At 36.7% G+C, this 57098-nt stretch overlaps 6 protein-coding genes and 1 pseudogene across 15 annotated transcripts; 5 read left to right on the top strand and 2 right to left on the bottom strand.

Annotated features, from left to right (window-relative positions):
• The first annotated feature begins 1198 nt into the window (after positions 1–1198).
• LOC130733455 (protein MAIN-LIKE 1-like) lies at positions 1199–15388 on the top strand. Of its 8 annotated transcripts, XM_057585628.1 has the most exons (18): positions 1199–1327; positions 1426–1543; positions 1766–1953; positions 2060–2167; positions 2851–2915; positions 3501–3606; positions 3947–4030; positions 4744–4890; positions 4968–5096; positions 5595–5662; positions 5783–5816; positions 5911–5995; positions 6400–6467; positions 6561–6674; positions 6755–6790; positions 6947–7033; positions 14779–14870; positions 14999–15388. In XM_057585628.1, exons 1-18 carry the CDS (start codon positions 1199–1201, stop codon positions 15093–15095), a joined length of 1755 nt encoding a protein of 584 aa, XP_057441611.1. In that variant the 3' UTR covers positions 15096–15388. The 8 variants fall into 8 exon arrangements, 6 of the variants coding, with proteins under 6 accessions (XP_057441611.1, XP_057441614.1, XP_057441613.1 ...); XM_057585631.1 differs by lacking the exons at positions 14779–14870; positions 14999–15388 and adding an exon at positions 8203–8337; XM_057585630.1 differs by lacking the exons at positions 14779–14870; positions 14999–15388 and adding an exon at positions 7352–7759.
• A 3990-nt stretch (positions 15389–19378) lies between these two features.
• On the top strand, positions 19379–21890 carry LOC130733454 (uncharacterized). The gene is made up of 4 exons (XM_057585625.1): positions 19379–19538; positions 20599–20700; positions 20859–21025; positions 21661–21890. The coding sequence occupies exons 1-4, from the start codon at positions 19409–19411 to the stop codon at positions 21772–21774; spliced, it is 513 nt and encodes a 170-aa protein (XP_057441608.1). The 5' UTR covers positions 19379–19408; the 3' UTR covers positions 21775–21890.
• A 1179-nt stretch (positions 21891–23069) lies between these two features.
• On the top strand, positions 23070–27410 carry LOC130733445 (receptor-like protein EIX2). The gene is made up of 2 exons (XM_057585618.1): positions 23070–26476; positions 27100–27410. The coding sequence occupies exons 1-2, from the start codon at positions 23153–23155 to the stop codon at positions 27109–27111; spliced, it is 3336 nt and encodes a 1111-aa protein (XP_057441601.1). The 5' UTR covers positions 23070–23152; the 3' UTR covers positions 27112–27410.
• Positions 27411–28523: 1113 nt separating this feature from the next.
• On the top strand, positions 28524–31562 carry LOC130733448 (serine/threonine protein phosphatase 2A 59 kDa regulatory subunit B' gamma isoform-like; annotated as a pseudogene).
• A 178-nt stretch (positions 31563–31740) lies between these two features.
• LOC130733450 (uncharacterized) lies at positions 31741–37735 on the bottom strand. Its single transcript, XM_057585622.1, has 2 exons — positions 37559–37735; positions 31741–32430 (listed from the first exon to the last, which is right to left on the bottom strand). The coding sequence occupies exon 2, from the start codon at positions 32377–32379 to the stop codon at positions 31945–31947; it is 435 nt and encodes a 144-aa protein (XP_057441605.1). The 5' UTR covers positions 32380–32430; positions 37559–37735; the 3' UTR covers positions 31741–31944.
• Positions 37736–39306: 1571 nt separating this feature from the next.
• Positions 39307–47320, top strand: LOC130733447 (uncharacterized). 3 transcript variants are annotated; one of them, XR_009017471.1, is made up of 21 exons: positions 39311–39556; positions 39650–39767; positions 39995–40182; positions 40292–40399; positions 41084–41148; positions 41734–41839; positions 42180–42263; positions 42781–42927; positions 43005–43133; positions 43585–43652; positions 43773–43806; positions 43901–43985; positions 44417–44484; positions 44578–44691; positions 44772–44807; positions 44964–45050; positions 45477–45568; positions 45697–45878; positions 46032–46166; positions 46709–46800; positions 46929–47320. XR_009017471.1 is itself a non-coding variant. In XM_057585619.1 (18 exons), the coding sequence occupies exons 1-18, from the start codon at positions 39428–39430 to the stop codon at positions 45791–45793; spliced, it is 1755 nt and encodes a 584-aa protein (XP_057441602.1). In that variant the 5' UTR covers positions 39312–39427; the 3' UTR covers positions 45794–46045. The 3 variants fall into 3 exon arrangements, 1 of the variants encoding a protein (XP_057441602.1); XM_057585619.1 differs by lacking the exons at positions 46709–46800; positions 46929–47320 and having other exon boundaries at positions 39312–39556; positions 45697–46045; XR_009017472.1 differs by lacking the exons at positions 43901–43985; positions 44964–45050; positions 45477–45568; ... (2 more) ...; positions 46709–46800; positions 46929–47320 and having other exon boundaries at positions 39307–39556; positions 44772–44798.
• A 1737-nt stretch (positions 47321–49057) lies between these two features.
• On the bottom strand, positions 49058–52009 carry LOC130733449 (uncharacterized). Its single transcript, XM_057585621.1, has 5 exons — positions 51588–52009; positions 51365–51489; positions 49837–49928; positions 49434–49520; positions 49058–49356 (listed from the first exon to the last, which is right to left on the bottom strand). Exons 1-5 carry the CDS (start codon positions 51947–51949, stop codon positions 49252–49254), a joined length of 771 nt encoding a protein of 256 aa, XP_057441604.1. The 5' UTR covers positions 51950–52009; the 3' UTR covers positions 49058–49251.
• Positions 52010–57098: the final 5089 nt, after the last annotated feature.

Genomic DNA, 57098 nt, shown 5'->3' with positions numbered 1-57098 from the left:
TTACAGGTGAGAGTTGCTCTACCATTTTTAGACACTTATTTAGCTATATCTCTAGTCAATGCGAGTCTTCTCAACAATCATTCTGAGACTTCTCAACAATCATTGGAAGGTATGACATGAATAAAGAAAGGGTTCATTCAAGGAAAGGGTGAGTCTAACATAGTGCCTACCTACCACTTTTGCAACCCTAAAACAATGAAAAGGACCATAAAAAAATAGGAAGTAAACATAAAAATCACCAATCTTCCACCTGCAGTTGTTCCAAATACTAATCATTGTCATCCATATCCACCCAAAAAAGGAAGTATATAATACAGTAAGAAAATCTTCAGAACCCAAGGCACCCCAAATCAATTTACAAGATAACACTACTCATCTAATTAGGGTTTGTTCACAAAGACCCAATTGGTGAATGCTTGATAACAGATAAGTGATTGATTCTCATATTTAACATGATAAGCTCCGATTTTCTGACTTGACATGAACACCCACCAAGACTTTAGGAAAAACAAGGAAACAAATGATTAAAGTTTGAAACTTTACCTGTTCAAAACAAATGCAGAAGTGAAGATTTGAAGAAGCAGTGAGGGTTTAGCTTCGTTCCTACAGCTAAACGATAAACCCTCTCTGGGTAGTGAAGTTTATCCCAAAAAGTTGAAACCTTTATATATATCTGTGTCTTTCACTGTTTTACTTTTACTCTCCTTTCTTACCGCATCCCCACTTTACCCTGAACTCTCTCTCTCTCTCTCTTGAGTGTTCTTTTTTTTACATAGCTATTTACCGTCGACAGTCGTAACTTATCAATTTGCCACGGGTAACTCGTATAAAACTAGTTAGTTTAACAAACCATAAAATACCAAATTGATAAGTTACACCTTAATACGAGTACCCGTGAGAAAACAAAGGGGCAACATTTGCCTTCTCTCACACATCTCTCTGATTTTCTTGCATTTTCTCTCACTTGAGTGGGATCTTCTTCTCCACCTTACTCTCACTGTAAGTGCTCTCCACTTCTTCATGCTGTCACTCTGATGTTCACTCAGATTTTTTTTTTGTTCTGATTAAGGTTTCTGGGCATGCTTAAACCTTAACTTCTCAAATGTTTCACTCTTTGATTTCGATAATGTTATTAGTCAAAGGTTGAAACCCCAGTTTTAGTGGTTAAACTTTAATCATTTGTTGAGTTTCTTTTATTATGTTATTGCTTCAGCTTCAACCCTTCAATGGAGTATCTCATCTCACTGTGGGGACTCCATTCCCACAGAAGAAATGCAGCAGGAGAACCCTCCTTTTGAGACCACAAGCTGTTCCCTCAAGAACCCAGGTACCAATTCTTCAATTGCTGATATATGTGATGCCACTTTCTTTGTAAGAATGAAGTCCAGATAAAGATTTATTTTTGTTTTGTTTTTTTGTTTCTAGAGGATAATGGAGAGTGTTTCAGTGAGTGGAGAAGTTGGTGGTGCTGGTGGAGCATACTCATATGAAGCTTTGAAAAGACTAGACCAGTTATGGTCAAGCTTGTGCTCAGCTCAAGAAGGTTCATGTCATTCAATTTCAATGATTCTTACAGTGTGTTTGGTTTTGCGGTGAGAAGTCTATAATCACTTCCGAGAAGAAGTTACAAAGTATAGCTTCTGGAGTTACCATGCTTTGGATTGTGCGCCACCACTGTGAATCCAAACACAATATTAAACTCATTCGGAAATGAGACATGATAACCTTTACTTGTTTTTTTTTTAATCTTTTATATATATTGCAGTTGTGCAAGAACCTCAGCAAGTTGTCTCTTCCATACCAAGCTTGTTTCGCTCATCCGATCTTGCTAACAAAGCAGAAGGATCATATGATGTGGTAGTGTGTGGTGGCACTCTGGGAATCTTCATTGCCACAGCATTGTGTGCCAGAGGACTCAAAGTTGCCATTGTGGAAAGGAATGTATTAAAAGGGGTAATTTTAGCTGCACTATAAGACAACAATCCTAGGTAGATAATAGCCAACAAATTGATTGAAAGGATCAAATTGAGTTTCAAGTTTTTGTTGTTCTGATGATTAGAGAGAGCAAGATTGGAATATATCAAGAAAGGAGCTTTTGGAACTGGTAGAAGTTGGAGTCCTGGAAGAAGATGACATTGAAAGAGCCACATCAATAAATTTCAATCCTGTAATTCCTGAACTTCTTCAGTTTTGTTGCCAATCTCTATGTAGCAAGAATCATCTCAATTAGGTATCACTCCCTCACTATTATCTTGAAGCCACATTGGATATACATAACATACCCAAAGGCACTAAGAGATTGATAATAAGGAGGAATTGTTTGTTACAAATGACAGAATTCAAAGACCACAGCATATTGGTCCATTGGAGATCACATTATCTGAATAGTAAGACTTATTATCAAAAGTACCAGAAATTTTAACATTTAACACACGTTTACTTAGCAGAAAAATACCTATGAACATACTTTTTTTAAACACACATTTTGAAGTTTGAAATCCCACTTTGACTTAACGGGAAAATTTACAAATAGAATGACACAAATTATGATACATGTTAACCTACTTATTTTTAACTGATACGGAAAAAAGTCCCTAAACAAACGGGTTCTAAATTTAGTATTTCAAAGTAATTTCCAAACCCTTCTGGAATCTTTTTTGTTCCACAAAGAGCATTTAGTCCCCAACAGTTTCTCCTTTGAGCATAAAGCTATGTTACGAATGTGCTTTGACTTATATATTGCCTTCATGCCAAGTCTTCTTTTGTAACCTCTTCAGGATTTATACTACTTACTCCTCTTTTATTCTTCTTTCAACTAACTTGATCTAGGTGATTTAATGAACCATGCAGAATAGATGTGGATTCGAAAGCAAAGGGGATATCTGGGTCAACAATATTCTTCATCTTGGTGTTTCGTCAGTCTTCTTCCCATAAACTAGTTCTATATACCAGTAATTATTATCTTCTATACAGTTATGAGTGAATAATTTATGTATGTTCTTATTTGGTTGATAATTTTCTTTGTATTCTGTCTTCCTTGGAACTGAACAGTTTGCAGTTCTAGTTGCTTTAGACTTTAGAGTATGTTTGGATTATTTAATCTTTGGAGAAAAGTCACTTGTATTTCTTCAAAAGCTCTAAGTAATATTTCGACTATAAGCAATTTTATAAAGATAATAAGCTAATCCAAACACATATTTAGTAGGTTATTTAGCAGACTGGATTTATAATTAGTATGAAATGTGCTAGAAGATGCGGAAAAAAAAAGATTGAAAATTTTCTACAAATGCTTCCTTGAGTTCATTACTATTGAAGTTGAAATCCTTATATGGCTAGTTTTACTAGTGTTGCACAAAAACAATTTTGAATTGCTATCAGGGCTTAGCTATCAGAAACGTGCATTTTCTTTTTAATATATGCTTGCAGTTCACAATAAAGTAATTTGAGTTTAAAATCCTGTATTCTGTTAAAGATCATAGTAAATTTTTTCCCTATTGCAGACCTGTAAAGATCATAGAGATTGTAAAGGAACGATTTATTTCTCTTGGCGGAGTCATTTTTGAGGGTTGCAGCGTCTCGTGCATTAATATATATGAGGATGCTGCTGTGAGTTTACTTAACTGATAGAACTAGTTATCCAGTGAAATCTTTAGGGTTATTTTGTAAAATCATCTCATTGGTGAATTATCATAATTGGACATAGTTATAGGCTATGCAGCCTATGCAGATGTTTTATGTATTGTATTTCTCTATATATGTTCAAATTTATAAATATCGCCTAACTGAGGACTCAATGATGAAGCAGCATGGAAACAAGGAATATATGCACTTAGCATTTAAATGAAAATCTTGAATCACAATTTGATTTTTGGGACAGGAGAATGATAATGTTTATTTTATTTGGTGTTAAAGAAACATGAACACATGTATTATTTTATTTTTTCAGGTTCTGAAACTTTCTGGCGACAAAATCTTGTCGTCTCGTCTTATAATTGATGCAATGGGGAACTTCTCCCCTATTGTAAAACAGGTCAGGAAAATATTTTTACTCATTGTTGCATCCAAACAGATTGTTTGATTTTCATCATGTTTTCACAAGGGTGTTTTTACATGTTTCATGAAATATAGGCACACGTTTCCATTTGCATGCGCTCCTTCGTTTATCTTTGTGAGGGTGTTCACATTGCACATGAATTGTCGTTGAGTGAAAATCGGGCAAATTTTCTGTTGTATGCAGGACACATTCACTTGCGTATGTAGGTTTACCTTATACCATCATTTTACATGCATGCAAGTGATGCAGCATTTGTTTAATAAGGAGTAATGATATATACACACCTCATTTTTTAAACACTCCATTTCCACGTCTTTTTATTTCTATCTCTCTCATCTTATCATCTATCACATCTCATATTTTCTCTCTCTTACTTTTTCTTTTCTTCCTATCTCTCTCACCATTCCACCTCTCCACCTCAAAAGAGAGGTGTGTATTAAACATTACTCGTTTAATAAGTAGCCAACTAAGTTCCTAAATGATTACAAGGCTGAGATGATAGGCCAATAATGATCCCTTTCATTCAGTGTTGTTGATCGAATCAACACTAACTAGAATGAGATTGACAACTCTCTTGAAGAAAAAAGGATTCATTAGAGCATGTATGCTAATTTGATACATAAGACTAGTGAATATTAAAACCTTTTTTCTGAAGCATCGTTCCAGTGTCATGTTCAATGAATTTGCAGATAAGGCGTGGGAGGAAGCCTGATGGTGTTTGCCTTGTTGTTGGAACCTGTGCACGTGGTTTTGAAAGTAATTCCACTAGTGATGTCATATTCAGCAGCTCATCAGTAAAGAAAGTCGGAGATTCACAGGCACAATATTTTTGGGAGGTAAGTTTTTACTATATCAATTGAATTATCATATCTCCATGTTTCATTTCTAAGAACTTTCACTGAAATATTCACAGGCATTTCCAGCAGCCTCGGGTCCCTTGGATCGTACTACTTATATGTTCACTTATGTAGAAGCTCAGCCAGGATCCCCAAAGTTGGAAGAATTATTGGAGGCATACTGGGATCTAATGCCAGAATATCAGGTTAGTTTTCTTTTCTCCATTATGTTCTCTGATGTCTCTTGAACTTTTCCATTTTGGAGGACATCTTATCCTCCTCTTGTTTGGACTTCTCTGCTTTTCTCATTAAAGAATCTTCTTTTTCTATGAAAAGATAACTACAAGATGAGGTATTTTTTTCTCTTCCAATCTGTTTTTAACAAGCAAACTAGAAGCTTGACAATGTCTTTCTGTGTATCAATTATCGTTTATCCTTAAGCTACCTCACTGATACATTCAGTTATGTATTGTGTGTTATCCTTGCCTTTTATCTCTTGTAAGGAGTACTTGAGAAATCAGTTTCTTAGTGATTATGCTTAACCATAAAGTTAGTACTTTACATTCTTCAACTGTTCTTTTTTCTAGTTTATAGCGACATAGGCTACCTAACATAGACTTGATATGATGCTTCCCTCTATTCTCCTGTGTTCAGCTCTGTTGCTCCCTACTTGGTGATGTCAATTTGCAATTTTTATGTGATAGGGTGTTTCTCTTGACAATTTAGAGATACTGAGAGTTATCTATGGCATCTTTCCGACATATCGTGAGAGGTACTAATATGTATCATATGATATACCTACCAATTTTATTTCATATTTTCTTAATTAGCTTATTATCATTTCTTTTACTGTGACACCATAAAATGTTTGATGATATGGAGCATTTAACAGCCCTCTGCCAGCTGCTTTTTGTAGAGTATTACAGGTAACTTCTGCTTTACACTTCAAAAGCCTCAACTAAATTTAAGTCATCTATGATCCTTATAGTAATATTAAAGCAATGAAGCTTTATTATGTAGTTTGGTGATGCTAGTGGCATACAATCACCTGTTTCATTTGGTGGTTTTGGGAGTTTGACCAGACATCTTGGGAGAATATCAGCTGGTATTTCAAACTTTCTATGAAGGAATCTTTTGCATTGTTGTTGGACAGGTTAAACTATTTATCTTTTACTTACTTTTTGTGGAACTCCCAACTATGGTTTTTCTTTACCTTTTCTTCTGTCTTTAGCAACATTAAAAATTTAGAACAACTTAATTCAACAAATAAAACCAAAATGATTTTGGAAGCTATTATAAGAAGAACTAATAAGAAACTCATAAACGGCAGATAACAACAACAGAAGTTTTATCTCACGTAGTGAGGTCAGCAATACGGTCAGTACTACGTTGGCTGCCAGACTAAAACAAACTTCCTCCTTTACCCGAGCTTAGGACCGGCTATAATATTGAGATAACAGAGCAACAACATTGCGATAATCTAATCCCTTCCACTTTGCTATGATGAAGGCATATATGAAGCAATCAATGGTGATTATCTTGACTCATACAACTTGTCTCTGCTGAACCCATACATGGTACTTTTCTTGTTTTCTAAAAGGTTTAAATTAGTATATTTAAGAAACTGCACATGAACTTGAGTACCCTGACCTTAATTTTGTATAATGCAGCCCAACCTGAGTGCTTCATGGTTGTTCCAAAGAGCAATGTCTGCAAAGAAACAGTCCAATGTTCCTCCAGATTTCATCAATGAGCTTCTTTTTGCCAATTTTAGCTGTATGCAGGTAGATTATCTCTCTCACAACTCAGATTAGTTTTATCTTCTTTCAAATGATTGCTTCTATGCTATCTTTCACTCTTGCAGAGGCTAGGGGATCCAGTGCTTAGACCATTTCTACAGGTGATTTCATAGATCCTGGAACCATGGATATGTTTTTTGGTTTATGAGTATGAGATGCTCTTCCCAAATGGTTCAATTATTTGAGATGAGAACCAATATTCATTTCTGACCCTGGTACAATAACTATGCTGAGCTATCTTATATTATTCATTAAAGGATGTTGTACAATTTGGGCCACTTTCCAAGACATTAGGCTTGGTTATGTTAACAAAGCCTCAAATACTCCCATCCATATTCAAACAGGTATTTCATGAGTTTATCTGTTGTTCACTTCTTGGTTCTTTTCTTCATATCATGAATGCACAATGAATCCTCAAATCAGAAGTTTTCACTTGTTTTTTCAATGCATTTGTAGTTATTTGTCAAAAATAGCATTAAGAATGAAAGAAAAGAATGAAGGCTGTTGTCTCCAAAGTTCAATCTTCAGCTGATTATTACATTTTTGTTCTGTATTATATCTCTTTTTCACTAAGACTGAGATAACTCATATATTATATAGACAAATCTCTAGTAGTAGTACCTAATTGGCAGTCAATGCAATTGAGGTAAACTTTTGAGCAGTTTTTCAGATATGATCAACATTGCAAAGCTATAATAAAATAGGCAGAGACTATTTGCGCCCCCTTTTTTGCTAAGTCCGCCATCCCCAAACACGCGAAAAGACTAAAATACCCTTCAGTAATTTAAATTTAAAAAAAAAAAAAAACTACCTTATCTCTACAAACCCTCCCCCTCTTTCAACCGTATACCATCTTCCTCTCCCACCCAATTTCAAAAGTTTCAACCCTCACAAAATCAAGTCTCTCAAACCCACAACCAAGTCAAGAAGAGGAAGAGAAAGGAGGACAACCAGTAAGAAGAAGAAGTAAGAAGAAGAAGTTGAAGTAGAAGAGGAAGAAGGAGACCAAGTCAAGAAGGAGTAACCCACAAAATACAACAACAACCCATAACCCACAAGAAGAACAACAATGTAAGTTATTTCTTACAAGTTTTCGAGGCTTAGGTTGTATTTCGTGTTAAATTTCAGTCCCTCGATTTGATTCTGCAATGGAAGGAGGTTTCGTGACTTTCCCACACTCTAAACCGCGGACAGGTTTTATGGCTACCGCATGTTTAAGTGCGGTACGCCTGTCAAATCTTTTATACCTACCGCATGTTTAAGTGCGGTACGCCTGTCAAATCTTTTATACCTACCGCAAGTTTAAGTGCGGTTAGCCTGTCAAATCTTTTATACCTACCGCAAGTTTAAGTGCGGTTAGCCTGTCAATTTTTTTTTAATTCTCTCTGAATTTTCTCTGAATGTTTATAAATTATTTTTTATGTTAGCAAACTGTTGTTTATGTTAATAAACTGTTGTTTATGTTAATAAATTGTTGTGCATGAGTATTAATTTTTGTATTTTTAATTTTCAGGCCTCCTAGGAAAACTGCCCGTGTTGTTGGTCCTTCTACTGAACCTACTGCTCCACGGGATCGTAGCTCCACTCATGCTTCTAACCGCAAACGGTCAGAAGAGGCTAATAGAGGAAGGGGTAGAGGAAGGGGTCGAGGAAGGGGTAGAGGAAGGGGTAGGAATGCTGAACAAGAGCCTGCTGTACAGGATCAGCATGATGATGAGATTATGGCTGATCAGCCGGATGATGACACTGAGGCGGAGGAGGAGACTAGTGGTGAGGAGGAGACTAGTGGTGAGGAGGAGGCTGAGGAGGATGTCGGTGCTGACCTCGAGGCGGAGTTTGATGAGGAGTCTGGTGATGAGGACGATGAGAACAGGTTGTGGTATGAGGGAGGTCCGTTTGACCTTTGCTTGTTGACTAAGTATGGCGAACATATAGCTCGTGACATATGGAGGTCATACAAGCGGCCAAATTATGAGACTAGAGGTGTGCTCAAGATCTATAATCATGGGAGGATGTGTCATCCTGTAGTCCATCATGCTCGGTACATAAGGGGTGCGGTGCATAATGCAGGTTTGCGGTGGGTGATGAAATGCACAAGCCCGAGTGTTGACCAGAGCATTATTTCTGCTTTTGTTGAGCGATGGCATCCTGAGACGTCATCTTTCCACTTACCCTGGGGGGAAATGACGATCACACTTGAAGATGTCTCAGCATTACTCCACTTGCCCGTAGAGGGTGAGTTCTTCTCCTTTGGTAACCCGACTAGGGAAGAGGCGGCTCCTGCGGTTGCTCAGTTACTTGATGTGGACATTGAGCTTGTGATGGAGGAGTTTGATGCTTGTAGGGGTCCATCTCTTCGCTTTAGCTTTCTCCAAGCTATTGTGGAGAAACACGTAGAGGCCAACAATGAAGTTCCTGCATGCCGAGCTTATATGCTGCGGTTGATTGGCATGACCCTTTTCTGTGACAAGAGCAACACATATATTGGTGCTGTGTATTTGTCTCTGTTTGAAGATGTTGAGAATGCATCAAGGTGGAATTGGGGAGCTGCCACTTTGGCTTACTTGTATGGTCAGCTCGGGGAGGCCAGTAGGAATGGTGCTAAGTCTGTTGCTGGTTATTTATCTCTTCTGCAGGTATTGTTATTTCTTTCTAATTATTGTTAAAACGTTTGTTGTTAAATAATTAGCATCATACTTTGGCATTTTCTCTTTTGCAGTCATGGGTGTTTGCCCACTTCCCCGGATCAGTGTTTGAGCGCAGGGACAACCCTGCCTACACACCAGACAGGCCTGTTGCACTAACTTGGGAGGCGCTTCGAGGGACTACTGAGGTTGCGCAGAAGAGGATGAACCTGGATACGTTTCCGGCCAGTTCTGTGATTTGGAGACCTTATGTAGAGCACTATGATCACTGGCCCTTCCCTCAGGTTGCCTTGTATAGGGGATTTATCAGGCATGCCGGGATGATATTCCCATACCTCCCAGATCGAGTCATCAGGCAGTTTGGCCGGATCCAGTATGTGCCAGATCCCCCACCATCGTCAGTTACGTGCCGGGAGTGTGATCGTCGATTTGCGCACTGGAATGATCACATTTGCCATCTGTCGGAAGAAGCTGCTTTCCCTTTTCATACCACTGGCGAATACACTCCTTGGTATATCAAGGTCTCACACCCTTACATGGTCCCAGATGAGTACAAAGGCGACCGCTTCGCATTTCTAGAGGTACTGACACTTGTTTTTGCCATGTGGCTTACATTACGATTATGTGTATGCCTATGTGTATATTGACCTTATTTATTGTCATTTCAGAACCAGTTTGCGGAGCTTGCGTTGTACTCTGGCATTGCGGTTGATCCGACGACAGATGGATCGCCCCCGCCGGGTTCACCGATGTGGGATGTGGTGCACAATATGCATACCATCATCGAGGGAGCAGTGCACGGGAGGGGAAGAAAGATTAGGGGACGGGACTTGGGAGCTGGGCCTTCAAATTCTGGGCGTTAGATTTAGGGACCTTTGTACTTTTATTTTGTTGGATAATGATGTTGTTTAATGTTGTTTAATTTCGGGTCTTTTGTTATGTGTTTTGTTGGATAAAGCATCTATGTGTGTTTGTTGGATAATATAGTGAGATACATTGGTTCTATTAATGGGGAATGGTTATATGAACCAAAATTGGGAATGGTTATATGAACCAAAAGTTTTCTGCCAAAAAATCACCTACCGCAGTTATAAGTGCGGACAGGGTGAAAATATAAACACCTCCGCAGTTATAACCACGGGAAATTGGTTCTATTAATGAGGCTTACAGTACCTCTTACAGATGCATCATCACCTACCGCAGTTATAAGTGCGGACAGGGTGAAAATATAAACACCTCCGCAGTTATAACCACGGGAAATTGGTTCTATTAATGAGGCTTACAGTACCTCTTACAGATGCATCATCACCTACCGCAGTTATAAGTGCGGACAGGGTGAAAATATAAACACCTCCGCAGTTATAACCACGGGAAATTGGTTCTATTAATGAGGCTTACAGTACCTCTTACAGATGCGTCATGACCTACCGCAGTTATAAGTGCGGACAGGATGAAAATAAAAACACCTCCGCAGTTATAACCACGGGAAATTGGTTCTATTAATGAGGCTTACAGTACCTCTTACAGATGCGTCATGACCTACCGCAGTTATAAGTGCGGACAGGATGAAAATTAATGACAGTTATAACAGAGGCATGCACAGACTGATTTCCTGACAGTTATAACAATCCAGAGGCATCACAAGCTTTTTAAGGAGACAGTTATAAAGTTCAAAGTAATCATCCGTTACACGCATATAAATTACAAGCAATTCGTTACAAAACAACTTAATGATCCAACATAATTAATCATCACTAAGGTCAATAATATCATCACTACATCCTCCATTTTTTTGTTTCAGATAAGCCGCGTATTCTTCAATGCGCTCTTTGTAAGGCTCTTCCCATTTTCTTGCATCCGGGTGACAGTTGTATGCCCACAAGTGAGCTGTGGTCGGCATTGGATGGCCTTCACGAAGAGTAACCTACAAGCAAAGAAGAGTATAAGCATAAAAGTATAAGGTTTTACATATACGTATTATGAAGGATAAAGGATAAGGATTTACCCCAACGAAATGATCTTTATTGACAAGCACAATCGGCATGAATTTGTGTTCTTCCACTAGGTCCGCCTTTCCCTTTAACGGATAAAAAGTGTTGCATCCGGTATTAGCAATAGTCAACACTATGAACTTATATGTTGTGGAAATAAGGTAGGCCATATTTGGTATCATCATCCACTTGTCTTCACCTACGGGCTTAGTATCCTTAACTGTTAGAGCTAAACGCATTTGGTTAACCTCGCTGGCTCCAAACATGTTGATGTACATATTAGCATCCGAATCAATCTCCGTCAGAAGTTCCCTACGTATAAGTGGCCAATCGTCTTCTGCAAGACCCTTCAACGATGCAACACATCTATATCCACAGTGGCCATCTCCCTTTACATTTATAAAGTCAACAACGAATGGATGAAACTCACCAGGGATTTGTTTAAGGTAGCGCCGACGTAGGTAACTACTCACAGGCTTCTTATTCTTTGTACACACCATCCGGATCAGAGGACTTTGTACCTTAGAAGCCTTAGAAGCCGTAGAAACCTTAGAAGCCTTAGAAGCCTTCGAAGCCTTAGAAGCCTTTTGAGACCTAACCTTTGGAGAAGGTTCCTGTAATGGTGTCGTGTTGCTATCACGCCATGAGCCCGGATACTCCTTGTCAATAGTCTCCCATCTACAAGGAATGCGCTTTGTAGAGGTCTCACCACATCCCTTGGCAAACTTCTTGGGCTTGTTAGTGGATCCCATTGGCCTACCCCTTGTTTTCTTCTTTGTTGGAGCGCACATAGAAGTCGTTTCTGGATAAGTAATCATTCTAAGGCTCTCAATGATCGACATTCTAACTCCGTGAGAAGACTCCTCGAACTTGGTTCGTAATTTATCAAATTCAGACTCAAAACTCAAACCCAATGTTGGATCCATGTCACGGTCCGAAGAATCCCAAGTCAATTTCCTCCAATGTGGATGAATTGCAAGTAATGGGACAGATTCAAACTTCATGAGCTCACAAGCACATGGTAGTCCATGGGTTCTCCTAAGTACACATTCACAGTATATACCACCAACCCCAATCATGCCAATTTGAGTCTTCTCTTTAACAATAATGTGCAATGCGGCTCTAGATACAAACCCGCGCAAATGCTTATAGAACGGGTCATTCAAAGAATGCTCTGTGACAAATATGCTGAGCTGGAAGGACTCCTTTATCTTGTCATGCTGCATGATAATAAGCTTGTTCATCGCAGTCCACGCAATGACCAAGTCACCCTTACTGTCGGACAATAGTTTCTTCAGCTTTGAGTGTGCCCCCTCAACTCTGCGCATGGTATAAACATGAAATAAAAAAAACAGAAAACATTTTGCCAAACATTTTACAGTTGAAGTAAAAAAAGTGAAGGATAGCAACAAATTACCTGTTTGTTGTCGTGCACCCCATGTGCATACAAGTATCAATCTCAAACTTCACAAACTTGCTTCTCAAAGGCAACCAGTTAGTCTCAATGTAAGTCCAGAGCTCACCGGTATTCGACATAGCACCCACAGCTTTATCATACTCAACCTCGTTGGCAGCATACATCAATCGATTCCATCTATCAGTAATGTCTTCACGTGTCTCAATGTCTTTCACAAGTTTCTTCATCTCGCCAGTTACACTCTTAAGTACATGAAACTGACATAGAAGACAGCGAGCTGCGGGAAAAACAGTTTCCAATGCTTCCATCAAAACTTGGTCTTTGTCACAGACAAAGACCTTCGGCAGATTGTCCTCATTAATGATCAAGTCTTTTAATCTATTCACAGCCCAAACAACCTCATCCTTTTGCTCATTCTGCATGTACGCAAAAGCAATTGAGTATGTCAAATTTGTCGACGTAACCCCCACCATCTCAAGTAAAGGGATCCTGTACCTATTGGTCTTGTATGTACTATCCAGAATCACAACATGAGGAAACTCATTGAATAAGTGAATGGAATCAGGGTGTGCCCAAAACAAAGATCTGACCACATCAGTACCATCCTGCACCCTGGACCAATGTGCGTATTTGTGTTCTTCCAACAACTTCATCAAGTGTTGCATCTCGGTCAACGATCCCCTCTTCAACCTGTTGTATGCTTGCTTCTCATTGTAAATCTGTTTAATTCTAGTCAAGTTGGTTGGGTTGTGTTTCCTTATAGCAATCAAAATATCACTGGCCTTGACCCTTTCTTCAATCATTTCTCCCACCATCGCCTTTTCCTCTGGATTTAGACGGCCAACATATGAGTGACCCTGCAAAACCTCAGCAGTGTCATGATTATGGATCCCACTATGCACAAGCACCGTCCACATTTTATCTTTATTACTACGCCTTGCCCTTAGCCTGAATGGACAATTACACTTCTTAGTTCCAGTCCGATTTCGCTTTAACACCGATGTGGATGGTTTATATTTGCCGCCACGCTCACATCCTAGTGTCATCACGACCCTCCTTTTGTCAGATCCATAGTCCGACTTCTGAATAATAATAACATAGCCATGCTCTTTACCTACAGCTTTGGCCCAATTAACAAGATCTTTGGAGGATTCAAAAGCCTACAACATTTAAAAACTCAATTAAGTATACATCGCATGACCTACACATAGTGCCTAACTTGTTAAATTGAACAAAACTTACTTGGCTAGTGGTGAAAGCTTTTGTAAGATCCACAGAAGGCACAATCTCCATATTGGGCCTATTTACTTCCTCAGGTATCATTATGCTGCAATCAACAAAATAAGCTCAATCAATCTAAAAAACTTTGTTCTGTCCGCACTTTAATATGCGGCAGCACATATTTGCCTTCCGCAGTTTAACTGGCGGACCTATTATTCCAACATATCACTTTCCGCACGTATGTTAACGGGAAAATCAATTTTATTTAGATAGTAGCAGTACCAGAACTTAAGACGATTGAAATGACTAAGTTTTTTTGACTTCCGCTAACAAGTTAGCGGAAGGTATAAATTTAACACGTCCGCACGTATGTTAACGGGAGCGTGTAATTTGTTTCATTCCCGCAGTTTTAAGGGCGGGACTATCCAGTTACGTCAGAAAGTCGCGAAATCGCGATGGAAGCTAAAAAAAGCTGAAAAAAAGCTCGGAAAAAGGTAAAAACTTACATGGGTAAGCTTCTATTCTTGACTTGAGATCACCCAAAAGAGCTTGGGGGTGGAGGAGTGGAGGATTAAGAGGAGAGTGAGGAGGAGGGTGAGGAGGAAGAAGGAGATGGTGTGTGGGAAGTAAAAATTAAATATTACCTTTTTATGTTTTTTTTACTAAGGGCATTGTTGGAATTTTTAAAAAAGGAGATGGCGGACTTAGCAAAACAGGGCGGCGCAAATAGTCTCTGCCAATAAAATAAGTGTCATAACTCATTAGTGAAGCATGCTTTTCAAATATAGGGGATTTAGAATTTGATCTTGTTCCAGGTTGGTGTTCCTGTACTTCTTGACTGGTCCAGACATTTTCTGATGCTTGGTTACTATACCTTTCTTTCCACCTTTGCTGATCCAATTGCGAGGTAATAGTCATTTCATTTTCAAAGTCTTCTTAATCCACTCATGACTCTCTTTATCCATTCAACAATGTTCAATAAAGAAGTCCTTATAATCTACTTCATGTGCCCTCACATGTTCCATTCATTGCTAGGCCATTTTTGAATACACTGCCATCCAAGACTAGTTTCCAGTGGAAGCGGCATCTTGAGGCTTGGAAATATGGTGCTGGTCTTGATTACAAGCTATAGTATAAGTGACTACTTTTACATATGATTCAGACCAACCTGATACAGGATGTATCTCTTCAAATTTACCACTTTCACATCAAGTGAGGTGACATAAAATGAAAATCATGGAAATTAGACATGCTTATAGATCTCAGCGAAGTTTGTTACTTGGCCCTCAATTTGTCTAGGGATGCTTATGTTCCATTTCAATTTTCATCTAATTGTAATACTAACCAATATAAGGATTTACAGGTTTGTAATTATAACATGCATGTCTTCCACAACAAGTTGAGATTCTTCTCTTTAGTGAGTCAGCCCAAAAGATATTTTATATTTTACTCTTAACTTTGGGAAACAAGGGGAAGTCTGTATCCCGTTTAACTAGATAAAAATAATAATTTGCATAACACATGTTCACTCAATTGGTATGGACGGCTCAGAAGGTTGTGAGTTTAAATCCGGTTGCCGATGTGAGAATTGTGTTGGTGAACGGTAGCGACCATATGTCTTAGAGGCATGCTCTGACCCATAGTGACGATCGGAGCTGAACCCACCCAAACTTTTAATTCAATAAAAAAAATACATGAATATATACATAACAATCCCAACAATGCTATATTTACTATCACCATCCAGTATATCTATCATCTATTTTGCTCCCAAAAACAAAGTAATTGTTGAATTAACCAAAACAACAATATTGTTCCATTTACTATCAACTTAATTATTGATTGCACTACTTTTACTCTCCAGCAAGCTTTCACATCTACAACCACTATAACAGCCAGGGGCACACTTCATCCAAATTATTTACCAATCGCCTAAGTCACTATTTTTGAAGCAAATTGAAAAGTTTAAATATCAATCTGATGTTTTAGGACCCCAAATTTTAGATAGCTCCTTTACTACTGTCTTCTGCTTAACATCGTCCCTTTCCAAATGCCATTTTCTTGACATATTCTCAGCCTGCAAACCAAAGTTTTGAGTTATGCCTGTCAATTGAAATATTCAGAAGTAAAAAAGAAATGCAATTTAAAAATTGGCTTAATCCTCAAATTAGTCCCTGTTTTTGTGTCGCCGTCTGATCTAAGTCCCTCATCGGAAAAATTTGTGGAAAAGGTCCTCATCAATGCAAAACGTCTGGAGCAGGTCCTTGCCGGAGCTCCAGGCTCCGGCGAGTGATGATTTGGCATGCTGACTAGGACGAATGAGCTGACATGGCTTAAAATAAAATTAAAATATTAATTACCCACATTAACCAAAATTAATCTAAATTAATTAACTAATCATAATTTAATTAACAAATCCAAATTCTCCCCAAATTAACCCCAATTCCCCCCAAATCCCACAAATTCATCTGTTTTTGTTCTTCTGATTCACACAAATTCTCCCCAAACAAACCCAAATGGCTCCATGTTCCTCTCTCCTTCTCTCTCGCTCATTCATCTGTTTTTGTTTTATTGATTTCTTCAGATGGAGAAGGTGAGAATGGAGGTAGATGAAAAATGCAAGAAGCAAGCGAAGAGGCTAATTAAAGCAGTTGAAATGGGCGTGATGAAGAAGCTGAAGGCGAAGGAAGATGAGATTGAGATGATTGGGAAATTGAACTGGGCTTTGGTGAAAGGGTGAAATAAGAACCCAAAAAACCCATAGATAAGAACCCCATAAAATCCTAAAGGGAAAAATCCCCAGATGCATCTTGCATCTTGTTCTGCAGCATCAAGAGGCTCATGAAAAAACCCAGATCTGACGAACGTGGATGGCGACAGAGCAGAGGTTCGAGAAAAACCCAGATCTAACCACCTTCACGTTCGTAGCCAGGACGAGGAGGAGTTTGTGTTCGGCCACCGTGGAGTGGAAACGAGGCGGTTTAATTCGACACGGTGATGATGAGAAGGAGAAATCATGTGGGATAAGAAGAGAAACGGAAATTTGAATTTGATTTTCCTTGACAAGTTTGTAGCAATTGTTCAGCCACCCTTCATTATCAATTCGACGGCGTGGTGAGTAATCACGTGGAATTAGAAGAAGGAGATTTTGAGTTTGATGTAATGGAAAAGGGGTTTTTGGGTTAGAATGATGAAGATGAACCTGTGGATGGAATTAGAGTTACTTTTGTTAATTGATTTTATTTTTGTTAATTAAATTAAATTTCTGATGTGTTATTTTTTATTTTATTTTTTTAAATCCACATAAGCATCATTAAACTAGTCAGCGTGCCAAATCATCACTCGCCGGAGCTCCGGGCTCCGGCGAGGACCTGCTCCAGACATTTTGCATTGATGAGGACCTTTTCCACAAATTTTTCCGGTGAGGGACTTAGATCAGACGGCGACACAAAGACAGGGACCAATTTGAGGATTAAACCTTAAAAATTACCCATATTTTCAAGGGAATAAATTGCTTTTCGATATTTCCAAGCTGTGGCTCAACAAAGTCTTTCCCCTTAGTTTTCAGGTCACTGATCTGTTAAAACAACAAAATATAAGGATCAAGAAGTCAAGAAACTGGAATTTGCAATTTAAGGCTACATCATAGTCTCTTTGATAGAATTGAAAAGCCATTAACGACAAAATGCTTTGTTTTATGGGAAGAAGTTTTATGGTCCTAAATGTGCACTTAACATGAATAATGATGACAGAAAATGGAACAGTTGCGAGGTAGGCATTCAAGTGAGTTAACTAATTTCTTCCTTACAAAGCAAAAAAAAAAGCTCATGCGAATAGTACAAAAGAACTTGTTAAATAGAGTTCTAGAGTCAACATATACCTTAAATTACTTACATTATGCAACTCTAACTTAGAGGCCGCCAAACCAAATACCAGTGCAGCACTACCAGTTCTAGACTCAGCATCCTAAAATGCAGGATATCAATGCATGTATCTTCATAGGTATAGTGTGTATAAACTAAATACACAAAGCTATACATATAAACAGTTCAATTTCACCGGTGAGAGTAGCAAGTGCTATTGCATGCTATTAGTGACTATGGTCCCTATAAGTTTCTCCGCATCTCTCAGGGTTCTGTTAACAACCCCATAGTAGCATGCCCCACTTTTGTTTTTCATAATCTAAATTCATACTTCGTCCAAAGACTGAGAAAAGAACGCCTGTTTTGAATTTATTGCTAACCCTATTACTGAATACTCAACCCTACTTATAACAGAAGGTAACTTCTGCCCAAATAATATGTTACCCCCCCCCCCCCCTCTTTAAACTGGAGATGATGTATGCCTTAATTACCTCTTCCTTATTCACAATTTATTCAAAACATAAACATTTCAGTCTAAAACTCTAAATCTCAAGCTAATAGGTTGCCCTTGCAGTAAAGTCCAACAAATCCAAAAATAAGCCTTGAACAGCCTACAGCAACAGTGACTTAAATTTCCAAATATTGCTAATTTGAAATCATAACCACAAGTTTCTCTATTGTTACGAGGAAACTATGAAGGTTTAACTTTAGCTCGTGTAATCAATGAGAAACTACAAGCTTCACAACAAAAACACAAATCAAAGTCCAACAATCTCACAATGATATAATCTTACACAGAACTTCTAAGTTCCAACATAACCTTTAGTTTGAAACATAAGATGCTCTCAGGAAGAAGATGCATTCGCATTTTCATCATCATCATCTTTCAAATCTTCATCACCATTAGGAGCGAAAATATGAGTTGCCGGGGCGGGGCAAGACAACCTGCCATTAACTTGCTAAATTGTGTGGCAGGATACGCTGACTCTATCTTAAAATTTGGGTTAAAAGTCTCAACCCAACTCGCCATGTTGTCCCAGCGGATCAAGCCCAGTTTGTCACCCCTGAGAGCATCTCCAGTGGGGTTGCGTAATCTAATTGGGTCACTTGAGCAATATTGCTTATTTTGGAGCACATGACATAATAATTATTGTTGCTTAAATTTTAGCAACGTTACTTATTTAAGCAACATTTGCTTATTCTCTTTCTATTAGCTTTTGCATTTTAAAATAATACTTTCTCTATCCTTTATTAAAATTCATGCTAAAATGGTAATAAAGAATATAAATCTACGAGATACTGTGATACCCAACGAAAAGTAAAATAAGCAACCATAGTTGAAGCGAAAAATGCATGAGTTGCTTAAGTCCTATGTGACAATTTAAACCACAAAAATAATGTTTAAGCAACCAAACTAGCAACTCATGGTTGAACATGCTGTAACGGAAAGTCTTTAATTTAATAAAAAAAATTTAAGAGTCATAACTTATAAACAAAGCGTAACAAAAGCCTTGCAATCCACGAGTTATTATTATATCATTATTTATTCATGTACAAATGATGCCAAGTACAGTAGTCACCGATGTTCACGCGCTCCATAGCCATGGCGGTTCACTCTACTTCAACGCTTTACCTTGTTCTCTGCTTATCATCCACCGTTTTGCTGCTACTTTCTTCTTCTCATGCACAAGCTCAGTCCCTCAAATACTGTGGTAATTAACTAAACTAGCTACCTTTACTCTTCAAACTTTTAGTTCATGATTTTGTTTTGTTTATATAATTCTTCAACATTCATCATTGATATGCCTCATACTTAGTTTTGCAATACTTGAGAGCTTCCTGTTTGAGATTGCATGTTGCAAGTAGGGAGAGAAACATAGAGTGACTGACTCAGCTGCCATTTCTGGTATTAATAGCTGAGATGAAAAACGGTAGAAATAGAACTCCTTTGTGGAATTAGGGAACCTGTTTAATTTGCTTGGACAATATAAACCCCTATCAGAAGACATGGGGTCAAAGGCTGTCATGTGCGTGTCACGTGATTACACTGTGTTGTTTAGTTTTTGTTTTGTTTTTTGTTACAAAGAAATGTTAGTTGTTAGTTATTAGTAAATTAGTTCCTTTATCAGGGTTTGAAGTTTGAACCAACCCTGACCCTTCACCCTTCAATATCCTTCATTTCCCTTAGCTCACCCACCCCACCCACAATGTGTTGTTTAGTGGTTTTGTTGTTGAATTGTTAGTTAGTTTGAAATGTTCACTGGTTTAATTACAAGTGGGTAGTTAAACCAAAATGCAAACTTCTTTGCAATTTGGGTCGGCAACTTGGCATGCCTGGCGGTTAGACCCCGGTTTGAGCCTCACCCCAAGGGCGCGGGTTTGAATCCCCTAGAGATCTCTGACGCTCCATCTTGCTACTGGAGTGGGTCTCGACTGGCCTCCACAGAGGTAATAGAGGAGATAATCCTCCTCCGTTGGAGATTCTCAGTATGTCATTGGCAACCTGTTCCGTAGGCCTGGGGTGCCTCTCCAAGCCCTACCATTTTTTTACAACAAAAAAAAAGTTGTGTAATTCACCAATTCTAGTTAATTTATTTATTGTTCAGCACTAGTTGAAAAATGTTCAAGTTCTATGGTGATGTATTATTTTTTTATTTTCACTATTTTGTTTTGGGGGCCTAGCTCTTGCATTATTGTTAGTTTTTTTATTCTTTGTTATTGTAGTTAGCTCTTGGTTTATTGATTTGAAGTTTGTATATGTATGGTATGCAGATAAGAATGCAGACTATGCTGTGAAGGTGAGTGGAGTGGAAATATTACCTGACCCAGTGGTGAGAGGAGTGCCGTTCACCTTTAAGATCGCAGCTTATACTGGTGACACTTCTCTTTCTAATTCTAATTAGTTTTTCCCCCCTCCTCCCGCCATGCTTTGTCTTTGTATCATTGTATGTTTGTGTGACACTTATGCTTTACAAAATTTCAAGAATGAACTTTAATATTAGTGGAAATGTAATTGATTATCTGTCAAGCAGGTGAACCAATTCCCAGTGGTGATTTACTATATGAAATTTCATATGCTGGGATAGAAGGAGAACCTGCTACATTTCTCCATGATCTCTGTGAGGAAGCACCTTGTCCTGTTCCTGCAGGCCACTTTAAGCTTGTTCATACCGAATTATTACCCTCGGTTACCCCACCGGTAAGTCTCATTTTACCAAGGTCACGCTTGTAAGAGCTTATTTTATAGCATAAGCGCTTTTGCTACTGTTTGTGAGCGCTTTTGTATATAGTTTATGCATTTCTATAAGCTGTTTTGAATTAATTTCAAAAGCTGTTCAGATTAACTTATGAATAAGAGCTAATGTTTATCTATAACCTATTTTCAGCTTATTTCAAAAAGTTTCTCAAATCTGTTTAAGTTGTTTACCCGAATTCACCCCAAATATATATACTCTGTACAATGCTGTTGCCATTTTTAAGATATCAACCTGTGAGGAACCCCTTCACATTTATGAATTTCCTTGGCAAGATATGATATATTGCTTTGCTTTAAAAAAGTTCGCAAGATATTAATGGTTCTTAGTCATAGTGATAATGATATTGCTTTATCCATAATCAAGAGAAATTGATGCTTTCTCTTCCTCATCCTGGTTTTCATCTATGTGGTATGGGAACTGTTGCAGCTTAGTATCACCATAACTCAAGGATACTATTTGTTGATTCAGTTTTATTTTCCTCATCTTCACTTAGTTGTTTGATTTTAGAAATTTCTATGTAATGCTCTAAGAAAAAATAAATTCATTATCAACTTATAACTGTATACTTCAATTGCAGGGCACTTATAATGTGAAGCTGAACTTTAAGGGTCAGAACGACAAGCTGTTAACTTGCATTATCTTTCCCTTCAAAATCGGTTCTAAATCTTCAGAGTCTGCAAGTGCTATGTAGCTGTCCAGCACAAAACTGACCTTATAAATGGCAGTTATGGTTTAGTTCTTAACCCTCCATGTGAACTAGTGAAGTGCCATGCTATGAGTTATAAATAAAATGTTTATTTCCCCCAATGAGTAAGTTGCCCAAGAATTTATTATGTGTTCGGTTTTGCAATGAGAATCTTCCAAAAGAGTTTTGCTAGTATATAGCATGTGATACTAGACGAGATGAAACTTTTAAATTTATCGTGTACTTTCTTTTCTTGAGTACAACAGTTGTTCTTTGGGAAATTTTGCAAAGAAAGAAGGAATATATTGTAAATTTATAATAATGATGCCGTCTTCTTCTACAAACGTAAAAAATTGGGCCGTCCACAATTTTTTAAGCAAAATGTTGGGTGAACACCTCACCTAGAGCGAGATAGGAAGAGAAGAGAGAAAAATGATATATGTGATATTTGATGTGGAAGTAAAAGAGAGATAGAGAAAAAAATATAGGTGTTTGGGGTACGAATTGAAACTCTTAATTGTTGAGTATTGCGGTCTACAATAATAAAGTTATTATTTCATTTTCTCTTATGATGGGCAGATACCCCATGGTAAGTCGGAAAGAAGAGTTCTGAGTCATAAATCACTCGGTGTGTGTTTGTTTTTGTGTTCAACTTAGTTGAAAGGTTGTTCTATGTATGAATCTCGATTTCCAAAGCAAAGTTAGTCAACGAAACATACTTGTAGAGTTAGAGTTCGAGTTGGATGAACGTACGTTTATTTTCAGCCTAACGGTTATTCAAACAGTGCCTCAATAGTATAAACACCTGCAAACACATAATTTTCTCTTTATCTCTCACTTATTATCACATCACATTATATATCACATTCAATACTTTTCTCTCTTCTCTTCCTTTCAATTTCTGGATGCTTACACCCAATGGATGTGTATGAATCATTTTTGGAGAAAGAAAGAGAAGAGAAAAGATAGAGAGAAAAATGAAGTATATGTGGGGTGAATGTATTATTGGGTATTTAAAAATTGGAATTATTGACTTAGGTAGTTTGACTTAGTGTGTTTGTTTCTTCGTTTTCACCAAAGTATGGTTTTACAAATTCCAAAATGTAAAAATGAAGAAGCAGTTTAACATGAATGGACCTTTGAGTTTAAAATGTGTATATACTTTAAATGGGATGGAGAGATTGGAAGAGGAGAGTGGATGTCAAAGATGAGATAGTTGATACAATATGATATAATGAGGGAACAAAAAAAAAAGAGGTGTTCAAGAGGTGAATGTAATGCTGTGGTTTCTAAAATTAAAGTTGTTATATCAACCACCATGGTTAGCTTTTACTTATTATGAAAAAAACAGAAGATTGCTTTTGTCATATAATTTCATAAGAGCATGATGAGGAGTTCTGTGTCTCTCAAGTTCCTTGGAGCAATCTGTGTGGTGTCTTTGTTGCTGCACCAACACCTTCCTCTGTCCAACTATTACAAAGCTTCAGCTGCAGAACAAGTTGGGTGCATTGAGAAGGAGAGGCACACTCTCCTTGAGTTAAAAGCAGGCTTGGTGCTTGATGACACCACCCTTTTGCCTTCTTGGAAAAGTGATTCTGGCAATAGCAGCACTGATTGCTGTGAATGGAAAGGAGTCAGTTGTAGTAAAAAAACTGGTCATGTTGAAATGCTTGATCTAAATGGCGATCATTTTGGTCCATTTCGAGGCGAGATAAGCTCATCATTGATCAAGTTGAAACATCTAAAACATTTGAATCTCAGTCGGAATCGGTTCATACACAACCCTCCTATTCCAAGCTTCTTTGGTTCTCTAAGCAGATTGAGATTACTTGATCTCAAAGGTTCACATTTTGGTGGAAGAATTCCAAATGATCTTGCCAACCTTTCACACTTGCAATACCTTGATCTTTCATCTAACAACCTGGAGGGTACAATCCCTCAACAACTTGGAAACCTCTCTCATTTGCAGTATCTTGATCTGGGTGTGAACTCTCTTGTTGGAACAATCCCGCATCAACTTTGCAGTCTCTCGAACTTGCAGGAGCTTCATCTTGGATACACTAAAGGACTCAAAATTGATCATGACCAGAATCATGAGTGGTCCAATCTCACTCATTTAACCCATCTAGACTTGAGTCAGGTGCATAATCTAAACCGTTCTCATGCGTGGCTTCAAATGATTGGTATGCTTCCAAAACTACAAAAACTGGTGTTGTATGATTGTGATCTTTCAGATCTTTTTCTCCGTTCTCTATCTCCTTCAGCATTAAATTTCTCTACTTCCCTTACTATACTCGATCTTTCTCGGAATAATTTCACATCATCTTTAATATTCCAATGGGTGTTTAATGCTTGCTCCAACATAACCCAGCTTGATCTTAGCCTTAACAACTTGGAAGGTCCCATTCTTTATGATTTTGGCAACATCAGAAATCCTCTTGCACATCTTTACCTGTCTTATAATAATGAACTACAGGGTGGAATTCTGGAATCCATTAGTAATATTTGTACCTTACGCACGTTGTACATTGACTCCATCAATTTGAATGAGGACATCTCAACAATTCTTCTTAGCTTTTCTGGTTGTGCTAGATCCTCACTGCAAATATTTAGTTTATTTTACAACCAAATTTCTGGCACATTATCAGAACTTTCAATGTTTCCCTCTCTAAAAGAATTAGACCTTTCAGATAATCAGTTAAATGGGAAGCTGCCAGAAGCTGATAAATTGCCATCTAAATTGGAGTCTTTGATAGTCAAATCAAACTCTTTGCAAGGTGGAATTCCAAAATCATTTGGTAACATCTGTTCCTTAGTCTCATTACACATGTCCAATAACAAGTTGAGTGAAGAGCTTTCAGGGATAATTCATAATTTGTCTTGTGGGTGTGCCAAACACTCACTTCAAGAATTGAGATTTGATGGGAACCAAATTACTGGCACAGTATCTGACATGTCAGTGTTCACATCTTTAGTAACACTTGTCCTATCTCATAATCTTTTGAATGGGACAATACCTGAAAATATTAGATTCCCACCTCAGCTAAAGAATCTAAATATGGAGTCCAACAACTTGGAAGGTGTGATCAGTGACTCCCATTTTGCCAACATGTACATGTTGAAAAGTGTGAAGTTAAGCTACAACCCTCTGGTTTTGATGTTCAGTGAAAATTGGATCCCACCCTTCCAATTGGTCTCTATATTTCTAAGTTCTTGCATGTTAGGACCTAAGTTTCCTACATGGTTGCAAACTCAAAAATACATGTATGAGCTTGACATTTCCAATGCTGGTATCTCAGATGCAGTTCCAATGTTGTTTTGGTACCAAACCACAATGCTAAAGTACATGAATATTTCACACAACAATCTCACAGGCACTGTTCCAAATTTGCCCATAAGGTTCTATGTAGGCTGCCATGTACTTTTGGCTTCAAATCAATTTACAGGCTCAATCCCATCTTTTCTAAGAAGTGCAGGATCATTAGATTTGTCAAGCAACAAATTTTCAGATTCTCATGAGTTATTATGTGCTAACACCACAATTGATGAATTGGGCATATTAGATCTCTCAAACAATCAACTACCAAGGCTCCCTGATTGTTGGAGTAATTTCAAAGCATTAGTATTTCTGGATTTGAGTGACAACACTTTGTCAGGGAAAGTGCCACATTCTATGGGATCACTACTTGAACTTAAAGTATTGATATTGAGGAACAATAACTTAACTGGGAAGTTGCCTATCTCCTTGAGAAATTGCGCCAAGTTGGTCATGCTAGACCTTGGAGAAAACAGATTATCTGGAGCAATACCTTCTTGGTTAGGACAAGAATTGCAAATGTTAAGCTTAAGAAGGAACCAATTCTCAGGAAGTCTTCCACATAATCTTTGTTTCATAACAAGTATTCAACTGTTGGACCTCTCAGCTAACAATCTGCGGGGACGCATTTTCAAATGCTTAAAGAATTTCACTGCAATGTCTAAGAAGAATTTCTCAACCTCAAACATGGTAATTTACATTAGTAAGCTTAGCTCTTTCTTTGCAACCTATGATTTGAATGCATTGTTGGTGTGGAAAGGTGCTGAACAAGTGTTCAAGAATAACAAGCTCCTTTTAAGGAGCATAGACCTTTCAAGCAATCAGTTGACAGGAGACATTCCAGAAGAAATAGGAGACTTGGTAGGCTTGGTGTCATTGAACATATCAAGCAACAATTTGAGTGGAGAAATTACTTCAAAGATTGGAAGGTTAACATCACTTGAGTTTCTTGACTTGTCTAGGAACCATTTCTTTGGTTCAATTCCACCTACTCTTGCTCAAATTGATCGCCTCGCCATGTTAGACCTGTCCTATAACAACCTGTGTGGAAGAATCCCACTTGGAACACAGTTACAGAGTTTTGATGCCTCAAGTTATGAAGGAAATGCTGATCTTTGTGGGAAGCCACTTGATAAAAAGTGTCCAGGAGATGAAGAAGCACCCCAAGAACCAAAATCACATAAAGAAACTAGTCCAGAAGATAATAAATCAATTTATTTGAGTGTGGCATTGGGATTTATCACAGGATTTTGGAGCCTATGGGGTTCCTTGCTACTCAGTGATACTTGGAGACATACATACATGTTGTTCTTGAACAACATAATAGACACAGTTTATGTTTTTACAGCAGTGAGTGCAGCTAAGTTTCAAAGGTGGCTCAAAGGCTTGATGGTAACATTTTTTCTTTTCCTATATGTTGGGTAGAACTTAAGCACCCATGCTCAATTTGCTTATAGATTAATAAGTTTTCTTCATGAACTAATGACATGAACTTGAATTAGTTTAAACTTATTTGTCAAATGATCTAAGCTCCTGTTGATAGGTTAACCAGTTTATTGTTATTTCCTTAGATATGCCACCTAAATTTTATATAAATCTCTGGCATTTCTAAGAAAAATAACATTAAACTTAAGAACATGGTATTGGTAGATGTTTGATTACCATTGAGCAATATATTAGGTTCAAGTGTTGTGTATGAAAAAAAAACCTGCTAGGAGAGCTAGATATTTGCTCATGGCTAGAACATGTGTAAGACAAAAAAAAATTAAGACTTGAATATTTAGTTAAATGAATAATGAAAAGTCTGCATTACTAAAACATACACATAGCTTATATATGGTGTTATCTTTCAAATTATTTCCAGCTCCATGTTTCCATCCGCTTATTTCTTTTCAAGCTTAAACACATCTTTTATTTAATTGTTTTTTTTCCTAATATTTAATTGTTTATTTGTTTGTTTGTTTTATTTATGTTAAACTCAAGCATACCTTCTGATAATTTTATACTTTCCACAGGAAAAGTATTAAGTATGTATAGCTTAAAAGCATCTCCTGAGCTGAGGTTGAACCATTTGCAACTAAACTATGTTCAAGAAAGATACCAGAAAAGATTGCAGCTCTGATCAGACAAATATAAATGAATTCAGAGTTCTCTTTATCAATGGTTTAGATTATCAAATGTTGAAGTTTATGTGGTGGACACTCTCTATTCTGTTATTGAGAAAATTGTGTTCTTTTTTATGAAATTATGGAATATCATTATAAGATGCTCCTCTTCATGTTGCCTAGTTATAAGAAAGTTATTTGAAAAATGGACAGGAATTAAATTTTGCAAGCCTTAAAAATGATTTAGTCGCTATAAAGTATACTTCTATTTGTTAGTTCTTAGCACTATTCTTAGTTCTTAGTACTATTCATGTGGGCCCGTATTACCACATGTGTTTAAGCAACTCTCAAGCAATTTTGCTCCAACCATGAGTTCTTAGTTCTTAATTCTTACCACTATTCATTTGGTCCCACCAACCACATTGTTTATACTTTTTATTTTCATAAAGTAATAAAACAAAACTCATAAAGCAAAACTTCTTATATAAGGAGTCCATGTCAAGTCATTATTTTAAGCTAAGAACTGAGTTCTTATTTTTAAGAACTAAAGAGTCCATGTCAGCACCTCCAATGGTAAAGTTCTTAGTTTTTAGTTCTTAACTCCAAAATAAGAACTAAGAACCTTGCATTGGAGATGCTCTAAAAGTTATTTTTCTTAAATTTTTTTATCTTCACTTATTTCAATTAAAGAGAAATAGAACCCACTATTTCATTTTTTTTAACAAATCATTATTTCGTTATTTAATTTAGGCTTAATTGCATTTTTAGTCTCATGGTTTTGACTATTGGTAATTTTACTCCCCCAATAGTTTTTTGAGCATATTTAGCCCATCAACTTTTTAATTGTTTCAAATCAAGTTACTCATCATTGTTATTCTACTTAAAAATTTCATATTCTCATTTTTAAGAAAAATCTTCACAAATTGAATCAATATAGTCATTGTAGACATTATTCCCACACAAACTACTAATCAGAGTATTAAATTTAAATAGAAGTAAAAAATCCTAAATTCCAACATCTCTAAACCCTAATCTCATATGTTTTAAAATCCTTCAAAATTTCCTTAATTTTAAAAGTAAATGAACTTGATTAGCTTGATAAAAATTATGGAGACCAAGATCACAATCTTAAACTAAGTGAACAATTAAGCTTTTAGTTTTATAGGAGAAACAATTAATTTAAAATATATTTTTATTTTAATCAAAATTTAAAATGAAATTAATTGATTATCGGTGTAAAATTGTTTACAATCGAAGTGTCGCTAGATATCCATTAAAATCATATCAATATACTCATAAACTTCAACTCATCTATAAAATTAACAAAATAATATCACTCTACATTACTCTCTGATTTTCTTGCATTTTCTCTCACTTGAGTGGGATCTTCTTCTCCACCTTACTCTCTCACTGTAAGTGCTCTTCACTTCTTCATGCTGTCTGTCACTCTGATTTTCACTCAGATTTTTTTTTGTTCTGATTAAGGTTTCTGGGCATGCTTAAACCTTAACTTCTCAAATGTTTCACTCTTTGATTTCGATAATGTTATTAGTCAAAGGTTGAAACTTTGATTCATTTCTTGAATACCCATGTTGTTTTTTTCTTGTTCTGGTTTCTGGGGCGTTCTGTATATGATAAAAATGTGATTTATCAATGGTGTTTTATCACTGAACTCATCTTAAGGCTTCAATTCCATTACCCCCTTGAAACCAATCCAATTCAGTTTCTTCAAAATCTTCAGATTGTGGTTTATTTGGGTTTTTGTTCTGGGAATGAAAGTAATTGTGTTACACAAAACCAATCAAGCTAAGAAATCAGCTTCTGCAATGGCTTCAGCAGTTTATGAGGCTTTGCCAAGTTTTAGGAATGTTCCCATCTCAGAAAAGCATAATCTTTTTATTAGGAAGTTGAACATGTGTTGTGTTCTGTTTGATTTCAATGATCCTTCCAAGAATCTCAAGAAGAAGGACATCAAGCGGCAGACTTTACTCGAGCTTATTGATTATGTTTCGTCCGTGAATTCGAAGTTCAATGAGTTAGCATTGCAGGAGATGACTAAGATGGTGGCGGTGAATTTGTTTCGTGCTCTGCCGTCTTCCAATCGTGATGGCGAGTTTGTGGAAATTGGTGAGCCTGAGGAAAAGGAACCTGTTATGGAGCCTGCGTGGCCTCATCTGCAGTTTGTGTATGAGTTTCTCTTTAGAGTTGTGGCTTCACCAGAGGTAGATGGTAAGCTTGCTAAAAAATACATTGATCATTCATTTGTGTTGAGGCTGCTTGACCTTTTTGAGTCAGAGGACCCCAGAGAGAGGGATTACCTGAAGAAGATTCTCCACCGAATTTACGGGAAGTTCATGGTGCATCGGCCGTTCATTCGAAAAGCGATCAACAATATCTTTTACAGTTTCATATTTGAGACACAGAAACACAGTGGGATTGTAGAGTTGCTAGAGATATTAGGCAGCATAATTAATGGATTTGCTTTGCCTTTAAAGGAAGAGCATAAGCTGTTCCTTGCCCGCGCACTGGTCCCCCTTCACAAGCCGAAGTGTGTTCCTTTTTATCACCAGCAACTTGCTTTTTGCATTGCTCAGTTTCTTGAGAAAGATGTCAAGCTGGCTGACACTGTGGTAAGAGGCCTTTTGAAATATTGGCCAATAACTAATAGTGCAAAGCAGGTTATGTTCCTTGGTGAGTTGGAGGAAGTTTTAGAGGCAACTCAAGCAGCGGAATTTCAGCGATGCATGATCCCATTATTTCGTCAAATTAGAAGATGCCTGAACAGCTTACACTTTCAGGTGCTTACAAAGTTCCCCCACATAATTTTTTTTACATGATGTCTACATTCATTTAATTAGCATTTGCCAACATCAGTGACCAGTCATCTCTGCTTCTTTTTACTTTTAGATTCTTTTCATTCTCTGATATTTGGATGTTAGTCAGTTTTAAGAACACTATTTCATTTGCTCTCTCTTTCTAGATGTTTTTGGTTCATGATTATGTTGTGGACAAATTTGTTGGTCTGTTCAACCTTGAATTTATCCTCTCATTTGTTTAGAAGTTATATGATATCAAGTTCATAACCTGTGAAAGGCTTGTTTGAACTGGGTAAATACTGTTGTTTTCAGATTTTTGATGACGAGTTGTATTGATACGTGAAAACCAAACAGTAGTATGTTCACATTGGCATTTTTATCTTTTTACCTAAACATGTGTGACTATCCTTTTTGTATCTCATGATCACCTCGGAGAGTATCTTATTAATTTATGCCTCTCTATAATATAAATATAATAGTTCAGATCTCTATGATATCTGATCTTGATTCATGTGAATCATACTTCAATTTTGCTTGAAAGTTGAACTTGTGTTCCCCACAATATATATGGTTGGCTTTTTTACAATATAACTTGTACTTGGGACAATTATAGAATTTGTAGGATTTTGTGTTGTGTTATGAGTTGCATTGTGATGCAATACTTAAGTACAAGTTTTTATTCTCAAGAATCAGTGCTCAAAGATTCAAAGAAGCAATGGAAGTGTAACTATGGAAGCAATGATCAATTAGAATTTACCTGGGATTTTGTGAACTAAATTTGATGCTGACTTGGTTCTATTGGCAGGTAGCTGAACGGGCGCTGTTTCTGTGGAACAATGATCATATTCGAAATTTGATCTTACGAAACAGAAAAGTGATTCTGCCTATAATCTTCCCTGCTTTGGAGAGAAATGTAAGTGGCCATTGGAATCAAGCTATTCAGAGGTTGACGCTGAATGTGAGGAAAATATTCTATGATGCTGATCAGACACTATTTGATGAATGCTTGATGAGATTCCAAGAAGATGAAACCAAGGGTAGGGAGGAGCAGGAGAAGCGAGAATCCATATGGAAACATTTGGAAAGTGTTGCGGAAGCTAAAGCTTTAGGCAATGAGGCAGCCCTTGTGAGGTTTGTCTCATCTGTTACAGTGGGTACCAGTGCAAATCAACTAGCAGCTGCTAGTAGCTAAGAGCCATGGAAGATCCAAATTGCAAGTTCTGACCCCATGATGAGGAACTAAGGTGAATGGATTGCGTTGAAGTCTAACATGCTTTACTCCACTAAGAAATTAGATGGTGGTTTTGGCAGAAATTGCAAGATCTTGCTCCATCCTTTGTGGTCTTGAGAGCCATGGGGCATATATATACCATAATGGACTTGTTTATAACTGGCAATACTTGTTTATAATTCCAGGCTTTCTAGCCATTGAGATTATGCAGTGATAGAAAAGCAACCTACCTTTCTGTAATTTGTAACATTTGTAATTTCTGTTACTTTTAAGCCTCTACAGGTAAAGGTCTCAAGACATGTTTATACATACTCTTTTCTCTATCAGTTGCTAGTTGTCCCTTTGTTAGCTGAACTGTTTGTCATAGTGGATCCATTTTTGTAGAGGGGCCATGACATGTTCAGAATTTGGTGCTTTTCATTGGACCTTTTCTTATTTATTACTTAAAAGTTGGTGTAGCTGAACTCATTGGCAAGTCTTGCCTTGCATAGAGACAAAAACATGGAAAACCAAACAGCATTCAGGATTTTCTTTTAAATGACAGCAAACGATCATAAGTACTCATCAAATATATTGGTAGAATACATATAGAACTGGAAACTCTGAAACTCAACTATTACATAGCTTTTTTTGTGTGGTCAAAATCTATTACATAGCTTTAAACAACCAAATAAGATGCACACATTTCATGACCATCATGCATCATCATCAATAGTCGTCACCATATGCTCGGAAACTATAGCGTTCTTGATATGGACCATTGAACCAGAGGTCGGCCTCAAACCACTTTGGGTACCGGACTAGGTCTCCCGCCACAAATTGCATGAATCGCTTGCTCCCTTCAGGCACAACTCTCACTTCACCTTCTTCTACGTACACCAGTTGGTCTACCTGCCAGTCCCAAGCCAACTTGCATTTTCCAGTCTTCCACGCTGACCATTTTGAAATTCCAAGCTGCGCTAGTCTTTCAGGAGAAACTTTTCTTTCCACCTTCACATTGTACAATTCCTCCAAGGATTTCTCCAACTTCATTGCTTTTATGCAACACCCTCCTCCTCTAGAAGAGTTACCTGACTTTCTGAAACCCCTTGAACCATTGACAGGAGAATAGGTGAAGGCTGATGCAGTGATCAAGCTTGCCATGCTTGTTCACAGTTCACACTCAATGTGCTTCACTTGCTAAACAGCAGAAATCTGCAAGAAAATTTTAAGAAATTCAAAGACCTCCAACTTTAATGATGAGCATTGAATAAAAGTTCTAAAAGGAATCAACACATTTGAATTGCCTCCTCAATTCCAATGAGTAATCCCTGTTACTTTTTAACTGCCATATACCCACAAAAAAACTCACTATGACATAACCTTCTGTACATTCTGTAGTGCAAAAGTGCAGTGAAGCTGCTCAGTCTCTCTCCTACCCTATGTAAGTTTGTTTGCTGGATTGTCAACGTATCCAACTTTATTGTAATTTTAAGAAGCCAATAAGGCAATAACACATACTGACATACTACCTATGAAGCACGGACTCGGACACGGACACGGGACACGGACAGGGCGGGAACGCCGACACGGCTAAACTCTAAAAAATAGGATACGGGGACACGGCTTATATATATATATATATATATATATATATATATATATATATATATTAAAAAAACATGATAATATGTTCACAAAATTAAGAGAACATTGTACTATAATATGTTGATCAATTCAATACAATAACACACACAATTAAGTCAGTAACAATGCTTCTTAATAGAAGCAAAAGAAGCTTGAAAATTGTACTATTTATCAATATCAGGCTACATTTTACCAAAGATTAGGAGAGTTTGAACTAAAACATCATTCAATCATTAGTCTGACTGTATGGTAATCAAAAATTTCAGAAAGTCTTACATATTTATGGTAGTGTATATGTACATATAATATAATCGATTAGGAGAAACCTTAGGTTGTGTTTGGATGGGGTGATTTTTGGGGGGAATGTAATTCTAGAGGGTATTTTAAATCCCTTAAATTGAAATACCTTGTTTGGATATTTATTTGTGGAATTCTGAAAATACTGGTAATTAAAAGAGGTAATTTAATTGAGGGATTATCGGGTAATCAGAATACCCTCAAAATAGGAAGTAATTGGAAAATCCCTCACTGCTCGTGTCTCTCACTCTCGTTCTCGCTCCCAATCTCACTCTCTCTGCAATTTCGCTCTTTCGATCTCACCCTCGCTCCCGATCTCACCCTCTCGCGATCTCGTTCTCTCGTTCTCGCTCTCCCGATCTCACTCTCTCTGCAAATCCCGATCTCACTCTCTCTGCAATCTCGCTCTCTCGTTCTTGCTCTCCCGATTCATGGAGTGGCTCTTTCTTCCCTCTTGATTCAGGTAAAATCTCTTGATTCTTTCACAAATTTTGCAGTATTGTTGTTGTGGTTGTTGTTGTTTTTTCGAATTTGATTTTGTTTTTGGAGTTGAAAATATCTGTTTTGTTCTTGTCTTGAGTTTTGTTCGTTGATGCTAGTATTGGGTTTGTGATGTTTTTTTTCTCCATTTTGTGCCTGGTTCAGAAGCAGATGAACATAGGTGAGGAAGGCAATAGTTTCTATTTTTTTACCAAAACAATAATTAGAGTTACATAAGAATTGCTCAAACTGAATCTGAAAATTGACTAGGCCTCAATTCTTGTGTAAATCAAAGGTACTTTAATCCTCTGTTGCTCTTGGCCTTGACCCACCTTGATTTCCAACCACCCTTTTGGAATTTCTTTGGTCCTTCCATGGTGATGGTATGCTTTTGTAGGTGTATTTCTAGATTAGGATGGTTTTGGGGAGAAACAAAGGGACAAAAACCCATTATGCAGAGAAGGAGTTTGATGAATAAAGAGTATTTTTATAGCAAGTAGCAATAGCATGATGTGTGTTATATATAATAAGGTGCATTGCATTCCTCAAGCATTATTCAAGTTGTCATGACAGTGATTTGTGTTTATTGTCACTGTTTTTTGCTAATCCTTGATGATCGGAAAAATATTTCAGGCTACTGCTATAAGTGGATACACTAGCAACTCTGCTTCTGCCAAGAAGTGCAGAAAGAAGAAGGTAAAGTTATTCATTTCATCTTATAGTCAAGCCTGTGATTTTAATATTTGTAGTGAGTTTTATTTCAAAACAACCATGGACATATTAGGATAGAAAGAACTTTTCACTACACTTCAGACGTTCATTGCTGCTGCTATATTGTCTTGCTATAATAACTAGGTAGTATTAAAAGATGAATTAATTTATCAGCAAAAAGAATTTATGGAGTAAAGGAGATTTTATTACATTTTCATTGCTGTGGTTATTCCGGAATAGATTAAGTTTAGTTGGAAAAGGGGTCCATCAACTCTGCTACTATGTCCAAGTTTAGTTTTATAATCTGCACAGAGATAAGACTTGCAGCTTATAGTCTGAATTTATTTTAGAACATTTCATCATAAAACCAAACACATATATGTTTATTTCAGGATTTAAAAGTAAAGGCGAAAAATGGACTTGCAGCCCTTACTCCAGGATTTGCTGGAGCCGACATTGCTAATGTTTGCAATGAAGCTGCTCTGATTGCTGCAAGAGGTGACAAAACACAAGTCACAATGGACCATTTTGAGGCAGCTATTGATAGGATTATTGGTGGTTTGGAGAAGAAGAACAAGGTATGCCATTTTTAGTTTTTATATTCATATTTAGAAAGATCTAGCCTATAGGAAATAGGCAGGGTAGGGCTTAGTATTTAAGTTTATAAAAGATCTGTACACTATAGGCATAGTTGTAGCCTTCATTTTTTCCATATTACTTTCCTTTCATCATCATTGTGAGAAAAATGAAGCTTTAGCAGATAATATTGTTCATTTATTTTAATAAATATTGTTCCACATGATATTTGGTTACGTACTGTTAGGACTGAAGAAGTGAAGAGCCCACAAGAGAGTTTGGCCCAACATGAGAGAGCGGGTCCTAGAGTATGGAAGGTATATTCTAGAAGAGGTAAAGAAAGGAATCTTAGGTAACGGACTAACAGAATAGTGAGAGAGAATGATTGTAATACTTCCCTGAATATAAGGAAGACTAGAGAGAGGTTGAGAGGTATCGAGATATTTTGTGTGATAGAGATATGAGTAGGAAGCATTAGCTTCCTATAGGAGCTTAGCTCTGGGCAGAAATCTGGGAACCATTCCCTTCTGTAATCTTTCCATTTTCATAAATAAGCAATCATCAACAGTTCATTTCCCAGTTATTACTCTGTTTACTGTGATTGTGAGTTTGGGTATCTAACACGTACCATGGAGAATGATAATGTTCCTGAGTAGACTGTCCATTATACCCCAAATCTTCTACTCTATCTGTGTATCTAATCTGCAGAAATAGTTGTTCTTTGGCTGTTGTTGCAATTTAAGACTTCATGATATATGAAGACTATAGGCTGCAATGAATTGAAAGTATTGAACTGAGTTTGGAGCTCTCACTTTGCTTTTTTCAGTTACTGGTTAAAGTTTATCTAATACCCTGTTTCATATCAAGGTAATAAGCAAGCTGGAAAGGCGTACTATCGCTTACCATGAGTCAGGCCATGCTGTTGCAGGTTGGTTCTTGGAACATTCTGAACCCTTGTTGAAAGTAACTATTGTTCCTCGTGGAACAGCTGCTCTTGGATTTGCGCAGTATGTTCCGAGTGAGAACCTTCTCATGACAAAGGAGCAGCTTTTCAATATGACTTGTATGACCCTTGTTGGTCGGGCTGCAGAGCAGGTTGTATAGCATTTCCTATTTTGTTTACTTACTGTTTTTGTCTTCTGTTTTTTCATTAGCTCTTTGTTGTATGAGTAATGCTGAATTGCTGATCTTTCTAGTTAAAGGGTGTAATATGATTCAGACTTTTATTTTTCACATTGACTAGTGATATCGCTTAATAAGTCATTATATATGGTAGAGCAATCCTCACCTTGACCTTAGCTTTTGGTCTTTGGGGATAAGTTAGGTCTAGCCCGAATTCGAATAGGGTATCAAGTCTATCCTAGATGTGGGCACATGACATGCAGTATTGATTTCCAAATAGACAATAACCTACCATAAACTGTAACAGCAATCAGGATCATAATCACTTATGATTTCTGCACATGATGTATTCAATCATAGAAGCTCATTTTGCTGCTATTATCTTTGTTCAGTTCTGTGGATGTATTTCAAAATTCTTCTGGTTATTAGTAATTGTCTAATGTTTGTTTATGTTTGAAGGAGAGATGAGGGGAAAAAGGAAAATGGCGGAAGCTAGTAACGAGGATAAGAAAGATGATAGCAGAGCTTACTTTACTTGGAACTTGGAGATGGACCGTGCACTTGCTGATTTTGAAAGCTCTTCCCATGGAGAGAAAGAAAGATTACATCTTAGCTTTTATGCACTGATTCGTGATTTGCTATAGTTTATGGACTCATTTGTAGTGTTTCCAACTTTTCATTATGCCACTGTTGAGACTTTGTTTTATTTATTTTTCATTTGGATTGATGTTAGCACTTGTTATAAACACAGTTTGAAATTTAAATAATAGAAAATGTGATATCTCTATGAATGTTTGTTTGGATTGATGTTCGCACTTGTTAAAAACACAGTGTTTCCAACTTTTCATTATGCCACTGTTGTGATCCAACTAATTTCAGATTTTTGAGTCAATTCAGGGGGTTTGGGCCGATTATAAAATTATGGGATGATTTTAAGTTAAGTTTATTTTATTATAATTATTCAAATAATATTAATTAGATTAAAAAAATAAGATAAAGGAAATTCAATTGATTCAATTGAATTCCCTAGCATTACCCAAACAAAGAATTTTAAAATTGATGGAATTTCATCACCTTATCCAAACAAGGGAATTTGAAAATCAAGGAAATTCAATTGAATCAATTGAATTCCCTAACATTTAAAATCCCTTGGATTTCTACATTCCTCCATCCAAACACAACCTTAAGAAACTAATTTAGGATAGTATATCTGTATATTTGTAATTAACACTATTGATACCTAATCAGATTGATCTTACAATTCTGAAGTACAATGATGTGCAGTAAAATGAGATTGAATAAATGAATTGCACTTAAGGGGTGCAAACCCTATTACAAACAGGAAAAACAAAGAACCAATAAAAGCAAGGGAAGAAAGCCTTCACAGTACATCAAAGAAGGAAGCAAAAACCAGAATATCAATATCCAATACTCATAAACACAAATAATCTAACCATGCTCACTCTCCCTATCAAGCAAAATCAGAGTGAAAACAAAATAAAGGTCTTACCTATTTCAAGTAACAGAGAAGGGAAGCAAGAGAGAAGACCAAGAGGTAGGAGGACACGTCACCGCTGGTGGAGAAGGAGGAGCGCCGCCGCTGGCGGAGGAAGGAGATGAAACACGCAAGAGAAGAGGAGAGGAGAAGAGTCGTGTTTGTGCGTTATGAGCCCACTGAATCATTGTTTTTTATTACCTTTGTTTGATGTTTAATTAGATAAGGTTGTTTATTTTTAATTTATCTTTTTTTTAAGTCAGAAAATAATAAAAAAATGGTACAAAGTGTCCCATATGTGTGTCCAGCCACAAAGGTGTGTCGGCTCAATATACAAGTCGTGTCCACGCCGTGTCCAAGCCGTGTCCGAGCCAAGAAATAATGTTTTTTTATTCAGACACGCCTCAGACGTGTCCGACACGTGTCGGTCACGTGTCGGTGGCGTGTCTGTGTCGTCTGCGTGTCGGACACGCGGACACGCCTCTGTTTTAAAGTGTCCGTGCTTCCCAGCATACTACTATAATTTTTAGAATTTGAGTTAAACCTAACTCTACCCCGAAAGTTAGCTTAGAGGTGAGAGTTCCTCTACCATTTATAAACACTTATTTGGCAATATTTCTAGTCAATGTGAGAACTCTCAACACACCCACTCATGCCAATGACTTTCCAATAAATGGATCTATGATAAGCTTTGTCAGCATCTTAAAATTTGAGTTAGGCCTAAATCCTAACTCTATCCCAAAAGCTAGCTTACAGGTGAGAGTTGCTCTACCATTTTTAGACACTTATTTAGCTATATCTCTAGTCAATCTCAACAATCATTATGGAAGGTATGACATGAATAAAGAAGGGGTTCATTCAAGGAAAGGGTGAGTCTAACATAGTGCCTACCTACCACTTTTGCAACCCTAAAACAATGAAAAGGACCATAAAAAAATAGGAAGTAAACATAAAAATCACCAATCTTTCACTTCCAGTTGTTCCAAATACTAATCATTGTCATCCTCATCCACCCAGAAAAAGGAAGTATATCACAGTAACAAAACTTCAGAACCCAAGGCACCCTAAATCAATTTACAAGATAACACTACTTATCTAATTAGGGTTTGTCACAAAGACCCAATTGGTGAATGCTTGACTCTCATATTTTACATGATAAGCTCCGATTTTCTGACTTGACATGAACAACCCACCAAGACTTACAGAAAAAATAAGAAACAAATGATTAAAGTTTGAAACTTTACCTGTTCAAAACAAATGCAGACGTGAAGATTTGAAGATGGAGTGAGGGTTTGGCTTCGTTCCTACAGCTAAACGATAAACCCTCTCTGGGTAGTGAGGTTTATCCCAAAAAGTTGAAACCTTTATATATATCTGTGTCTTTCACTGTTTTACTTTTACTCTCCTTTCTTACCGCATCCCCACTTTACCCTGATCTCTCTCTCTCTCTCTCTCTCTGTTTTGAGTGTTTTCTTTTTTTTACATAGCTATTTACCGTCGACAGTCGTAACTTATCAATTTGCCGCGGGTACTTGTATTAAGCTGTAAAAGATTGATCATAATATGCGCTACATTTCCATAAGTGAGTATCAGATCTTCAATTATAGTTAAGAGACGAAGTGAGCTAAACATCAAACTACACTTTTTGATTTATTTTAGGAAAGATAACTATAGCTATAGCAAGGGAAAAGACAAAAATACAGTTTTAGTGGTTAAACGTGTTCCCTTGTGGTTCTCAGATTTGTTACCTTGTTTTTTTTTCTTTCTATTTTATGATTATTGATAAACAAAACACAGGAGAAGCAGGGGAAGAGTGAAAAAAAAGGAGTTGCTTTACTTTGATTTCCTTCTTGTTTAGCTTGAATTTGTTGAGTTTCTTTTATTATGTTATTGCTTCAGCTTCAACCCTTCAATGGAGTATCTCATCTCACTGTGGGGACTCCATTCCCACTGAAGAAATGCAGCAGGAGAACCCTCCTTTTGAGACCACAAGCTGTTCCCTCAAGAACCCAGGTACCAATTCTTCAATTGCTGATATATGTGATGCCACTTTCTTTGTAATAATCAAGTCTAGATAAAGATTGTTTTTTTGTTTTTTGTTTCTAGAGGATAATGGAGAGTGTTTCAGTGAGTGGAGAAGTTGGTGGTGCTGGTGGAGCATACTCATATGAAGCTTTGAAAAGATTGGACCAGTTATGGTCAAGCTTGTGCTCAGCTCAAGAAGGTTCATGTCATTTAATGATTCTTACAGCGTGTTTGGTTTTGCGGTGAGAAGTCCATAATCACTTCCAGGAAGAAGTTACAAAGTACAGCTTCCGGAGTTACCATGCTTTGGATTGTGCGCCGCCACCGTGAATCCAAACACAATATTAAACTCATTTGAAAATGAGACAAGATAGCCTTACTTGTTTTTTTGGTTTTTTGTTTTTTTATCTTTTATGTATATTGCAGTTGTGCAAGAACCTCAGCAAGTTGTCTCTTCCATACCAAGCTTGTTTCGCTCATCCGATCTTGCTAACAAAGTAGAAGGCTCATATGATGTGTTAGTGTGTGGCGGCACTCTGGGAATCTTCATTGCCACAGCATTGTGTGCCAGAGGTCTCAGAGTTGCCATAGTGGAAAGGAATGTATTAAAAGGGGTAATTTTAGCTGCACTATAAGACATCAATCCTAGGTAGATAAGATCCAACAAATTGATTGAAAGGATCAAATTGAGTTTTGAGTTGTTTTTGTTGTTCGGATGATTAGAGAGAGCAAGATTGGAATATATCAAGAAAGGAGCTTTTGGAACTTGTAGAAGTTGGAGTCCTGGAAGAAGATGACATTGAAAGAGCCACATCAATAAATTTCAATCCTGTAATTCCTGAACTTCTTTAGTTTTGTTGCCAATCTCTATGTAGCAAGAATCATCTCAATTAGGTATCACTCCCTCACTATTATCTTGAAGCTACATTGGATATACATAACATACCCAAAGGCACTAAGAGATTGATAATAAGGAGGAATTGTTTGTTACAAATGACAGAATTCAAAGACCACAGCATATTGGTCCATTGGAGATCACATTATCTGAATAGTAAGACTTATTATCAAAAAGTACCAGAAATTTTAACACTTAACACACGTTTACTTAGCAGAAAAATACCTATGAACATACTTTTTTTAAACACACATTTTGAAGTTTGAAATCCCACTTTGACTTAACGGGAAAATTTACAAATAGAATGACACAAATTATGATACATGTTAACCTACTTATTTTTAACTGATACGGAAAAAAGTCCCTAAACAAACGGGTTCTAAATTTAGTATTTCAAAGTAATTTCCAAACCCTTCTGGAATATTTTTTGTTCCACAAAGAGCATTTAGTCCCCAACAGTTTCTCCTTTGAGCATAAAGCTATGTTACGAATGTGCTATGACTTATATATTGCCTTCATGCCAACTCTTCTTTTGTAACCTCTTCAGGATTTATACTACTTACTCTTCTTTTATTCTTCTTTCAACTAACTTGATCTAGGTGATTTAATGAACCATGCAGAATAGATGTGGATTCGAAAGCAAAGGGGATATCTGGGTCAACAATATTCTTCATCTTGGTGTTTCGTCAGTCTTCTTCCCATAAACTAGTTCTATATACCAGTAATTATTATCTTCTATACAGTTATGAGTGAATAATTTATGTATGTTCTTATTTGGTTGATAATTTTCTTTGTATTCTGTCTTCCTTGGAACTGAACAGTTTGCAGTTCTAGTTGCTTTAGACTTTAGAGTATGTTTGGATTATTTAATCTTTGGAGAAAATTCACTTGTATTTCTTCAAAAGCTCTAAGTAATATTTCGACTATAAGCAATTTTATAAAGATAATAAGCTAATCCAAACACATATTTAGTAGGTTATTTAGCAGACTGGATTTATAATTAGTATGAAATGTGCTAGAAGATGCGGAAAAAAAAAGATTGAAAATTTTCTACAAATGCTTCCTTGAGTTCATTACTATTGAAGTTGAAATCCTTATATGGCTAGTTTTACTAGTGTTGCACAAAAACAATTTTGAATTGCTATCAGGGCTTAGCTATCAGAAACGTGCATTTTCTTTTTAATATATGCTTGCAGTTCACAATAAAGTAATTTGAGTTTAAAATCCTGTATTCTGTTAAAGATCATAGTAAATTTTTTCCCTATTGCAGACCTGTAAAGATCATAGAGATTGTAAAGGAACGATTTATTTCTCTTGGCGGAGTCATTTTTGAGGGTTGCAGCGTCTCGTGCATTAATATATATGAGGATGCTGCTGTGAGTTTACTTAACTGATAGAACTAGTTATCCAGTGAAATCTTTAGGGTTATTTTGTAAAATCATCTCATTGGTGAATTATCATAATTGGACATAGTTATAGGCTATGCAGCCTATGCAGATGTTTTATGTATTGTATTTCTCTATATATGTTCAAATTTATAAATATCGCCTAACTGAGGACTCAATGATGAAGCAGCATGGAAACAAGGAATATATGCACTTAGCATTTAAATGAAAATCTTGAATCACAATTTGATTTTTGGGACAGGAGAATGATAATGTTTATTTTATTTGGTGTTAAAGAAACATGAACACATGTATTATTTTATTCTTTCAGGTTCTGAAACTTTCTGGCGACAAAATCTTGTCGTCTCGTCTTATAATTGATGCAATGGGGAACTTCTCCCCTATTGTAAAACAGGTCAGGAAAATATTTTTACTCATTGTTGCATCCAAACAGATTGTTTGATTTTCATCATGTTTTCACAAGGGTGTTTTTACATGTTTCATGAAATATAGGCACACGTTTCCATTTGCATGCGCTCCTTCGTTTATCTTTGTGAGGGTGTTCACATTGCACATGAATTGTCGTTGAGCGAAAATCGGGCAAATTTTCTGTTGTATGCAGGACACATTCACTTGTGTATGTAGGTTTACCTTTTACCATCATTTTACATGCATGCCACTATGCAGCATTTGTTTAATAAGTAGCCAACAAAGTTCCTAAATGATTACAAGGCTGAGATGATAGGCCAATAATGATCCCTTTCATTCAGTGTTGTTGATCGAATCAACACTAACTAGAATGAGATTGACAACTCTCTTGAAGAAAAAAGGATTCATTAGAGCATGTATGCTAATTTGATACATAAGACTAGTGAATATTAAAACCTTTTTTCTGAAGCATCGTTCCAGTGTCATGTTCAATGATTTTGCAGATAAGGCGTGGGAGGAAGCCTGATGGTGTTTGCCTTGTTGTTGGAACCTGTGCACGTGGTTTTGAAAGTAATTCCACTAGTGATGTCATATTCAGCAGCTCATCAGTAAAGAAAGTCGGAGATTCACAGGCTCAATATTTTTGGGAGGTAAGTTTTTACTATATCAATTGAATTATAATATCTCCATGTTTCATTTCTAAGAACTTTCACTGAAATATTCATAGGCATTTCCAGCAGCCTCGGGTCCCTTGGATCGTACTACTTATATGTTCACTTATGTAGAAGCTCAGCCAGGATCCCCAAAGTTGGAAGAATTATTGGAGGCATACTGGGATCTAATGCCAGAATATCAGGTTAGTTTCCTTTTCTCCCTTATGTTCTCTTATGTCTCTTGAACTTTTCCATTTTAGAGGACATCTTGTCCTCCTCTTGTTTGGACTTCTCTGCTTTTCTCTTTAAAGAATCTTCTTTTTCTATGAAAAGATAACTACAAGATGAGGTATTTTTTTCTCTTCCAATCTGTTTTTAACAAGCAAACTAGAAGCTTGACTGATACATTTAGTTATGTATTGTGTGTTGTCCTTGCCTTTTATCTCTTGTAAGGAGTACTTGAGAAATCAGTTTCTTAGTGATTATGCTTAACCATAAAGTTAGTACTTTACATTCTTCAACTGTTCTTTTTTCTAGTTTATAGCGACATAGGCTACCTAACATAGACTTGATATGATGCTTCCCTCTGTTCTCCTGTGTTCAGCTCTGTTGCTCCCTACTTGGTGATGTCAATTTGCAATTTTTATGTGATAGGGTGTTTCTCTTGACAATTTAGAGATACTGAGAGTTATCTATGGCATCTTTCCGACATATCGTGAGAGGTACTAATATGTATCATATGATATACCTACCAATTTTATTTCATATCTTCTTAATTAGCTTATTATCATTTCTTTTACTGTGACACCATAAAATGTTTGATGATATGGAGCATTTAACAGCCCTCTGCCAGCTGCTTTTAGTAGAGTTTTACAGGTAACTTCTGCTTTACACTTCAAAAGCCTCAACTAAATTTAAGTCATCTATGATCCTTATAGTAATATTAAAGCAATGAAGCTTTATTATGTAGTTTGGTGATGCTAGTGGCATACAATCACCTGTTTCATTTGGTGGTTTTGGGAGTTTGACCAGACATCTTGGGAGAATATCAGCTGGTATTTCAAACTTTCTATGAAGGAATCTTTTGCATTGTTGTTGGACAGGATTGACTTGTTTTTTGTATCTTTGAATGTTAACTATTTATCTTTTACTTACTTTTTGTGGAACTCCCAACTATGGTTTTTCTTTACCTTTTCTTCTGTCTTTAGCAACATTAAAAATTTAGAACAACCTAATTCAACAAATAAAACCAAAATGATTTTGGAAGCTATTATAAGAAGAACTAATAAGAAACTCATAAAGGGCAGATAACAACAACAGTAGTTTTATCTCACGTAGTGAGGTCAGCAATACGGTCAGTACTACGTTGGCTGCCAGTCTAAAACAAACTTCCTCCTTTACCCGAGCTTAGGACCGGCTATAATATTGAGATAACAGAGCAATAACATTGCGATAATCTAATCCCTTCCACTTTGCTATGATGAAGGCATATATGAAGCAATCAATGGTGATTATCTTGACTCATACAACTTGTCTCTGCTGAACCCATACATGGTACTTTTCTTGTTTTCTAAAAGGTTTAAATTAGTATATTTCAGAAACTGCACATGAACTTGAGTACCCTGACCTTAATTTTGTATAATGCAGCCCAACCTGAGTGCTTCATGGTTGTTCCAAAGAGCAATGTCTGCAAAGAAACAGTCCAATGTTCCTCCAGATTTCATCAATGAGCTTCTTTTTGCCAATTTTAGCTGTATGCAGGTAGATTATCTCTCTCACAACTCAGATTAGTTTTATCTTCTTTCAAATGGTTGCTTCTATGCTATCTTTCACTCTTGCAGAGGCTAGGGGATCCAGTGCTTAGACCATTTCTACAGGTGATTTCATAGATCCTGGAACCATGGATATGTTTTTTGGTTTATGAGTTTGAGATGTTCTTCCCAAATGGTTCAATTATTTGAGATGAGAACCAATATTCATTTCTGACCCTGGAACAATAACTATGCTGAGCTATCTTATATTATTCATTAAAGGATGTTGTACAATTTGGGCCACTTTCCAAGACATTAGGCTTGGTTATGTTAACAAAGCCTCAAATACTCCCATCCATATTCAAACAGGTATTTCATGAGTTTATCTGTTGTTCACTTCTTGGTTCTTTTCTTCATATCATGAATGCACAATGAATCCTCAAATCAGAAGTTTTCACTTGTTTTTTCAATGCATTTGTAGTTATTTGTCAAAAATAGCATTAAGAATGAAAGAAAAGAATGAAGGCTGTTGTCTCCAAAGTTCAATCTTCAGCTGATTATTACATTTTGTTCTGTATTATATCTCTTTTTCACTAAGACTGAGATAACTCATATATTATATAGACAAATCTCTAGTAGTAGTACCTAATTGGCAGTCAATGCAATTGAGGTAAACTTTTGAGCAGTTTTTCAGATATGATCAACATTGCAAAGCTATAATAAATTAAGTGGCATAACTCATTAGTGAAGCATGCTTTTCAAATATAGGGGATTTAGAATTTGATCTTGTTCCAGGTTGGTGTTCCTGTACTTCTTGACTGGTCCAGACATTTTCTGATGCTTGGTTACTATACCTTTCTTTCCACCTTTGCTGATCCAATTGCGAGGTAATAGTCATTTCATTTTTAAAGTCTTCTTAATCCACTCATTACTCTCTTTATTCATTCAACAATGTTCAATAAAGAAGTCCTTATAATCTACTTCATGTGCCCTCACATGTTCCATTCATTGCTAGGCCATTTTTAAATACACTGCCATCCAAGACTAGTTTCCAGTGGAAGCGGCATCTTGAGGCTTGGAAATATGGAGCTGGTCTTGATTACAAGCTATAGTATAAATGACTACTTTTACATATGATTCAGACCAACCTGATACAGGATGTTTCTCTTCAAATTTACCACTTTCACATCAAGTGAGGTGACATAAAATGAAAATCATGGAAATTAGACATGCTTATAGATCTCAGCGAAGTTTGTTACTTGGCCCTCAATTTGTCTAGGGATGCTTATGTTCCATTTCAATTTTCATCTAATTGTAATACTATTACTAACCAATTATAAGGATTTACAGGTTTGTAATTATAACATGCATGTCTTCCACAACAAGTTGAGATTCTTCTCTTTAGGGTATGTTTGGATTGATGGAACATAATGGAACGGAGCGGAATGGAACACGAAGGAACGGAATGGAGTGGAATGGAACGGAGTAAATTTCTTATTCCATTGTTTGGGTATTTTATGATGGAGCGGAGGAAAATTACCACTCTATTGTTTGGGTTATGGACGGAGTGGTACAAGTTATTATTATTATTTTTCCTATATTACCCTTACTATAAAACTATTAACTATTAATTGCTCTATTTCAAAAAAAATATCTTCACTCATCTTTTCTTTTTTTGAGTAGAAATAGTGACACCCTTATTTTCTTACTTAGAACCATCCCAATTTTACCATTAGGTGTTTATTTCTTATGGTTGTTTATACTCCAATATTAATAAACAAGATTTAGATGAATTAATGTAAAAAAAATAAAATAGAAGAGCAAGACAGATAATGAGAGCGAACAACTAAATAACAAAAAAAAGGCCAAAAAAAACTTAGCAGGTAAGTAGCAGATAGCAGAACGTGGGAAAGGGGTTATTTTCAACGTGGGAGAGTGGGTTAATGAGGGGTATATTAGTATTTTTATAATTTTACATGAAGCATGCTTTTCAAATATAGGGGATTTAGAATTTGATCTTGTTCCAGGTTGGTGTTCCTGTACTTCTTGACTGGTCCAGACATTTTCTGATGCTTGGTTACTATACCTTTCTTTCCACCTTTGCTGATCCAATTGCGAGGTAATAGTCATTTCATTTTCAAAGTCTTCTTAATCCACTCATGACTCTCTTTATCCATTCAACAATGTTCAATAAAGAAGTCCTTATAATCTACTTCATGTGCCCTCACATGTTCCATTCATTGCTAGGCCATTTTTGAATACACTGCCATCCAAGACTAGTTTCCAGTGGAAGCGGCATCTTGAGGCTTGGAAATATGGTGCTGGTCTTGATTACAAGCTATAGTATAAGTGGCTACTTTTACATATGATTCAGACCAACCTGATACAGGATGTATCTCTTCAAATTTACCACTTTCACATCAAGTGAGGTGACATAAAATGAAAATCATGGAAATTAGACATGCTTATAGATCTCAGCGAAGTTTGTTACTTGGCCCTCAATTTGTCTAGGGATGCTTATGTTCCATTTCAATTTTCATCTAATTGTAATACTAACCAATATAAGGATTTACAGGTTTGTAATTATAACATGCATGTCTTCCACAACAAGTTGAGATTCTTCTCTTTAGTGAGTCAGCCCAAAAGATATTTTATATTTTACTCTTAACTTTGGGAAACAAGGGGAAGTCTGTATCCCGTTTAACTAGATAAAAATAATAATTTGGCTTAATTGCACTTTTGGTCCCCCAACTTTGGCCTTCCTACGAAAATCGTCACCGAACTTCAAAATTAGCAAAAATCATCCTCAACGTTTACACCCTGTTGCAAAACTGGTCTGTCGTCACACTTCCGTCTAACAACTAACGTTTTCTGGGTAAAAAATAATAAAATATTAAAAAACTTCATCATATTCATCTTCTTCATACCTTCAAACCCATAATTCCAGAAAGAAAGAAAAAAATTCATGATTCAAGAATCTCATTACAAACTAACAATTCTGAGGCACAAATATTGATATTGCATTTTCTATTATGGAAAAGAATTGAATCTGGGTTTCTCTGAGCGTTGGAGAAAATTAATCTTTATTCATCATCTTACAACAAAAACTCAGAATATGAAATTTACTCATCATTATCTCCAATAGTCTTTCATCATCCTCATCCCTAACAACAAAAAAACTCAAAAAAATGAATTATTTATCATCTCTTCATCCTCACCCAAAAAGCACAAGAGTGCCTACAATAATTTTAAGAAACATTAGAAAGGAAAAAAAATTCAACTGCTGATAATAATTTTTCATCTTCAAAGGAAACGACACTAATCCACTTTGCTATATTCATTGCCGTCACCATGTTCCGGCCAACAACACATCAAACGGTGAGCGGCACAGTGAGCGACAAGGCGAAGATCAAAGAAGGAACGCTTAAGCGGTCTTGCACCACCACGAAGATAGGATCTGAACCCCTATCCTCTGTGAGATGTGCTGCAACAACCCAACACCTGGTTCGCTACGTCACGTCACGCCGAAGCAGCACAAGCGAGAAGCAGAGCGCGAGAAAATGGGTTTTTTTCTGGGTTTGTTGATGGGAGAATATTACTCTTCTTCACCTCATCATCTTTAATCCAACCCAGATTTGCAACGACAATGGAACTCGTATCAAGTTTTGAGTTGGTTTTGAAGCTCAAATAAACATTTGGGGTTGATTTATGGAAGGTTGATGCTGGTTTTGAAGCTCAGAGAAACCCAGATCGTTTGCCAACTTCTCCACCGCTAGATTTTTGTGCCTCAGAATTTATGCTTGATTAATTGTTAGTTTGTAATGAGATTCTTGAATCATGAATTTTTTTTTTGTTTTTTCTGGAATTCTGAGTTTGAAGGTATGAAGAAGATGAAGATGATGAAGTTTTTTCTTATTTTATTATTTTTTACCCAGAAAACGTTAGTTTTTAGACGGAAGTGTAACGACTGACCAGTTTTGCAACAGAGTGTAAACGTTGAGGATGGTTTTTGCTAATTTTGAAGTTTGGGGACGATTTTCGCAGGAAGGTCAAAGTTGAGGGACCAAAAGTGCAATTAAGCCTAATAATTTGCATAACACATGTTCACTCAATTGGTATGGACGGCTCAGAAGGTTGTGAGTTTAAATCCGGTTGCCGATGTGAGGATTGTGTTGGTGAACGATCGGTAGCGACCATATGTCTTAAGAGGCATGCTCTGACCCATAGTGGCGATCGGAGCTGAACCCACCCAAACTTTTAATTCAATACAAAAAATACATGAATATATACATACAATCCCAACAATGCTATATTTACTATCACCATCCAGTATATCTATCATCTATTTTGCTCCCAAAAACAAAGTAATTGTTGAATTAACCAAAACAACAATATTGTTCCATTTACTATCAACTTAATTATTGATTGCACTACTTTTACTCTCCAGCAAGCTTTCACATCTACAACCACTATAACAGCCAGGGACACACTTCATCCAAATTATTTACCAATCGCCTAAGTCACTATTTTTGAAGCAAATTGAAAAGGAAAACAAACAAAAGTTTAAATATCAATCTGATGTTTTAGGACCCCAAATTTTAGATAGCTCCTTTACTACTGTCTTCTGCTTAACATCGTCCCTTTCCAAATGCCATTTTCTTGACATATTCTCAGCCTACAAACCAAAGTTTTGAGTTATGCCTGTCAATTGAAATATTCAGAAGTAAAAAAGAAATGCAATATAAAAAATACCCATATTTTCAAGGGAATAAATTGCTTTTCGATATTTCCAAGCTGTGGCTCAACAAAGTCTTTCCCCTTAGTTTTCAGGTCACTGATCTGTTAAAACAACAAAATATTAGGATCAAGAAGTCAAGAAACTGGAATTTGCAATTTAAGGCTACATCATAGTCTCTTTGATAGAATTGAAAAGCCATTAACGACAAAATGCTTTGTTTTATGGGAAGAAGTTTTATGGTCCTAAATGTGCACTTAACATGAATAATGATGACAGAAAATGGAATAGTTGCGAGGTAGGCATTCAAGTGAGTTAATTAATTTCTTCCTTACGAAAGCCAAAAAAAGCGCATGCGAATAGTACAAAAGAACTTGTTAAATAGAGTTCTAGAGTCAACATATACCTAAAATTACTTACATTATGCAACTCTAACTTAGAGGCCGCCAAACCAAATACCAGTGCAGCACTACCAAATATAATTGCAGTTGCAGCAGCAAATGCCTTTCCAACTATAAAATTGAAAAGAAAAAAAAAACTCCATTAGAAATTATGGGTACCATCATCAAAACAGTTGCCGGATGGCACCTTTTTACCCAACATTATTGGAATGCTAAGCACAACAAAGTCAGATAAAGCCATAAATCAATATCTTAATGAAAATAACCGCCTATTTTGATGTTGTAGTAATTTGATTAGAAGAAAGCGAGGTTATTGCCTGGACTCAGCATCCTAAAATGCAGGATACCAATGCATGTATCTTCATAGGTATAGTGTGTATAAACTAAAATACACAAAGCTGTACATATAAACAGTGCAATTTCAACAGTGAGAGTAGCAAGTGCTATTGCATGCTATTAGTGACTATGATCCCTATAAGTTTCTCCACATCTCTCAGGGTTCTGTTAACAACCCCATAGTAGCATGCCCCACTTTTGTTTTTCATAATCTAATTCATACTTTGTCCAAAGACTGAGATAAGAACGCCTGTTTTGAATTTATTGCTAACCCTATTACTGGATACTCAACCCTACTTATAACAGAAGGTAACTTCTGCCCAAATAATATGTTACCCCCCCCCCCTCCCCCCCCCCTCTCTCTTTAAACCGGAGATGATGTATGCCTTAATTACCTCTTCCTTATTCACAATTTATTCAAAACATAAACATTTCAGTCTAAATCTCAAGCTAATAGGTTGCCCTTGAAGTAAAGTCCAACAAATCCAAAAATAAGCCTTGAACAGCCTACAGCAACAGTGACTTAAATTTCCAAATATTGCTAATTTGAAATCATAACCACAAGTTTCTCTATTGTTACGAGGAAACTATGAAGGTTTAACTTTAGCTCGTGTAATCAATGAGAAACTCTAAGCTTCACAACTTCCCTCACTCATTAATATGCTCTTCAAACCCAATAAATTGTCTAAACTCCCCTGTGACACCCTCAACATTTATATTCCCACATCCACTCAAACTGGCTAGACCAAGTTGCATAGTAAAACTGTAGAAGTGCCCCATGCTTAACATATTTAATCAAGGTTAAACAGAGATTAACACATTCTGTAAAGTAACCATAGAATGACCATAAGTGATGGTGAACCTCTCCACACCCTCAGTTTTCTACCAACCATCAGCTGATAGTACAGTTTCACTATATTTCCACAGAGATGTGATGTGTAGATTGAGGGTACCAAATATAGTATACATAAATTTTCCAAGTAAATACTTTGACAACAATGAACATATTCTTAGGCAAGAAAAAACAAATTCTTTCCTGATGTTGCATCAGAGATTCATCCACATATCACACTCACACAGACACACACACCCCTATTTTCAATCCACAAATATTGAAAAATGCTTCTGGCATTCACATCTTACAAAAATCACAAATCAGCAAAAGAGAGCATTTACCAAAAGAGCAAGTTAATGAAAAGAATAAAATGTACCATGAGCAAGCCCTTCAGCTGCAGCTTTTAACTTCTCCGGGTTAGCCTGAACACTATACCTATCTTGACGCAAGTCATTAGCTGTTGAAGCTGAAACTGTACCTGTTGCTTGAGGCAGTTCCCACCTGCAACCAGCAAACCATCATCAACTTAAAAAAAAAATGGAAACCCAAATGCTAAAACCTCATATGATTAGTTAATTTGAGGAGAAAGGAATAATCACCTTTTGGGGCCAAACGTGACCTGGGGAAGTGAAAGGTAAGAACGGAGAGGGTTGATAGCATCAGGGGAGAGGGAAGATTGGATTTTGGGGTCAGAAGGAAGGACCCATTTGGAAGCTAAGAAAGATGAAGAGGTTGCGGTGTCGTTTCTGAGCACTTTGGAAGGAAGGGAGTGCCTCAGAACCTCAGGAAGCACATCGGCGGCAGCCTCCGCATCGGCGACGGTGGTGGCGACGGTGGTGGCGGCGGTGGTGGTGGGATTGGGATGAGGATTCTTTTGGGATAATTTCCCGACAGCTTGTTTGGATTCCTGGAAAAAATAAGCAGCTTCTTTGCCTGCTAATCTTCCCGCGAGAAAACTCATGATGTTGTTCTTGTTCCAACCAGATTACTCTGTGTCGGTTATGTTGTTTCTTTCTTTGAATGCAAAATAAACTTGTGCTACCCATATTTATATCTACTAGTATCTACTATTAATTATTTTCTTTTTATTATATTTTAGCTTTCCTAATGCAAGATAATTTTTTATGTTTATATTATTTGTCAATTGTGAATCGGACTCGTTAGATGCGGTGACGCTTGTGCATTATGTGTCTGTGGCGACGTATTTGTATGCTTCTATAATTTGGGATGACTTAATCCTCATATTAGTCCCTGTCTTTGAGTTGTCGTCTGAACCAGGTCCCTGACCGGAAAAATTTGTGGATTAAATCCCTCTCTTTTAAAAACGTATGGAGCCCGTCCCTGCCGGAGCTCCAAGCTCCGGCGAGTGATGATGTAGCGTGCTGACTGTGTAAATGAAGCTGACATGGCACTAAAAAAAATTAAAAAAAATTACACATCATAAAATTAAATTAAATTAAATTAACAAAATCAAATTAAATTAAAAACTCAAATTAACCCCAATTCTAAATCCCTAATTCAGAAACACCAAAACCTAATTCCTAACCCTAAATCAAACACAATCCCTAATCTAGTTCTTCCATCTTCATTGCAGGCAACAGATGCAGTAGCAGCAAAGGGAGAAGAAATTGCCATCTCCCGAGAGATTATCAACAATTGAAGATTTCTTCACTTCTGATGTTACCTAAATCCCTAATTCAGAAGCAGAAAAGGTAGAAGAAGTTGGGGATTTTGTTGTTACAGATCTCTCCAATTCGGTGATGAGTTGCCATGCGAGGTCGAATTGGTGAACCTTGGCCATGGTGTCGATGAGGAGGTGGAAGGAGGAGCGGGAGAGAGGGGGGTTGGGGAGGGATTTGGCGTAGTTGAAGAGAGTGAAGGCGATCTTGGAGTGGTGCTTGAGGCGGAGCAGGGTTTGGGTGAGGAGGAGGATCTTTGAGAAGGAGCGGTGTCGAAGGGGTTGTGCTGTTGGAGGAGGATCTTTAAGACCAGCTCTCGTCGGTGGAGGTGAAATGGCGGAGAGCGAGTCGCGGAGCGACGAACGCGGCAGAGCGAGGACAGTATCGTCGGGCTTTGAGAAACGCCATCGACTTGCTTCACTTCACCACAGCCTGTGGTTCGTTCAGACATTAACCAACAGCGAAAGTAGCAGAAGGTCTAGCATGAACAAGAACGTTGTGCTCGCTGTGCCGATCACTATAACCTTTTTGATTGGGGATTTTGTTGTTGGGAGCAAGCTTCTTCCTGTTTCTTGGCCCAATCCCCAGAACAGCTTGGCCACCGCCACTGCTTCTGAGTTTCTTGGCCACCACCACCCCTTCTGGGTCTCACTCTCCTGGGTTTTTTGTTTGGGATTTGATTGGGGTTGTGGTTTTTTGTTTTGATATTTGTGTTGATGATGAAATGCACAGCCAGAGAAGGCCAAAATGTTTGTAGGAGCTGATGAAGAATTGGAACGAGAGGGCGAAGCGGATGAAGAATTCATTGTTTGTAGGAGAAGATAACAAGAGCGCGATTCAGAAGTAGGAGAATGAGAACAGGAACGCGGTTTGAGAACTAGAAGAAGAGAAGGCTTGAAACAGAGAAGAAGAAGGAGAGAGGAAGAGGAGGTCGATTCAGCAACGAGAAGAAGATGAAATGGGGAAGAAGAAGGAGGCCGGGACAGATGGAGGAGATGAAGGAGATGAACACTAATTTTAATTTCTGAGTGTTAGATGAATTGGGAATTTGGGTAATTGTTTAGGGAATTAGGATTAGTTGGGGGGAGGGGGAATTAAGAATGTTTAATTAGTTTTTGGTTTATAGTTAGTTTTAGGTTAATTATGTTAATTATCATATGTGTAAATTAATTTTATTAAATTTTTTTTTGGTGCCATGTCAGCTTCATTTACACAGTCAGCATGCTACATCATCACTCGCCGGAGCTCCAAGCTCCGGCAGGGACTGACTCCAAACGTTTTTTAAAGAGAGGGATTTAATCCACAATTTTTTCCGGTCAGGGACCTGATTCAGACGGCGACTCAAAGACAGGGACTAATATGAGGATTAAGCCATTTGAGATATTAAAGAGGAGCTGAGAAGATTTTGGAGTGTGATGCTACACCATATTTTAAGAGGGTAATGCGTGTGCGAATTTCTTGACTAAGCATGATGCTTTTGAGATTATGTAGCATTTTTTGGAGGGCATGAGTTTGCTTGTTTTGACAGACGCTTCGGTCGTCTTGTCTTCTCTTTGAGGCTTTAGTATGAGGTTTCCTGTCTTCTTTATTTATTTATTTATTTATTTATGAGTTATATAAAAAAGGTTTTAAGAGTGTTTGGATATTGGAGAGTATGAAAATGACAAAGCAACACATCTTGTGCGCTATTTGTTCACAAAAAGTACCTCAGGATATGTTTATTTTTGCATCTTTATACTTTCTGCAGGTGTCTGGATGAGTTTGTCTCAATATATTCACTAATATGAATTAAGCATATCGTTTATGGTTTAACACCTAGCCACTATTATTTGTTTCTATTATATATCATTACATATGTTTAAAATTCTATGATTAATAAGGATTGTAAATTTCTTTTTTGAAACTAAGGATTGTAAATTAACTCAAGTAAATGTATGGTAAAACTATTTTAGTCTTATGTGATTTAATCATATATTAACAAATGTTATGAGTTGATTTTTCTTAAAACATATGTTCAAATATGATAGGTCATTTAAGTTGGAATAATTTTACAACATATACTCCTCTATTAGGTCATTTATTTAATTAGGGTTATTTAAACAAATCCTTTATTCTAGAGTTAACATTTATTCTATGAAAAAAAAAGCTCATGTGAGTAACTTCTTAATACTAAAATTAATTTTGAAAAACAAAAAACTAATTTAAATATATTATAAGAGTATCTCCAATGCAAGGTTCTTAATTCTTATTTTTGAGTTAAGAACTAGGAACAGAGTTCTTAACCACTGGAGGTGCTGACGTGGAGTTCTTAGTTCTTAAAAATAAGAACTAAGTTCTTATATTAGAAGTTTTACTTTTTGAGTTCTTAGCATAAACAATTAATTTTTTCTCTCTCATTCATTTAATTTAAGTATTGATTTAACATTTAAATTCAAATCAAAATTATATAGAAATAAAAAATATTAATATAATGGTATTGTGGGACCGGATGAATAGTGCTAAGAACTAAGAACTCATGGTTAGAGCAAAATCTGCAAAGAGTTGCTTAAGCACATGTGACAATACGGACCCACATGAATAGTGCTAAGAACTAAGAACTAGCATTGGAGATGCTCTAAGTCGGTTTTCTGTGCCTTGAGCAATGCGCACATTTAGTCCCACATCTTCCTTGGGCAACAAGCATGGATGATGGATCACCCCATTCATATAATTGGACTTGACTTTGAACAATAACCCAGCCCAATGAAACTTGTATTAGGACTCAATTGAATTTTGTTGGTTCTCGCCCTTATATTTTGAAAAATCATGCGTTGTGTTCTGAAATCTGTATCATCATATACAGAAAACAATGTCAACAGTCCAAGACAATGATAATATAATAACTAAAACTAATAAATTAATAACCTACACCAAAAGGGAGGAAACTATTACGGCTATACTTTAATTAAGAATCTTGACTGGAAGCAGAGAGCACTAAAAGAAGATTATCCATTTACTTGGGAAACAAGAATTATTCACTTCTCTGATGTTTGGAGAAAAGGTTTGAGCTTTTCTTTGGGATGATGCAACAATGGTTAATCTACCCAATATGTGTCTTAAAACTGGTTGTCTTTAAACTTATTAAAAGTTTGATCCTTAAGAACCACATTTTTAAAAAGACAAGTAGCCCTTACTATACTCTAGTTAGAATTGTGAGAGCAATTGTAAATATATCACGGGTATTATATTTATAAGAGTCATTTTAGGTTAGATCAAAAAAAATTATCCACCGGCCCACCAAGAGGTATTTTGGACCAAATAACTCTTTTGTCCATTCCTATCCCTCTTGGCATTGTAGAATCAGACCAAATCACGACGGTAGAGAAGCATGATAAGTGTTAAATTTACCTAGTTTTTCAGATCATTTTTGGCACTTATATGACCTATGTGTTTTAGTTACACATCACTATAAGCTTTCATTGAGTAGTTTATTAGATAGTTCAATTTAGGTTATTTTCTGTTAGTTTCAAGTCTAATACCTAACTTTTGTTGTAGGAATGAAGTTTAAAGGAAGCCATGAAGATCCATTTGAAAAAGAGGCCACAAAGTTGAGGAAATCCATTTTTGAAGGAAAAGTCTCTCTTAAAGCGAGAGATCTCGCTTAAGCCATGCTTGAGCGACCAGAAAATAAAAAGGAAGGGAGACTTTGGCTTAGAGTTTGCTTAAGCGACCCGAATCCAATAAATACATGATTTTTGGCAAGTGTACCTCACTTAAGCAAGAGTAAGGTGACCAAACACTCTTTAAACAGCAACAATCGTATCATTTGGCTCAATCATCACATGTCTTTGAGAGCTTTTGGCAAACTTCGCTTAAGTGAGTTATTTTTTACACTTTGCGTTGGTTAAGCAACCATGTAAAAAGGCAAAATTAAAGTTAGCGCTCGTTCGGCCAACGCTGAAATTTGACTCTAAAACAAGTCTTTTATGTAGTGTTATGCGTTGAACATAATCATAATGATGATATTTAACCGGACTCTAAGGCAATCCATCATTATAACATGACCCTACATTAATCATTTTTTTTACCAAATCTATCCAAATATGAATTAGTTCAGTTCCAATTCACTTTTATGATAATCAATTTTATACAAAATCAACTACAGTAACATTACAATAATGCTGATCCAAACACGGAACTGGTCTCTCCTAAACTCATTTCTTATGAAAGGTGAAAAACTATGGAAAATGTTTAGTGTGAACCAAGTAAGTGTTGACACCTAAAGTATTGAAGAAAAAGATGAAAGAGAAGTAATGAATGTAATATATGATGTGATTTGATAAGAAATGAGAAATGAGAGAAAAACATGGTGTAATATATGTGTATCTACTATTTTTGTGTTTATGAATCATAACTCAAAAACTACTGAATTTTATCAAGGTTCAGCACGGT

This window comes from Lotus japonicus, chromosome 1 (assembly GCF_012489685.1).
Source record: "Lotus japonicus ecotype B-129 chromosome 1, LjGifu_v1.2".
Classification (NCBI taxonomy): Eukaryota; Viridiplantae; Streptophyta; class Magnoliopsida; order Fabales; family Fabaceae; genus Lotus; species Lotus japonicus.
The sequence above is the reverse complement of the archived record's forward strand: the minus strand, read 5'-3'. Positions and strand labels throughout refer to the sequence as shown.

Coding starts and splice junctions, on each gene's coding strand:
- LOC130733450 (XM_057585622.1), bottom strand. CDS start 32,379: ATGGCAAGCTTGATCACTGCATCAGCCTTCACCTATTCTCCTGTCAAT.
- LOC130733447 (XM_057585619.1), top strand. CDS start 39,428: ATGTTATTGCTTCAGCTTCAACCCTTCAATGGAGTATCTCATCTCACT. Junction 39,557..39,649: donor CTGTTCCCTCAAGAACCCAG/GTACCAATTCTT, acceptor TTTTGTTTCTAG/AGGATAATGGAGAGTGTTTC. Junction 45,051..45,476: donor TCCCATCCATATTCAAACAG/GTATTTCATGAG, acceptor ATCTTGTTCCAG/GTTGGTGTTCCTGTACTTCT.
- LOC130733454 (XM_057585625.1), top strand. CDS start 19,409: ATGTTCACGCGCTCCATAGCCATGGCGGTTCACTCTACTTCAACGCTT. Junction 20,701..20,858: donor TAAGATCGCAGCTTATACTG/GTGACACTTCTC, acceptor TCTGTCAAGCAG/GTGAACCAATTCCCAGTGGT. Junction 21,026..21,660: donor TACCCTCGGTTACCCCACCG/GTAAGTCTCATT, acceptor CTTCAATTGCAG/GGCACTTATAATGTGAAGCT.
- LOC130733455 (XM_057585626.1), top strand. Junction 9,326..9,408: donor GTTATTTATCTCTTCTGCAG/GTATTGTTATTT, acceptor TCTCTTTTGCAG/TCATGGGTGTTTGCCCACTT. Junction 9,916..10,002: donor ACCGCTTCGCATTTCTAGAG/GTACTGACACTT, acceptor TTGTCATTTCAG/AACCAGTTTGCGGAGCTTGC.
- LOC130733449 (XM_057585621.1), bottom strand. CDS start 51,949: ATGAGTTTTCTCGCGGGAAGATTAGCAGGCAAAGAAGCTGCTTATTTT. Junction 51,490..51,587: donor GTCACGTTTGGCCCCAAAAG/GTGATTATTCCT, acceptor TGCTGGTTGCAG/GTGGGAACTGCCTCAAGCAA. Junction 49,929..51,364: donor AGCTGAAGGGCTTGCTCATG/GTACATTTTATT, acceptor TCAATTTTATAG/TTGGAAAGGCATTTGCTGCT.
- LOC130733445 (XM_057585618.1), top strand. CDS start 23,153: ATGATGAGGAGTTCTGTGTCTCTCAAGTTCCTTGGAGCAATCTGTGTG.